At 39.5% G+C, this 72,089-nt stretch overlaps 1 protein-coding gene across 1 annotated transcript; it reads left to right on the top strand.

Moving 5' to 3' along the window:
• Positions 1-31,067: 31,067 nt before the first annotated feature.
• SLC26A3 (solute carrier family 26 member 3) lies at positions 31,068-64,426 on the top strand. The gene is made up of 20 exons (XM_037070642.1): positions 31,068-31,262; positions 31,767-31,906; positions 35,764-35,874; positions 36,068-36,240; positions 37,498-37,662; positions 39,055-39,207; positions 39,630-39,712; positions 44,334-44,481; positions 44,593-44,706; positions 44,812-44,889; positions 48,026-48,121; positions 49,133-49,239; positions 50,312-50,381; positions 50,473-50,565; positions 52,354-52,449; positions 52,779-53,012; positions 54,564-54,618; positions 62,306-62,448; positions 62,572-62,637; positions 64,304-64,426. The coding sequence occupies exons 1-20, from the start codon at positions 31,132-31,134 to the stop codon at positions 64,325-64,327; spliced, it is 2,280 nt and encodes a 759-aa protein (XP_036926537.1). The 5' UTR covers positions 31,068-31,131; the 3' UTR covers positions 64,328-64,426.
• The last annotated feature ends 7,663 nt before the right edge of the window (positions 64,427-72,089 follow it).

Here is a 72,089-nt window from a genome sequence, read left to right as displayed (position 1 = left end):
TTAAAGCCCTAGAGGAGAGCATTGGCAAGAAAATCTCAGATATTCCACGCAGCAATATTTTTACTGACACGTCCCCTAGAGCAAGGGATATAAAGGAAAGAATAAACAAATGGGATCTCATCAAAATTAAAAGCTTCTGCATGGCTAAGGAAAACAGTATCAAGATAAAAAGAGAAGCAACTGTTTGGGAAAACATATTTGCCAATGATACCTCAGACAAAGGTTTAATCTCCAAAATATACAAAGAACTCACTCGACTCCACTCAAAGAAGACAAGCAACCCGATTAAAAAATGGGCAGAGGACTTGAACAGACATTTCTCCAAGGAGGACATACAGAGGATCCAGAGACACATGAAAAGATGCTCGATATCGCTAGCTATCAGAGAGATGCAAATTAAAACCACAATGAGATACCACTTAACACCAGTCAGAATGGCTATCATAAACAAAGAAACAAACAACAAGTGCTGGAGAGGTTGTGGGGAAAAGGGGACCCTAGTTCACTGTTGGTGGGATTGCAGACTGGTACAACCACTATGGAAAACAGTATGGAATTTTCTAAGAAAACTAAAAATGGACGTGCCTTTTGACCCAGCAATTCCACTCTTAGGAGTATATCCTAAGAATCCTGAAACACCAATCCAAAAGAACCTATGCACCCCAATGTTCATAGCAGCACAATTCACGATAGCCAAGAGTTGGAAGCAACCTAGATGCCCATCGGTCAATGACTGGATCACAAAACTATGGTACATTTACACAATGGAATTCTATGCTGCAGAAAGGAAGAAGGAACTACTACCCTTTGCAACATCATGAATGGAACTGGAAAGCATTATGCTGAGCGAAATAAGCGAAGCGGTGAAAGACAAATATCATATATTCTCACTGTTAACAGGATTCTAAACAAACCAAACAAGCAAGCAAAATACGACCAATGACACTCAAATATGGAACAGGCTGACAGGGTCCAGAGGGGAGAGGGGAGAGAATCATAGGGGAAAAGGGAATGGACTCACATGAACAAGTATAAAGGACACATGGACAATAACTAAAGGTGGGGGGTGGAAAGGGGAGGGAGGCGGGGAGCATGGGGTGGGGGGCGGGCAGGGTTGGGAATATAAGACAGAAACCTGTACGTGAACAAGAATTAAATAAAAATTATATTTAAAAAAAAACAATACCTGATACCAAACTGTATTACAAGGCCACTGTAATCAAAACAGCCTGGTACTGGCATAAAAACAGGCACATAGACCAGTGGAACAGAACAGAGAGCCCAGAAATAGACCTAAGTCTCTACGGCTTATTAATATTCAACAAAGGAGGCAGCAACATAAAATGGACTAATAATAGCCTCTTCAACAAATGGTGTTGGGAGAACTGGACAGCTATGTGGGAAAAAATGAAACTCGAGCACCAACTTACACCATACACTAAAATAAATTTAAGGTGGATAAAAGACTTAAATATAAGCCATTAAAGTCCTAGAGGAGAACATTGGGAAGAAAATCTCAGATATTTCATGCAGCCACATTTTTTTCTAATATGTCCCCTAGAGCAAGGGACATGAAGGAAACAAATGAGATCTCATCAAAATTAAAAGCTTCTTCATGGCTAAAGAAACAGTATTAAAATAAAAAGACAACCAACTATATGAGAAGATGTATTTACCAATGATACCTCAGATAAAGGTTTAATCTCCAAAATATACAAAGAACTTACATGACTCCACTCTAAGAAGACAAGTAACCTGATTAAAAAGTGGACAAAGGACTTGAACAGACATTTCTCCAAGGAGGACATACAGAAGATCCAGAGACACATGAAAAGATGTTCAATATCACTAGCTATCAGAGAGATGCAAATTAAAACCACAATGAGATACCACTTTACACCGGTCAGAATGGCCATCATAAACAAAGCAACAAACAACAAGTGTTGGAAAGGTTGTGGAGAAAAGAGGACCTTAACCCATTGTTGGTGGGATTGCAGACTGGTACAAACACTATGGAAAACAGTATGGAATTTTCTAAGAAAGCTAAAAATGGACCTGCCTTTTCACGTAGCATTTCCACTGTTAGGAGTATATCCTAATAACCCTGAAACACCAATGAAAAAGAACCTCTGCACCCCAATATTCATAGCAGCACAATTTACAATAGCCAAGAGTTGGAAGCAATTTAGGTGCCTGTCAGTAAATGAATGGATCCCAAAACTATGGCACATTTATACAATGGAATTCTATACAGCAGAAAGAAAGAAGGAGCTCCTACCCTTTGCAACAGCATGGATGGAACTGGAAAGCATTATGCTGAGTGAAACAAGCCAGGTGTTGAAAGACAAATACCATATGATCTCAACCTTAACAGGAAGCTCAACAGCAAAACAAACAAGCAAGCAAAATATAACAAAAGACACTGAAATAGAAAACAGGGGAACAGTGACCAGAAGGGAGAGGGGAGGGAATTTTAGGGAGAAAAGGGGGAAGAATTTACATGAACAAGTATAAAGGACACATGGACAACAACTAAGGGGGCTGGAAATGGGAGGGAGGTGGGGAGCACGGGGGCGGGGGCTGGGATGGGAGTAAAAGACAGAAAACTGTACTTGAACAATTAATTTAAAAAGCTGTTAGTATTTTAAGAAATCAGCCAATATAATACAGCATACATTGAAAAGGAAAATACTCTCCCTCCTCTTTCCAGTTCTACTTTCCTAAGATAGTGACTATTAACTCTTTCTTGTGTATTCTTTCTTGAAAGTTTCTTTTTCACAGATATGATCATACTGTATCACTGCTATATATGTTGCCTTTAATAGTATACTTTTAAGTTAAAGCTTTCCAAATGCACCTTATTGTTTTTAAAAGGCTAAATATAATATAATCATTGTGTGGATATATTATATTTGACAAATCTGTTTCCGAGTGGTGGGATTAATAGGATTGAATAATGGAATTGCTTTTGGAGGATATTGTCACTGTTGTCATTTGCACTACAAAACATTGCTATGGGGGTCCAGTCAAGATGCTTGAGTAGGCCCTGGGTGGTGTAGCTCAGTGGATTGAGTGCAGGCCTGCGAACCACATGATGGAGGTTCGATTCCCAGTCAGGGCACATGCCTGGGTTGCAGGCCAGTTCCCAGCAGGGGACTCACGAGAGGCAACCATACATTGATATTTCTCTCCTTCTCTCCTTCCCTTCCCCTCTAAAGATAAATAATTTTTTTTAAAAAGATGCTTGAGTAGTTAAACGTGGTACTTGGAACCTCCCACAATCACATCAAAATTACAGAATGACTATCATTCAGAACCACCTAAAATCTAGCTAAACAAAAGTTCTATAACTAAGGATATAAATAAGAGGCCACACTGAGACTGGCGGGGTGGGCAGGGTTCAGAAACTTAGAACAAGCTGGTCCCACACTCATGTGTGGTGGTTGGAAATTGGGAGTGGTTTCTTGGCTGTGGAGGTCCCCCTGAGGAGTGAGGGGTTCTGGCCTCGCATCAGAAACCCCAGTGCAGTGTTCCAGTTCTAGGAAGAGAAGTGCCCCAAATTTCTGGCTGTAAAAACTAGTCGAGATGTGGCCAAGTGAGATGGAGGGCTTTTGGAGTCCCAGGTGTTCCACTTAAAGGGCCTGCACATGGACTTAACTAGACTCACTCTCTCTGAGCTCCAGCACTACAGCAGCACCTTGAGAGACACTGGGAACATACAGGGAGGAACTGAATTGTCTGGCATCAGGACAGGGCTAAAGGGTTGACTTTCTCCCACATAGAAGTGCTAACTGAGGCCATTGTTCTTTTGCTGAGCCCTTCCCACACAGAGCTGGCAAACTCACCATATCTGAGTCTCCATCAACCTGGCTCACACTGTTTAACTTGTCCTAGTGATTCCCAGAGACCCTGCCCTACCCAACTTCCAGACCCACCCAGGCTGTTTTCAGCGATTTTTCCTTACAAGTAGCCTCTCTTAAGTCAGTCTGAGGACTTCTGAAATCTCTCAAGCAGCATCTGGCCTCTGTGTACCCCATACTTCATGCTAAGTGGCCCTAGCCTGGCCCTAGCCTGACACTAGCAGCAGCCAGTCTCTCCCAGGTACCTCCAAGCCCAGCACAAGTAGCAGCCATCTGCAGATCACTCTGTAGCTCCTGTTGCATGGCCACAAGCAGGACACAGGTGATGGCTGACCTTGCACCTCCTAGGAGGCCCCAAAGCCAGTGTACTCGGTGGACAGCTTCAGTCCATTTTGGATTACAACCCTACCACCTCTATGAGCAACACACTCAAGGGGCAAACTTGGCAGGCACCAAAACCCCACTGAAGCAAGTCCTACCCTATGAAGATATCAAAAGTACAAATTGGTAGTTACAAAATAGTCACAAGGATGTGAAGTACAGCACAGGGAATATAGTCAGTAATATTGTAATAACTATGTATGCTGTCAGATGGGTACTAGATTTATTAGAGTATCACTTCATAAGCTATATAAATATCTAATCACAGGGTTGTACACCTGAAATTAATATAACATTGTATATCAACTGTAATTTAAAAAGAAAAACAATTTTAAAAAACACTACTGTGATGCAAATTCTTGTACACAATTTTTAAATATATTTGTGAACATGTATCTCTAAGATAAATTCTTAGAGAAGTAGAAAAGTTAAGCCAAATAATATGTCTTATTAAATTTTAATAAATTTTTTCTTTTTTCATTATTTTTATTATATTTTTGCCATGTCCATTTAGCCCCATTATTCCTTCTTCCACTGCCACCCACCCATCCCCCTGAAATCACCACCCTCTCATCAGTGTCCATGAGTCCTTTTTCTTTTTTGCTGGATTCCTCCACCTCCACAACCCCCCTAATAAATGTCTTGTAAATATTGGTAAATATTGCAAAATAAGTAGTGTATACTAGTAAACACCTGTACTCGCAGAACACAAAGGGCCCTGATTCTCCACACTCTCATTAGAATGAACATTTCTAAACTTTTTAATCTTGCAAGATTTAATCTTGCAATCTTGCAAGACTGACATGTGAATAATGTTTCTATATTATAGTTTTAAATAGCTACATGAAAGTTCAGACATTCTATTTGAGGACCTACAAGGTAGCCTAAAGGGAGCATTCATATGGGTGGTTAGAAGTACAAGATCTGCATTTGAATGAAGGGGAGCAATAGAGATGCTGATTTGGAATCAGGACTACAGAGAGAAAAAAGTTCTTTCGAAGAGTGAATTTAGAGTTAGAAAAGCAGAGAACAAAATTGACCCCTGGGGACAGAGGTAATGGCATAAAGAACTAACAATATGGAGACTGGATTTTTTAAAAAAAACAGAATCAAGAGTAGTTAAAATTATAAACAACAGAACTTCAGGAAGAAAGTGAAAAGTGTAATATGTTGTATCAAGAACTAGGCAAATGGCCAAAAGAGGCCCTTTGACTTGCCTGAAATATAAAAATGGATTAATTACATCTTATTGTTATCCAAATGTTAGAACTTTAGTGGACGACTTCTGTGTTAGAAACCTTCACTGTTTACTAGAAAATTCTACTAAGATGAGGCTGATGTGGAATGTAGTCAGCTCTTTAAACTCCCTGAAAGATGGAGTTGACTCAGTTTCAAAATGTTAAATAATCTTGGCAGTAAAGTGACAGGAAGTTTCAAAGGACCAGTCTGGCCTTGCCATCCCAATGTACTCTGCACACTCATGATTTTACTGGAAGCCCCACCTCTGAAATGAAGACTAGCAATTGGAGGGAGGCCAGGAATGATGAGGACCAAAGGTTGTGATATTATGTTAAAATATAAAATGTAATTCTTCACTCCAATATCGCTACAAGAAGTTTTGTCACATGACTGCATATAATAAACAAATATAAAAAACCATAAGCAGTAACGAAAATGTAATTTATGCTTGGAACAAGAGTCATGAGCCCCAGGTGACTTTTTTCAAGTTTGTACAAAGTGTACTGTCGGTAAATGTTTCAGCATCACCACCCACACCCTTCCTCAACTATGCCTCACCCCCAAATGCATCTGAGGGTGACTGTGGCTGCACTAGGTCACTCTGGTCTAAGAGTTTCTCTTGGATTATATTTTCCAGTATTGTTTCTTCTTTTCCTTTTGTACTCTTTTCTAAATTGTCTCAAGTTTGACCAAAATAAAAGACATCAGAAAGTTTAATATGCTTCTGAATGGTGATTACTGGTTAGTTTTACTCTTTTCTCTCCATTCTGAAATTTGAATTTCCATCTGGTGTCTGGTTTCATCTTGACACTAATAAGGACTAATAGAAACTCTCATTAAACTGTGAATTATTTTCTTTAGTAGATTGGAATTCTTTTGAGGTCAGTCTTTATGAAATACAAAATAATAACTGCCTCATTTCTTAACTCCTCAAGGAAACAGAAAAGAATATTCATTTTTTAAGTACATTTTATTGATTGTGCTATTACCGTTGCCCCAGTTTTTCTCTCCCCTTTATGCCCCTCCTCCCTGTACTGCACCCCTCCACCCTCCAGCATTCCCTGCCCCCAGAGTTCATGCTCAAGGGTGGTACTTTTAAGTTCTTTGGCTTCTCCATTTCCACTACTATTCTTAACCACCCCTTGATTATTTTGTGCCTACCTATTCTGTATGGACAGATTGAGCCTTTGAAAAGACAGCCTGGGTTCTATCAAAAAAATCAGTGTGATTTGAAGTCTAGATATAATAGTAAATTTAAAAGAGGCAAAGTTTTGTTTTTCTCTCCATGACAAGAGATTTGCCTCCTGCTATAAATTCTTCCCATTTTGTCAATGCTGTCTGGGGGTGCACCTGCATTGTGCCAGGAAATTTGCCTTGATCTTTTCAGCCAAACACTTGAAAGGTCAACTCAGAAGAAGAAAAATCAAGTTAATTATTTGAATGAGTCCACTAATTGTTATACAGAAATTGACATAACACACAAATCAATGTAGCCACAATATTTAAATATGATTATTCCATAATTTTTCATACTTCTTGGTTTTTTAAAATCTGATGAAAATGATGGGCCACCTTACCTGAAAATTTCACACTTGCACTCACACACACACATTTTTGCAGAGCTTTAACAGGGTCCCTAACTTCTAACCACAGACCTTGGTATCCAGATAGGCACTCTGTTACATTTAAATTGAATTTGACTCATGAAAATTTTAACCAGAGGCTCTTACTTCTAGTAGGATTTAGTACAGCCAGGAAGCCATGCCTATCAGAGCTGCAGAATTGAGTAATACTAGGCCAATAAGTACAAAGACACTCATCAATCTCAAAAGTGTTATGAGTCATGATATCATGACTGAAACAAGCTTGTAGATGTAAAATGTGGAATTTTAGGACATCAAATGAACATCAAAAATTCCTGATTTTCTTTTCCAAAAATGCTAATTACCTTCTTAAATTCAACAGATTTCTTTCATCATAAATGAGGAATAAAATAAAAATGAATGCCTTTAAATATATGTTTTATTGATTATGCTATTATGGTTGTCCCATTGTTCTCTCTTATTTATTCCCTTGCTACCCACAAGCAAATTGGGGCCTTTTGGTGGTGGTTCCCTGGTAGGTGTTTTTGTGTATGGTCTAGGACCCTGTGGGTCTCTCCAAGGAGCCCTCCCATGAGGCTGGGAGCTTCTCCAACTGCCTCAATCCCCACAGGTTTTTTCAGTCAGAGGTTTTGAGGCTTTGTTTCCCCACACTGGAACCCCAGGATGTGCAGCAAAAGAGATTTTATCTTAACACACACTTGTAACTGGGGTCAAATTAAGATTTCAGCACTAATTTGTAAACCATGGTTTTCTATCATAAGAGAGATAAATAATTCTAATATTTTATCTTTGTGCTTTAAATATATATGCTTATGTGTTTGTTTGTTCACTCAACCATCTTATTAAGCATTGGTTCTATTCCCAGCATTGTGCCAAACACTAGGAATAGAAAGATAAATAAAACACAGCCTATAGTGAGGAAGTGGGAGAATGTTGCAAAACCAAGAATATTTAATTTAAGGCATCATGTAAATTACAAGGTTAAAATTTGAAGAGAAAAAAAGATTTGTTTCACAGGATATATGTATATAAATCTATAAATGTGTCATATTAAGGTCCCAGTGCTACTAATTTTTACAAAATGCTCTTAAGTTATAATCATACAATAGTATTAAAAATGATTTGCTATTATACCACCATAGGTTAGTTTATAAATCTTTTGAGGAATATTATCATGTTGTTTGAGGGGAAAAATACTTTTTTAAAGAAATAAAACAAACATCTACCTGATGTCTAGAACTCAAAAATGTCAATAACACCAAATGTTGGAAAAGATGGGGAGTAACTGTAATTCCCAGACATTAATGTTGGGAATTTAAATTGGTAAAAATCACTTTTGAATAACAATTTAGCAGTTTCATATAAAGCTAGACATATTTCTACCCCTTGACCCAGAATTATTCTAGGTTTTCACCCAGTAGAAATTAAAACATGTGTCTAAAAAGGACCTGTACAAGAAAGTTTATAATTATCCCAGACTGGAAGCAACTCAACTATTCATCAACAAGATCCATACAAGCCAATTTTTGCATATTCATATAAATAGAATACTACTCAATGATAAAAATAGGCAACTGATTTGCATAATAATATAGATGAGCCTCAAAAATTGTATGCGGGTTCCACAGCAGTGTTCCACAAAAATTGCACACAGGTGAGACCGCAGGTATTCCATCACCATTGCTCTCATTTGCCCTGGACGGGAGCCATGGGGCATCATTTCTTGAGCAGCATGGAGATGAACTCAGTGGTCTTTGCTGATGTGGCTGTGAATTTCACTGGGGAAGAGCGTACTTTGTTGAATTATTCCCAGAGGAAGCGCTACAGAGATGTATGTGATGCTGGAGACTGGCAGGAACCTGTCCTCAGTGCGTTTTGTTCAGGAGCAGCCAGGCACCATTTAATCTCCCATTGCTAGTTTGGAACCAGGAGAAAGACTTCATCTAGGGCCTCTCTGTCTACCAGCATGAATACAGTAGAAACCATCACGAGGAACAGTTTCTAGATTGTTGCATTCAAGTTAAAACCAGTGACTTTTGTTCTCAGGGGAATTTTTTAAAAATGTTTTATTTATTTATCTTTAGAGGGGAAGGGAAGGAGAGAGGAAGAGAAACATCAATGTATGGTTGCTTCTCGTGCATCCCCTACTGGGAACTGGCCCCTGCCAGGAACTGGCCTGCAACCCAGGAATGTGCCCTGACTGGGAATCGAACCTCGATAGTCTGGTTCGCAGGCCCATGCTCAATCCACTGAGCTACACCAGCCAAGGCCTCAGGGGAATATTTTGAACAATAAAATACTCATTGAAGAGAAAACAGTAAGATTTACAATAAATAATTTTTGGTCTGTTTTTGGTGAAAACCAGTTGTATAATAATAATGGAGATGAGCACCTAACCTAGGAGATGCCTTGTAGAATCATGAAACTAATGAAGCTTATCCATGTGAACACACCCTGAGTCCAATTACAAATCTTTCTGTGCATGAGAGATATTTGAATGGAATTCAACCCAGTGAATGCTCTATGTGTGGAAAAGTCACTGGAACATTCTTTTCTTCAGCATCAAGAAAGATCTCAAACTGAATACATACTATACCCTTGTGAGGAATGTTGGCAAATGTGCAGTTGTGTCTTATGCCTAAGGACTCTTGAGAAAACAGACTTTGTGAAGAAACCTTATCAGTGTCAGGAGACTGAAGGTGCATCTAAGAGATGCATGAACAACTTGCATAGTAAAAAAAATTTTTAGTGTAAGAAAAGTTTTTAGTTGCTCTTCCTTTCTTCAAGAACACATAAGGATGCACAGTGGAGATAAATCCTATGAATGGAAGTTGTGTAACGTCTTCAGATTTTCTTCATATCTGGGAAAACATATGAGAATCCAAACTGAATTCCTCTCTTCAAAGACACATGGAATCACATGGTAGGAAAAAACCCTGTGAATGTAAGCAGTCTATGAACACCTTCAGCTTGTTGTGATCCCTACAGGAACATGTGAGAATCCACTGTGGAGAGAAATGCTATGTGTGTAAGGAATGTGGGAAAGTCTTCGGTTTTTCACCGCAACTTCCAAGTATGTGTTAGAATGGAGAGTAGGGAGAAACCCTATGCATATAAGTAGTGTGGGCAAATCTTCAGTCAACCAAGCTCTTTTAAATATTATGTGAGAATGCACAGTGAGGAGAAACACTACAAATGTAAAGAGTATGGGAAAGATTCAGGATTTCCACAACCTGCATTTGAGAACACACACTGAGCAGAAGCACTATGAATATAAGGAATGTGGGAAAACCTTTGGGCATCATGCTTCCCTTCAAGCACATGCAAGAATGCACACTGGGGAGAACACTAGAATGAGGAGTGTGGGAAGCCTTCAGTTTTCACTCTCACCTTTGAGAACATGTGGTAATGTACACTGGAGAGAAAGCCTGTGAATGGAAGGAAAGTGGGAAAGATATATTTTTCACTGCAATGACACATGAAATGGCACAGTGAAGGAAAATCCCATGAACGAGGAATGTAGGAAAGCCTTCTCTTGTCATGCCTCCCTTTGAGTGCATGCAAGAACACAAATGGGAGAAGCCTTAGAACACTAAGAGCACAGGAAGGGCTTCAGTTCTCACTCCCACCTTTGATAGCATGTAAGAAACATACTGGGGCAAACCTTATGAATGTAAAAACTGTGAAAGTCATTCATGCAGTCCACAGCCTGCAAGTACACATGAGGCACACATAGAAAAAACTGAACGTAAGGTCTGTAGGAGAGCATGTTTATCCTTAAGACCTTTTAAGTGCGAGCAAACACACTGGAGACAAACTTTATAAATGGAAACAATATGCCACAATCTTCAGAGTTTCTCTTATTTTCTACATGAAAACTCAGAGCAGGACAGTAATCTTATAATTATTATAAATATGGACTTGCTTTTGTAAGTGACTTATTGTTAATAAAAATCTCAGTCTACTTCTAGTTCACATTCCTGATAGAAATGAATATTTAATAAATATGCTCCTATGTCCCTTATCTCCTATGCTACATATATTCTGCTTAAATAATCATACAGTTATACATTAGTGTCATTTCTACTACAATACCTTTTTGACACATGGGTAATAATTTGGATATTTTTTCATGTGTAATGATATGATTTTTAAATAAAGAGTTGATTGATACTTTTTACTGTGTTTCTAGTTCGTGACGAGAGTCCTGTATTGCCGAAATTTTTTTCCAGGCCCATTGTTATAGATAAAAGAATTTATTTACTCAACATATATTATCCCCTCAGCCTTTGTTTTTGAAAGATGTATTTTTTAGGTATTTTTTAATTTTTTAAAATTTAATTATTGTTCAAGTACAGTTTTCTGTCTTTTATTCCCATCCCAGCCCATCCCCGCCCAGTGCTCCCCACCTCCCTCCCATTTCCAGCCCCCTTAGTTGTTGTCCATGTGTCCTTTATACTTGTTCCTGTAAATCCTTCCCCTTTCCCCCCTGAAATTCCCTCCCCTCTGGTCACTGTCCCCCTGTTTTCTATTTCAGTGTTTTTGTTTTTATTTTGCTTGCGTGTTTGTTTTGCTATTGAGCTTCCTGCTAAAGTTGAGATCATATGGTATTTGTCTTTCAACACCTGGCTTATTTCACTCAGCATAATGCTTTCCAGTTCCATCCATGCTGTTGCAAGGAGTAGGAGCTCCTTCTTTCTTTCTGCTGCATAGAATTCCATTGTGTAAATGTATCATAGTTTCTTGATTCATTCATTTAATGATGGGCACCTAGGTTGCTTCCAGCACTTGGCTATTGTGAATTGTGCTGCTATGAACATTGGGGTGCATAGGTTCTTTTGGATTGGTGTTTCAGGGTTCTTAGGATATAATCCTAGCAATGAAATTGCTGGGTCAAAAGAGAGATCCATTTTTAGTTTTCTGAGAAAATTTCATACTGTTTTCCAAAATATATAAAGAACTCACACAACTCCACTCTAAGAAGACAAGCAACCCAATTAAAAAATGGGCAAAGGACTTGAACAGATAGTTCTCCAAGGAGTACATACAGAGAAGATCCAGAGACACATGAAAAGATGCTCAGTATCACTAGCTATCAGAGAGATGCAAATTAAAACCACAATGAGATATCACTTCACACCAGTCAGAATGGCCATCATAAACAAAGCAACAAACAAGTGTTGGAGAGGGTGTGGAGAAAAGAGGACCCTTAGTGCACTGTTGATGGGATTGCAGACTGGTACAACCATTATTTGTTCTTATACATTTGCTACATATCCATGAATCATAAGCATTCTCTTTTTGTTTTGACTATGAGAATTCATTTATTAAAGCTGGGGACAGTGAAACAAGGAAGGGCTTAGCATAGAAGAAGCAAGAAGAGAGCCTAGGATGAACTGCCTCAGCTCACTGGGAAGTCAGAGAAAAGGGGACTTTGGGCATCAGTTCAGGGATTAGCCCAGGACAAACTAACAGCTGCCCATTGCCTTAATAACAAGGGTCCCCAACCCCCAGGCTATGGACCTGACCTGTACCTTGTACAGGTCAGTGGCCTGTTAGGAACTGGGCCACACAGCAGGAGACAGGGACCCTGAGCTCTACCTCCCATCTGTCTCTGCCCCTCAATCTCTTGTCCCCAACCCCATGCATGGAAAGATTGTCTTCCATGAAACCAGTTCCTGGTGCCAAAAATGTTGGGGACCACTGCCTTGGATTTTGTGAAACGCATTCCTGTGAAGAAAGAAGTAAGGGAAGAAGAGGGTAACGGTGCGGCCTACTGCCCGGAGGGAGAGCGAGATGGATACTCTGTCTTGAGGCTTTTATCTCTCTTGCAGGTGGGAATCTTAGGAGAGATCTCTGGGGAGAGTTTCTCCAGATGTGCTCTTTCAGGGTAGTGGTCTCCTCTGATTGGTCAGTGACAGGGCATCATTAGCATTTTGGCATGTTTTTGAACTTTATATAAATAAAATCCTATTGTATTTGTTCTTTCACAATTTTTTAATTCCATTTGTCCTTATCATGTTCAGATGAGTTCCTGTCAGATGAGTTCATGTTGCTATGTGCAGCTCTAATACATCAGTTTTCATCATTGTCTGAAATTCCATTTTTTGAACAAAGCATAGTTCCCTAATCCATTGTCTTGTAAATGGAATTTACGGTATTTCCTTTTTTACCCACTATTACAAATATTGGTGCTTCAGATGTTTTTGAACACGTCAACATTTCTTAAGGATATATACTTAAGAGTGGAACCACCAAGTCTTAGAAAATGTGTATCTTCAACTTGACAAGATAGTGCCAAAGGCTCTCTGAGGTAATTGCCCTAATTCACACAACAGTAAAGGACTCCTATTGCTCTGAGTCCTTCATGACCTTTGGCATTCTCAGGCATTTAATGAAGATGAGATTTACCATGAAACAAATGAAGCTTAAATTCAGGCCCCTTCATTGCTTGGGCCGGTTCAAAAGCCCTATAGCTAATTTTGTACTTGTAATTTTGTATTCTTTTTCTTAAAGTGAGCACCACAAATTGCATAAGCTTAGGACTGCACCAAATCTAGTTCCACCCTTCCTTATGACAGGTGTGAAATGCATCTCACTGTGGTTTTAATCTACTTTTCCCTCATTAGGAGTGAAATTGAGTATCTTTCCTATGTTAATTGGCACTTCAAGCTTTCTGTAAATTAACAAGTCATATTGACTTTTTTGCCTATTTTATTGATTTGCAGTTCTTTATATATGCTGGACATTAATCTTTTAAAGACTTAATTGGTCCCTTGTCAGTGTGGTTCAGTTGATTGGAGAGTCATCCTGTAAACCAAAAATTTGTGGGATTGATTCTTGAGCTTGATTCTTGGTTGGTGCACAGTCCTACCTTTCAGGTTCAGTCCCAGTTGGGTCGCATACTAGAGGCAACAAATCAATGTTTCTCATATTGACGTTTCTTTCCCTCACTTCTCCTCTCTCTAAAATCAAGATGTATGTTCTTGAGTGAGGATAAAAAAATAAACAGATAATAATTTTTTAAAAAAGATTTATCTGGGGCACATATCTTGCACAATGTGGACAAGATCATTTAAACTATAAACTATGAGATGTGCATTTTTGTTACTTATATAAGAAATACTGTTGTTCCAGTATCTTTTTTCTTCTAAAAGCTTTAAAATTTTGCTTTTTACATTTAGATCTCAAGGCAACTTGAAAAATTTTGTGTGTGTATGGTATGAAGTTGGGATCTAAATTTTATTTGTTCCTTGTGGATAGCCAGTAGTCTCAATACCATTTATTGAATAGTTAGTTTATTCTTTCTCTACTGTAATGTAACTTCAATCATATATCAAGTTTAAATATGTTTCTGCACCTTTCTTTTCTGCTCCATTGGCATATTTGTCTCCTGTAGCACACATAGAGCACCGTTGTAATTACTAAGCTTTGTAATGAGTCTTCATATCTGACAGAATAAGTCTCTCCACTTTTAGATTTTTATTGCAATAACATTTAATATATTAGAATAATTTGACACATATGTCTTTATAATGTTGAACCCCCACATCCATGAAGATGCATGGCTGTATGCTTTTCTTCTCATTCCTTATTGATGTTTTGCAATTTTCTCCATAAAGTTCTAGTATGTCTTTAAATAAGATTTATTCCTACTTAACATTGGAGCTTTTTTTTGCTATTGCCAGTGGCATCTTTCTTTCTGTTACATTTTCTATTTGGTTATTTTCATATGTAGGAATGTTTTTGATTTGTCTTTGTTCAGCTTGTATGCTATTAACCTTGCAAAACTCTCCTATTTGTTCTAAAATAAATCATTATTAATCTGATCAGCGTTTCTGAGGTTCTATCTCATATGCATTATTTTCTAGTTCTTTCAGCAACCAAACCTAAAAACACAATGTGATCAATGCACAGGACTTTTGAATATATATGCTGGACATTTGGTAAAACAATTAAAAGCAGTATCATATACTCTAAGTGATGCCACAGGTAATTCAGTTACACAGTTGGTATGTTTTAGCAAAATTTAATAATACAGGTTAGATTAATTTGGAACAAATCAGTGCCTTGTCCAAATTCTTTTGGAATTGTGTTACATCAAATGTCATTCATTCATTTAACTGTCATTTGAGCAGTTCTGTGATAGATTCATTCAAGGTACTGGGAATACAGTATTAAATAAGACAGTCAAGCTCCCTGCTTATATGGAGCTTCATTCTAATAAGGGAGCCAACTGTTAAATAAGTAGTTGCAAAAATAATAGTTTATTTTGAAATTATGATGCTATGTTAGAAAAGTAAAAGATGTTTTGAGGGGATACCACAAGAGGAGCTACTTTAGATTAGGGGATCAAAGGAGCTCACTCTGAGGAAATGGCATTGAAACTAAATAATAGCCAGACAGAGAGGGAAGGAGGTGAGCATTTCAGCAGAAAAACAGTTCTTGAAAGGAGCTGGCAAATGCAGAAGTCTCTAAAGAAGCACAGTGGCTAGAATGGAGAAAACAATGGTAAGAGAGGTGTCAGATGAGATTGGAGAGTTGGGCAGGGAGTTATCATGCAAGATTTTGGAGTCCTTGTATTCAATATCATGAGGATTAGCAGTGGGGACTTCTGGCCAAGATGGAGACATAGGAACATACACTTTACATCACTGCACAACTGAAAGAAGGACAACAAAAAATTTAAAAATAAAAAATTACCAGAACTGCCAGAAAATCGAACTGTGTGTAAGTCTTACAACCAAGGGGTTAAAGAAGAAACATTCATCCAGACTGGTAGGAGAGATGGACACAGGCAGCCAGGTGGAAAGGATTCTAGGCAAGGCAGTGGCTAGAGGACCGGACGAGGTAGCAGCTGATGGAGTGGGTGGTCCCACATTCACCTGTGGATAACCTGGGAGGAACAACTGGGGAGTGAGACAGACCCACAACCCAGGGTTCCAGGGCAGAGAAATAAAGCCTCAAAATCTCTCACTGAAAAACCTGTGGGGGTTGAGGCAGAAGGAGTAACTCCCAGCCTCACAGAAGAGTTTTTTGGGAGAGATCCACAGGGTCCTAGAGTGTACACAAAGCCACCCACCTGGGAATCAGCACCAGAAGGGCCAACTGATTGTGGGTAGCAGCAAAAGTGACTGAAGCCAGCCAAGAGCTGAGCAAGTGGTATTGTTCCCTCTCGGACCCCCTCCCCCACATACAGTGTTACAACACAGCAATGTGGGATGCTCCGCCCTGCTGAATACCTAAGGCTCCACCTCTTACTGTATAACAGGTGTGCTAAGACTAAAAAAAAGCCCAAATGAAAGAACATATCAAAACTCCAGAAAAAAAGACAACTAAGAGATGGCCAACCTATCATTTGCAAAGTTCAAAACACTGGTAATCAAGATACTCATTTTTCAATCACAGAAATGATTGAGTATGGTCACAAAATAGAAGAAAAAGTGAAGGCAGTGAAAAGTGAAATAAAGAAAAATATTCAGGGAACCAACAGTGAAGAGGAGGATACTGGGACTCAAATCAATGCTTTGGGAGAGAAGAAAGAAATAAACATTCAACCAGAACAGAATGAAGAAACAAGAATTCAGAAAAATGAGGAGAGGCTTGAGAACCTCTGGGACCTCTTTAAATGTTCCAACACCTGAATCATAGGGGTGCCAGAAGGAGAAAAAGAGGAGTAAGACATCAAAAACTTATTTGAAAAAACAATGAAGGAGAACTTCCCCAATCTGGCAAGCAAAATAGACTTCCACAAAGTCCAGGAAGCTCAGAGAGTTCCAAAGAAGTTGAACCTGAGGAAGTACACACCAAGGCACATCATAATTACATGACCAAAGATTAAAGGTAAGAAAAAAATCTTAAAAGCAGCAAGGGAAAAAGAAACAGTTACCTACAAAGGAGTTCCCATTAAGACTATCAGTTTATTTCTCAAAAGAAACCTTGCAGGCAAGAAGGAGTTGTAAAGAAGTATTCAAAATCATGAGAGGCAAGGACCTACATCCAAGATTATTACTCTACCCAGCAAAGCTGTCATTTAGAATGGAAGGGCAGATAAAGTGCTTCCCAGGTAGGTCAAATAAAAGGACTTCATCATTAAGCCCTTATTATATGAAATGATAAAGGGACTTATCTAATAAAGAGAAGAGACTATGAACTATGACTATGATAGACTAAGAGACTATCAAAACTATGAACAGTAAAATGACAACAAACTCACAACTATCAACTACCAAACCTAAAAACAACAAAAACGAAAATGAACTAAGCAAACAACTAGAACAGGAACAGAATCACAGAAACAGAGATTGCATGGAGGGTTATTAATGGGGAGGGGAAAGGGCGAGAATGTGGAGAAAGGTACAGGGAATAAAAAGCATAAATGGTAGGTATTAAATAGATATGGGGAGGTTAAGAATACTATGGGAAATAGAGAAACCAAAAAACTTATATGTATGACCCATGGACACGAACTAAGTGAGGGGAGGTACAGGTTGGGGAGGGTATAGGGCAGAGGGGAATAAATGGGAGAAAATAATGGGACAAGTATAATAGCATAATCAATAAAATATATTTAAAATGTAGAAAAAAATTAAAAAAGAATTAACATTGGCTCCATAAAGATCACTAGCATGCCAAGATCATTCCTATTATTAGGTGGTGAGGAGAATAGAAGGGTTAAAAAAGGAAGGAAGAAGTGTGGCAAGGTGGCTATTGTGAGAAATGGTGATGGCTTGGCCCAGGGAAGCAAGGGTAGAAATAAAACAATGGCTTTGTGTTATGTTTTGGAGTTGAAATCAACAGGACTTGGTGGTGATGATGGATTGGTGGTTGGGTGGGAAGAGCATTTGCAAGAGAAAGTGTCAAGGATGATTCTTGGGTTTCTGACATGAGTGGAAGCAAGAGATCTGTAGTGAAATGGTAAAAGTTAGAGCTGATACACTTTGGGGGGAAAAGACTAAGAGTTCGAATATGAATGCATTGAGATTGAGATGGCTATGGGGCATCCAGACAGTTCAATATGTGGATGTAGAGGGGTGGATTTAGAGACCTGAAAGTCACTAGAAACCATTGGACTCTTACTTAGGGCATGAGGGTAGAGAGAGAGAGAGAGAGAGGAGAAGAGAAGAGAGGAGAAGTGAAGAAAAGAGAGTCCAGGTTTGGACAGAGGAAAAGTTGGTAGACAAGTATGAGGTGAAAAATAAAGAGAAGTGTGGCAAAAAAATTCTTTTGACATTTTAGAAGAGATTTCCAAGAAGAATCTTCATTATGTTAAATGCTAATATATTGAGTGAGAGGAGGATGCAAATTATTCATTGGCTTTAGTGACAAAGGATTTACTGCTCTTAGCAGAGATAGTGGTGGGAGGTGCAGAGGGGCAGAAATTAGAGTCCATAGTCTTGTTGCCTGGAGTTGGGAGAGCTTCCTAACAAGGCCCTTTATCACATGAGGAGTTAACATGTACGGCATCGTTGTGCAGTTCATGAGGTTTTCACGGAGTCATCCAGCCAAGAAGCCACATCTCTGAACTCCCATCTAAACTGGTTGGTAAAATATCAGAGATAACCCTTGCTGAGATTTTCTTTTTACTTACACATGCACATCTGCTGTGCAGATCTCCACAAATCAATGATACACTTGCACACACAGAAGTGCAATGAGTGGTGTAATCTCATGAGGAACTTGAGGAAGCTGTTATCATCCTTTCTGCTGATCATAGTCTCAAAGGTCAAGACCACATGGAGTCTTTTTGTTGTTGTAAAAGTTAATGAAAGTTAATTATTAAAGCTGACAGAATGGTAATTTCTCAGCTGACTTACATATTCTATATATAGACATCCTTATACGTATGGATGCATTAAAAAACTATAGCTTAAGTGAATGGACACTAGCCCTTAGAACTGGGTTGCTTTATCTCAGAAATTAGCCACTGTTCCTGAAGTGCTTCACTGAATGTGTATCAGGTAGGAACCAAATTTATGATCATTTTACTCAAACTGGTTTAATATTTCTTTTTTTTAACTTGTAAATCTTTATATCTTTATTGTATTCTTTTTCATTACTATTTAGTTCCCTTTTTATACATTGACTTTTCATGATGAAAATAAGTTGGAAATAACAAAGCAGAATAACAAACAACTGGATACTACAAACAGAATTAGATAACATTCCTTTCAAGAATTGATATACGTGGTATACTTCTATCACATGTTCACCTCAGTATGAAATTGAAGCTATAATAAAAAATTTAGAAAGTGTTTGGTGTTATGCATCAAGCTTAATGTACAGCTAACATTCTCTTTATTATGCACAAAGATAACTACTAATTCCTCGTGGTAGCATTTGAACTCTTATTTTATTGTCATGATAACTGTGTCAGTGATTTCTTCTTAGGACCTTACAACCAATTCATTCAGGATTTAGGATTTTACTAGGAATATAGTTGTGTTCTGTAGACTTAAGGACAAAATATTTTATGTGATAACTAAAAGAAAAATTGAAAAATTAAAATGAGATAAAGCTCCAACATTGTCATGTCATATTTATCATGCATTTACACTTACACCACACTGAAATTAAACCTAGAGTTGTACAACTTAGATTTATCGTATTAATTATACACAAAGACAACGTCCAACATTATTTAATTTTAATTATCAATCATATTTTTCAATGAAGTAAAACTAAAATTAATTTTCAGACTCTATGATTATAAACTAAAAGGCCCACAGGGAAGCAGCAAGCAGCAAACACATGAACTAGAACGGGTGTAAGAAAAAAGGACACTGATCTCAATTTTTTTTAAGTGCTATTTATTATCTATTGTTTGTTTATTATTTATTTATCTGCCTTTTAATTATTTTCTTCCCCTCACATATTTTTTATTGCTATATCCCAGACTAGAAGGTGGAATGTAGTCAGTTCCCTGTTTCATTGGTGTAAGAATAGCCGCATAGGTTTAATATTTCTTAAAAATGGTATATTTTTCTGATCAAAACCTCTTTAGAACAAAAGCCTAAAAATGTATGTATAGAGCCCTGGCAATGTGAAGCAAATATTTGAGTAGAATTTTATTTGACCAAGTAAATGATTATATGCATTCTTAAAGCTTTAATGGCTTTTTACAAAGATAGCAGAGATTTTTGCCCTAATTGCCCACATAATTCTCTTAATTCTGCACCCAAATCTGACTTTATAGGTAAATTATTTGTTCTGAAGGTTGAGAAATAGAACAAGCTTTTAGGAAAGGTTTTTCCAGTAAATAGAATCATCTGTTAGAAGGTATTGCAAAAAGTCTTTTGGTCCAGAAGTGAGAGATTTATCCGCCAGACACCCCAAAAAGTCCAAGAAGGAAAAGGGTGGGAGGAGAAAAAGGAATAGAGGCAAGTACAATACACAGTGAAAAAGAAGAGAGATAGAGAAACTGACACTGGAAAGTAACAAAGTGCCATGAGTAATATTACAGTTGACCCTTGAAAAACACAGGTTTGAACTGTGTGGGTCCACTTAATATGTGGATTTTTTTCAATAACTATTGTAAATATATTTTCTCTCTTATAATTTTCTTAATGATATTTGCTTTTCTCTAGCTTACTTTATTATATGAATACAGTGCATCCTACATATACAAAATATATGTTAATCAATTTTATGTTATTGGCAAGGCTCCTGGTCAACAGCAGAGTATTGTAGTTAGGTTTTAGAGGATCAAAAGTTATATACAGATTTGGTGCCCTTAACTTTCACGTTGTTCAAGGGTCAATTGTATGCCATGTGGGGGTACTTATTCCACAGCTTACCAGTCCTAACAAGACAAAATTTATTTTATTCTTTAAAATGTCAGGAAAAGATCACACAACATTCTTTAAAAGCGCAAGTGAGAAAAAATGTTCAAGTGTTAAATCTTTGGACTAAATAATTTTTTTTTCAAAGTAAATTTGTCATTCAGAGAAACAGTGTAGTGAAAGTTGGCCATATAAAGATCATTCTTGCTGAGAAATTAGGAAGCAACTATTTGATTTCAGAAACAAGTAGTTTACAGTGGATTAATACATACCTTGCCTGCTCCGTCTGGATGCATGGATAAGGAAGTATGTAAATAAATGAACAAATGTCTCATATCTACTAAAACTCATATTCCAGTATGAAACAAAACAGTTCAAAAATGACAATGAATTTTTTTATTTGTTGATTGATTTCAGAGAGAGAGAGAAACACAGATTTTTTTAAATTTTATTTATTTAATTGTTGTTCAAGTCCAGTTTTCTGTCTTTTACTCCCATCCTAGCCCCCCCCCCAGTGCTCCACACCTCCCTCCCATTTCCACCCCCCTTAGTTGTTGTCCATGTGTCCTTTACACTAGTTCCTGTAAACCCTTCCCCTTTTCCCCTGAAATTCTCTCCCCTCTCCCCTCTGGTCACTGTCATCCTGTTCTCTATTTCAGTGTCTTTGATTATATTTTGCGTGCTTGTTTGTTCTGTTGTTTAGGTTCCTGTTAAAGGTGAGATCATATGGTGTTTGTCTTTCACCGCCTGGCTTATTTCATTCAGCATAATGCTCTCCAGAGAAACATAGATTTGTTGGTCCAGTCATTCACGCATTCAGTGGTTGATTCCTGCATGTGCCCTGACTGGAGATTGAATCCACAACCCTGGTGCATCAGGACAATACTCCAACCAACTGAGCCACCTGCCCAGGCAAGAATGGATATTCTTTAATTACTGCAATAACCAAGTAATAACTTAACCCAGCTTCTCTCCACAAAGGAAGTCTTTGGTTCTCCAAAGAAAAAAGAAGAGCCTCTTCTAATCTTCGTTTCACTTTGTTAGAGAACAAAGGAGAGAATAAGCCATTTCTCTACAATCACATTAAACTTCAGGCTACCAGGCTCACATTTTGTGCATGGAATGTTGAGAGTAGGAGCATGAAGGGAGGGCTTCTCACTCAAGGTCAAGGGCACTGAGACTCTCATCTGAAGTTTGGTTCTCTTGCCTTGTGTCTCTTGGGATCAGACTAATGTGCACACACACACACACACACACACACACACATCAACATGGCAGAGGGTAGTGCATATTGGAAACAATCGTTCAAAGAACCAGCTTATTGTCCCAGCTCTATCATTTACTAGCTCTAAGTCTTGGGAAAGTTATTTATCATCTCCGATTCCAATTTCTTCATCTGTAAGTTGGTGGTCATGTTTACCTTCTTTGTCTATGTCATAGTTTAATACTTAAAAGGAAAAGTCAAAGTGCTTAGGAAACCACAAAGCCTTACAGGAAGTCAAGTGGTCATCTGTATTGTCTTGTGAGCCGACACGGTCTGAAATTCCTTGCTATGGCACATCTTAACATTCCTCTGAAGTTGACCAACAATGTCTTTTGTTCCAGTTTTTGAATCATTATGCCTTAAACATGATTTTGCTCTTTTACAGCTATTTCCCATCACCTCTCCCAAACCTATCTGTTTTTAAGGTCTTACTTAAGCCCCGTTTCTTTATGAAATCTTCTTCAATTTCAGTCTACATTCATATCCCTTCCTCTCACACTTTATTATCTGTACCAGTTATTTTGGGCATCCTTCCTATGCACAGAAACTTTGGGGTTTAGGACTACATCATTTATCATTTATATATATTTTGCTTATAATTTGGTTTAGTTTTAGAAGCCTCCGTGAGCAATTACTATGCAAAAAAGAAAAAATGATTAAGATTCAGGCCCTGCAGTTAGGGAACCGAGTCTTATTGGGGAGAAAAACTTGTGAACAACAACAATACAGTATGATATGGGATACAAATATATGTGGTCAGGTTTCACTTAACGAGGGGGATACATTCTGAGAAATGCATCATAGGCAATTTCATCATTGTTTGAACACTTAGGGGCCGTGATGAACAAAACAACTCAATGTTAAATCAAGCATAAAAGAGAATGATGTGATCAAAGGACTCAGGAAACACAAGATTTAAGGGTCCTGTTGGGTAACATAGCATACTGTGTTACAGCAAACTTTTTGTAAGTAGAGAGAGTATACTCTAAAATAATGATAAAAAGTGTAGCATAGTGAATACATAACCCAGTAGCACAGTCTTTTATTATCATTATCAAGTATTACGTACCATAAATAATTGTATGTGCTATACTTTTGTATGACCAACAGTTAAGTAAGTTTGTTAACATGAGCATCACCACAAGCATGTGAGTAAGTGTAATGTGCTACAATGTTTAAGGCCATGACATCACCAGACGATAGAAATTTTTCATCTCCATTATAATCTTATGGGACCACCATCATATATACAGTCCATCACTGAGTGAAAAGTTGTCATGTGGTGCATGACAGTACAAGTATGTACAAGAAAGAAATGATGAACTCTTCTCGAGGGATCCCACAAAGATGTCACAGTATCTTTTGATCTTATACAATTATGTTAGGAAGTAGTTCCTGACAAACAATAGCTGTTGAAGGAATGAATCATCATCAGGGACAGCTGAGTATTTTTCAGGATGCGTTGGAATTTTCCAGGTTTTGAAGGAGAGGAGCACAGAAAAAGGAAAATGTGTGCAAAGACTTGGAGATGGTACATATCATGATGTGCTAGGAAACTGCTGTAATTGTGAAGGGGGAGGAGGAGCAAAGAAGTTTGTAAAATAGGTTGGAGCTAAAATATCAAAGACTTTGTATGCCATCAATAGGTAGATGCTTTCTAATTAAGTTTAATCAAATGGGTGAGAATGGAAAAATGTTAATTCTGGAAAAGCTCAGAGTAAACAGGAAGTCATAGAAAACATTGTAACACTGATATTGTCAGACAGGTTCCAATTGACTTTTGTCATATAGGTACAGTTGTAAATTAGGTTTATACTAAGTTAATATTAAACTCAGACCTGAGGCCTTTACCTATGAAATCAAAGCTAAAAAGTCTCTCCTTACATACCTTATTTTCAGTCTTAAAAAACAGCCCTAAAAGGAAGGAAATGGCATTTCCTCTTACCATTAGAAATACTAAGTAAAGGGGGTGGGGGACTTCCGCCAAGATGGAGGCATAGGTGGAAACACTGTGCCTTCTCCCACAACCAAGTTTGAACACAACAAAGGTTTGGAGAACTAGGACACACCCAAAGACCAGAAAACTGAATTATACGGAAGTCCGACAACTACGAACCATTCAACAGGGACGGTAAGAGAGGCGGAGCCAGCAGCGGAGCTGGGTCGGGCAGGACAGATCCCCCGACCTAGACGCGCAGGCAGCCGGGAACCAGTCGGAGTGTGGGGCAGACTGACTGCGGTCCTACAGCACATTTGCGCACAGTGAGACGGACCACACAGGCCCCAGGGGGCGAACCCAGTGGTGGAGGGCTGACAGCGGTGGCACACTCGCTTGCAGTGGAAGGAAATGCGTGGGCCTGGTGACGGTGGTGGCTGCGGCGCTGGGGCCGCAGAGGCAGGTGTCAGACAGGAAGCCATTGTCCCTCTTTGACCCCGCCCCCACATACAACGTCACAACCCAGCCACTTAGTTGTCCTGTTCTAGTGAACACTTTAGGGCTCTGATCCTGCTACGGAACAGGCACGAACAGCCCAAAAGATGGTGCAAGAAGAACTCAAAGTCCCAGAGCCAATAACTCTAAGTGACCGAGAAATTGCCAGCCTCTCAGAAGCACAATTCAAGACACTATTTATTAGGATGCTCACAGAAATGGTAGATTATAGTCACAAATTAGAGGAACATAGTCACAAATTAGAGGAACATATGAAGTCTAAACTAATTGAAATGAAGGGAGATGCACAGGAAAACAATAGTGATGGAAAGGAAACTGGGACTCAAATCAATGGAATGGACCAGAAGGAAGAACAAAACATCCACCAGAAAGGAATGAAGAAATGAGAATTCAAAACAATGAGGAGAGGCTTAGGAACCTCCAGGACATCTTTAAACGTTCCAACATCCGGATTAAGGGGTACCAGAAGGGGGAAAGAAACAGCCACGAGTGGAAAACTTATTTGAACAAATAATAAAGGAGAACTTCCCCAGTCTGGCAAAGGAAATAGACTTCCAGGAAATCCAGGAAGCTCAGAGAGTGCCAAAGAAGTTGGACCCAAGAAGGAACACACCAAGGCACATCATAATTACATTAGCCAAGACTAAAATGAAGGAGAGAATCCTAGAAGCAGCAAGGGATAAGGGGACAGTCACCTACAAAGGAGTACCCATCAGACTGTCAGCGGATTTCTCAAAAGAGACCTTACAGGCAAGAAGGGGCTGGAAAGAAGTATTCCAAGTCATGAAATCCAAAGACCTACAGCCAAGATTGCTTTATCCAGCAAAACTTTCATTTAGAATGGAAGGACAGATAAAGTGCTTCTCAGATAAGGTCAAGTTCAAGGAGTTCATCATCACCAAGCCCTTATTATATGAAATGCTAAAGGGACTTATATAAGAAAAAGAAGATGAAAAATATGAACAGTGAAAGGACAGCAAACACACAGTTATTAACAACCACACCTAAAACAAAAGCAAACCAAGAGGACAGCTAGATCGGGAGTGGAACCATGGAAATGAAGAACACATGGAGGGTTAGAAACAGGGGGGGTGGGAGGAGGAGAAGTGGGGAGAAGGCACAGAAAATAGCATAGATGGTAGGTAGAAAATAGATAGGGGGAGGGTGAGAATAGTGGGGGAAATATAGACTCTAAAGAACTTGAGACAGGTGGTTATAAACTAAGGGGGGGAGAAGGGTGGGGGAGGGAGTGCGGGGAGAGGGGAATGAAGGGGGGAATAGAACAACTGTAATGGTATAATCAATAAAATATATTAAAATAAATAAAGAAAGAAAAAGGGGGGTGAGGAGGTGACAGTGGGGCAACTGTAACTGAATAACAATAAATAAAAAAGAAAGAAATAACAATTTAAAAAAAGAAAGAAATACTAAAGTTTGAAGTGTTTGCCCGTAACAATACAGGCAATGGCAAAGCAAGCCCTGTCTATTTTCCTGCCATATTCAACCTCTCCTCAGCTGTACCTCCTAACTAAATCAGGTATGACTTAGTTTTTCAGCAGCATGGCCAATAATAATAATTGCCAATAGAGCCAATTATCAATAATAATAATAAGTTTAGTACCTGAACTAAGGTAAAGTTAAAACTAAGTTTCTAGATGTTATAAGACCACTACAAATTGACACATAAACAGACTTTATAAGTGAACAATACAAGATATTGAACTAGAGTTGTGTTAATTATCCCTATTATTTTAGTTAAAAAATATCCAAACTCTCTCCTAAGTCATCTTGCTCTGGGATTCTGTGGAGGAACTGCCTTCATACCTTCAGGATCCTCACCTCAGTCCCATCACCTTTAATCACCTCCTGTGTCGGCCTCTCCCCTCTCTCCGGAGAGGCTATGACTTCAGAAACAAGCTGGAAGGGTTTGTGAGATGACGGTAGTTTTCAAAGAATCATCACTAAATGATAGTGGAAAAAAGCCATGTGTTTTATGTTATAGCTGATAACTTTAGCTACTCAGTTTAGGTTTACATATATAATATAGTTTAATTCCTTACCCTGTTATGTTTCAAAAGTCACTAAGGCTCACAGGAATCATAGGATTTAACTAGAAACTGTGGCCTGCCCCAGCCCTGACCCCTTCTGACCTCTCTTTACCAACATCTGTACTGATATCCTTTTCACCCAATCCCAGCATACCCCACTACCAGCCCAGTTACTTCTAATCACCCTCTGGCCCTCTCAAGTTCTGATACCATCATCTACCTGCTTCCACCCAGCTGGACAGCATCCAGAATATGGGAGATATGCACCCTTGAGTTCTGGTTCCCCTTCGGTTGCTGATTGCGGCCCCTCTCAAGGTGCTTACTGGAGCAATTATTCTGCTTATTCTCCTACTTGTCCCCCAACTATAGCTATCAAGTTGGTCCATTGTCCAAGGACCAACTCATGAAATAAGGCTGGCTTACTTCTGCTTTTCTGTGGACTGGCACAGGAGTATTTTGAGACCTTACTGAGGCCTAGGGTAACCAAGAGCCCACCTTATGAGTGTGGTGGAAGTATCTACCGTGACTGGGGACAGGCTGGGAAATACTCTCCATGCCTGCTTGCCTCCTGGTTTCAAATTATTACTAATGAAAGAAAAACACTAGCATTGCTTCTGAGCATGTTTGCAAGGTCAGACGCCTGAAAGACTAGAACACTGAATAGATAAGTGTTGAGGAGTGGAAAGGTCAGGGCTGTAAGAAACTTCTCAGTGGAGTGGGGCTGTCAGAGCCAGGCAGTGTTGGCCTGCTGGATGGCCTATAGGCTAGAGGTGGGCAGAACCAGCAGGGAAGGAAGAGTATGCACATACCCATTTTTGATATTAGAAATATCAAATTATTGATAAACTAGAATAGTTAAATTGGAAAAGAACTGAAGTTCATAAATAATCCCAAAATTAAATTTCTTCTCAAGAAAAACTAAGAAAAAAAGCAGAGAAAGATAAATGTGTATGACTAAGCCCTAGGACCAAGGACAAATGAGAGAGAGAGAGATAATAAACCAAATAATTAAAAAGAACACATAATAGAAAAAGAAATAACAGTGGAAATATACACAAACAAAGCTCAGAATTCTGAAATTTTTAGGAGGAAAGGTCCCTGAGAATGAATTTCAGTCCTTCAAAAGCCACTGACACCCTAAGGAACCCAGAAAGAAATTCAAGGCACTAAGATAAAACAGGACAGGAAAAGGTATACATTAACATGGGTGCTAATATTTGAAACAAAATTATAATTCTAGGAACCAAGGAAAAGTTTTTCAAGAATTTCTGGGAGAAAAGTAACTCATTCGGGGCTTTTTTTTAAGTTAAGAAATTTGCTTTTTAATTTCTAAATAGTATAGCTCATTCTCAATAACCCCTGAAATGATAAAATGGAGAATGACATCAATTTATGACCACATGGAACATCTCTCAGTAGAGTAACCAAAAGGTGGTTGATCCAGTGGGTCAGGTTGTCAGTCACATGAGGATGGGAGACCATAGCTTTGGGGAGCAGAAGGGCAGCAAGGGAAAAACCACCAGATAGAATGTGTCCATTAGGTCTCTCTCTAAGCCCATTGGGAATCAATACATTGTGGCCAGGCCAGTGTATTCTGCAAATGCTTTGCGGGAAGAAGATAAGAAGAAACACAGATCTCTCTCTCTCTCTCTCTCTCTCTCTCTCTTTTTCTCTCTCTCACACACACACACACATTCTGAAAAGATTTTGTAAGCTGTCCTGGTTTCCGTGCTGAGCACTCACCTTTTTATTTAGCTCTTGGTGTGAGGAGGAGGAGGCATTTTCCAGTCTGTGGCATGATGGCCAGAGTTCAGTTCTTTCATGCAGCTGGAGGTATGATGGAGCCCACTTAACAGCCAGCCAAGGGCATCCTCAGGGAAGAAAGCTTAATATAACGAAGTTGGTTCTGCCATCTTGGTTACTGGCAAAAAAAAAAAAAAAAGAAAAANCACACACACATTCTGAAAAGATTTTGTAAGCTGTCCTGGTTTCCGTGCTGAGCGCTCACCTTTTTATTTAGCTCTTGGTGTGAGGAGGAGGAGGCATTTTCCAGTCTGTGGCATGATGGCCAGAGTTCAGTTCTTTCATGCAGCTGGAGGTATGATGGAGCCCACTTAACAGCCAGCCAAGGGCATCCTCAGGGAAGAAAGCTTAATATAAACGAAGTTGGTTCTGCCATCTTGGTTACTGGCAAAAAAAAAAAAAAAAAAAGATCTTGACTTAGCAGGGAGGAAATATAAAGAGCAAAAGGAAGAAAAGGAATATTTTCAGGATCTTTTTTTTTTCATTTAAAATTTTTATTTTTTAAATTAAATTTTTTTATTGTTGTTCAAGTACAGTTGTCTCCGTTTTCACCCCACTTTGCTCCCCACCCCACCCATCCCCACCCTTGAACCTACCTCCCTTGGCTTTGTCCATATGTCCTTTATACATGTTCCTCGATGGCCCTTCCCCTATTGGATCTTTTTTAAAAAAGAGAATTAATGAGTTTTCATGAAGAACTTGGTAAAAGTATGAGTAAAGCAACAAAATACTGGAATCTTTTTTTTTTCTGTTCATGATAGCATCTGACAGAAATAAATACACAGTACCTGAGTTTTCTTCATCTTATGGTTGGCTAGGTTGCATACCTCACAGGACTAAATTCATTCTTGAAGGACATTCCAGATAGTCTCTGCCAGAGCACTAAGGTGTCAAGAGTCATTAACACGGATTCGATCTTAAGTGTTAATGTTCCAACCACACTGTTAGTAATTGGCAAGTCAGGATGAACATCTGTGCTATGCACAACAATAAGTAAGTCAATTCTACCTCATGTACAAGTTTTTCTGAAAGTGGGAAGAACTATATAGCTAGTAAGCTATGACACTTGGAGTTGGGGGTGAAGGGATGGAAGGGGAGAGAGAGATGAGAAGCAGAAAGAACAAGCAGCTTGAGGTGTGAGGAGGATCAGAAAGAATAGATAAGGGAGTCTAAGCTACCAGTCATAACAAAGCTCAAAGGGACTTAAATTCTGGAGGTAAAGACAGAGGGTGGCAAGAAGCTTTATATCAAGGCAAGAGAAGGTCAGTTGAGAGAACTTTAGAAGAAGGCCAGGGAATGGGATTGGAAAGAGAAATGGATGGTCAAAGAAAGGTCAGGTGGGGACAGAAGTTGAGGCTAGCATCTGATTCCTGGTTATAACTTGAGCTTTGCAAACATGCTGAAAATTCCTAAGCTATGAGACAGCACCTTGTAACAAGGTACAATCTAGTTCAAGATAATTCCATTAATAATTGTGATTGCGGTCAGGGAAAATAAGAGAGAAAAACTCTAATAGTTATTCTTTAGAATGTTCTTTAATTATGTTCACATTGGACAATAGAGAAGCAATATGTTGAGGAAGAAATAGCCAAAAAGTATGAAAACAGAAGTCACATTTTGTCATTCTACTAGATGTATAACCTGAGAAAAAGTATTTAGATTTTTGTGAGGATTGTGCTATTATTTTCTTTTTTGTAAGAACAGAGCAATAATAATAATTGTAAGTGCCTCAATAATTGTAAAAATTTTGAGGGCTAAATAAGTAATGACCATTAAAAGGTTTTGCAAAATTAATCTTTTAAACATAATAGATTGAGATAAGAACAAAATTTTAAACAATCTCATGCAGAAATGCTAATAGAATAACTATCATTTGCATGTTGTGTGCTAGGCACAAGGTAGATACTTTGAAAACATTCTCATTTAATCTTCAGAATCACACTAAAACTTGAGTATTACTATCCTAATCACTGAACCTCCAAGAGGTTAAGTAAACTGCCCAAGATCTTTCCTTTAAAAGATCTCATCACTAGTGAACTAAGTAACCAAGTAATACTTTATGCCAGCTTCCTCAATTATAAATTGTTAAACTCTATTCAACTGCCAGAAACAATAGAAAAATAACTTAAATGAACAATATTCTTGAATTTCACACATTAAAAACATTTGCCAAGGTATTACAAAAATTCTAATGGGTAAAACAGAACAGTCTTGACTGGAGTTAGGGGGAATGGGTAGACTTTAAATCTAATCTGTCCCACCCCTCAAATGCCATAATTTTGGAACTGTTTCTAAGAAAAACAACTAAAATTCCTTTTCTTGAGGAGATCTTACTTTACAAGTAAAAATGCACTCACTGATTAGTAAATGAAGTCAATTTCTATTGGGTTTTTTTGGTAGTCTTTTAATAATAAATAAAAGCTTTTGTTCACTTACCCAAAGGAGCAGTGTCCAGCTCACTGGAATATCACCGTCTCAGAACACAACCAGGTCCCTTAATCCTGCCTCTTTTGATCTCAAAAGGTGGTAACATTCAGTCCAGAGCTCACTCATCTGTAAATTGCATCACATTATCTCCAAGTTATTTAAGAAGCAAGCTCCATTTGGTTTCTGGCATTTTTACCTGCTAAAGGCAAGAAGAGGGTTTGCCACATCGTTCCAAAGGTCTTCCACTTACCACAGCCTTCAGAAGAAGCAAAATGATCGAGCCCATTGGGAATCAGTACATTGTTGCCAGGCCAGTGTATTCTACAAATGCTTTTGGGGAAGAACATAAGAAGAAACACAGATATCATAAGACATTTCTGGATCATCTCAAAGAGTGTTGTAGGTAAGATCATTTTTTTAAGGTACTGGCATTAGAAATAAATGCAACATCTTCTCCTGAATTTTCAGACTTTCAAGCTCTCCTTTCTGGCTCTAGCTCACAGCTTTCAGAGTCTTCTTATCTTTGGTTTCCAAACTTTCCTGCCAGAGCTGGAAAGGTCGACTCTGAAATGAACACCATCTCAGCTCTCAACACAGTCTTTCCATATCACAGGACTAATAGATGAGGACAGAGGCACATTCTCAACTGAAATGTTGAACAATTCAAGTTGAGGATGACAAATAAGGTCTATTATGGCTGAAGAAAAGCAGCATTTTTCTTTTTAAAAATTGTTTGGTTGTGGCCAGGGCAATTGATATGGGTAAGGAAGTGACTGTTTGTGGGAAATTTAGTAAAAGTACTAGACTGTTCTTTAAAATATTATTATCTTTACCAATTTTCCACCCACAGCGAGACACTAAACTTAAAATTTGATATTAACTGACCTGTGGCTTTCAATGTTTTCAGCTGTTCTACAGAAAAGGCCAAGAAAATTGCCCTCTCTTTGCTCCCCATAGTATCTTGGTTACCAGCGTACCGGGGAAAGGAGTGGCTACTCAGTGACATTGTTTCTGGAGTCAGCACAGGGCTGGTGTGTGTTCTGCAAGGTAAAAACATCTTTGAGATATAAGTCATCTGTCATAAAATTCATCCTGTTAATGTGTACAATTCAGCGGGGTTTGTTTGTTTGTTTGTTTTGGTGTATTCACAAGGTTATGAAACCATCGCATTTAATTCCAGAATATTTTTACCACCACCACTACCCTCAAAATCTCTTGCCCATTAGCAGTCACTTCCTATTTCCCCCTCCATCTACACCCCTTGCAACAACTTTTTGTCTCTATGGACTTGCCCATTCTGAGCACTTCATATAAATAGATTCACAGAATATGTGGTCTTTTGTGTCTGGTTTCTTTCACTTAGAAGAATGTTTTTAAAGTTCATCCATGCTTCAGCTTGTATGGATGCTTCATTTCTTTTTATGGATAAGTAATATTCTATTGTATGGATAGACCACATTTTGTTTATGCATTCACGACTCGATGGACATTTGGGTTGCTTTGACTTCTACTTTGTGGCTATTATGAATGAACATCATGTACAAGTTTTGTGGGAACATATGTTTCAGTTCTCTTTAGAGTGTAATTCCTGTGTCATATGGTAACCCATTTGTGAAATATGAGGGTTCAAATTTCTGCACATTATGGTGAACACTGGTTACTGCCTGTCATTTTTATTTTAACTGTTGTAATGAGTAAAAAATGGTGTCACATTCTGGTTTTGATTAGCATTTACTGACTAATGATATTGAACACCTTTTCAGATGCTGATGAGAGATGTGTATATCTTTTGTGAGAGTTTATTTAAATCTTTTACACATTTTATTTTTTCATTTATATATTTTTTATTTTATTTTATTTATTATGCTATTACAGTTTCCCAATTTTTCCACCTTTGCCCAGCTCAACACAGCATACTCCACTCCCTCAGGCAATCCCCCCACCATGGTTCATGTACATGGGTCATGTGTGTAAGTGCTTTGGTTACACCATTTCCTATACTGTACTTACCTCCCCACGGCTACTCTGTAACTATGCATTTGTACTTCTTAATCCCCTCACCTCTTCAACCAATTCCCCCAAATCCCTCCCATCTGACAACTATCAAAAAGCATTCTGTATCCATGAATCTGTCTCTGTTCTTTTTTGCTAGGTTTGTTTTTTAGATTCAATTATGGATAGATATGTATTTATTGCCATTATATTGTCCAGTTTTGACCTTTTTCATTTTATTAAATAAGTCCCTATAATATTGCATATAATAATGGTTTGATGATAATGAACTACTTTAGTTTTTCCTTGCCTGGGAAGCTCTTTCTTGGCTTTTCAATTCTACATGATATTTTTGCTGCAGAAAGCCATTTTGGCTGTAGGTCCCTGCTTTCCATGACTTTGAATATTTCTTGCCCATCCCTTCTAGCCTGCAAAGTTTCCTTTGAGAAATCAACTAACAGTCTTATGAGAACTCCCCTGCGGTAACTAACTGATTTTTTTCTTGCTGCTTCTAAGATTCTCTCTTTCCTTTAACTTCTGGCATTTTACTTATGATGTGTCTTGGAGTGGGCCTCTTTGCATCCCTCTTGTTTGGGACTCTCTGTGCTTCCTAGGCTTGCATGTCTATTTCCTTCACCAAATTAGGGATGTTTTTTTTCATTATTTTTTCAAATAGATTTCCAATTTCTTGCTCTTTCTCTTCTCCTTCAGGCACCCCTATGATGGAATGTTGGACTGCTTGAAGTTGTCCCAGAGGCTTTTTATACTATCCTCATTGTTTTGGGTTCTTTTCCCTTCTTGTTGTTATAATTGGTTGGTTTTTTTTTCTTCCTTTTGTTCCAAATAATTGATTTGATTCTCAGCTTTCCTCTCTACTGTTGTTTCCCTATAAATTGTTCTTCATTTCAACTAATGCATCCTTCATTTCTGAATGGATCTCTTCAATGCTGTTTAGGTCCTCACTAAGTTCCTTGAGCATCCTTATAACCTGTGCTTTGAACTCTGCATCTGATAGATTGCTTATCTCCATTTCATTTAGTTCTTTTTCAGGAGTCATGATCTGTGTCTTTCACTTGGGCCATGTTTCTTTGTCTCCTTGTTCTGACAGCCTCCCTGTGTTTGTTTGTATGTATTAGGCAGAGCTGCTATGACTCCCTGTCTTAGTAGTGTGGCCTACTGATGTAGGTGTCGTATGGGGTCTAGAGGTACAGCCTCCCCTATCAACCAACCTGGGTACTTGATCAAGGTGCTCTCTTCCTGTAGGCTGAATACTCCCTCCTCTTGTTGAGCTTGATAGCTGTGGCAGGCCAATGGGAAGGATTTACCCAGGCTAGTCAGCAACAAAGACTGGCCATAACTATAGATCACCCACCTGTGCTCTCTCTGTGGAGGATAAGCTGTGCAGGGGCAGGCTGGTGGTGCTCCAGTGAGGTCTGAGCTATCCACTGGGAGTGCAGGCTCTGGGTTTTCCTGGGTGGTGCAGGCCAAGTTCAATCCCCACCTGTGTTCTGCCTGAGGGTACCCTGCATGAACTATAAATCAATCTGAGATGGCTGCTCCTTGTGCTGGGCTTGGAGATTCCCAAGTGAAGCCAGGCTATGAATCTAGGCTGGCTGCTGCTAGTGCCATGACTGGGGCTACTTAGCAAGAGGTATGGGGACTGGGGTCTCAGTCAAACTGGCTGTTTCTTGTTTGAGAGAATTAACAAGTTGTGAAGCATGAGCCAAGATCAGCTATTCATATGGAAAACTCACAGTTAACAGTTTGTGTGGGCCCATAGTTTGGGTGGGAGGGAATCTCAGGGGATCTCCAAGGCAGAGCAAACAGTGTTAGCCAGCTTGATGGAGTCTCAGATATGGTGCCTGCTTGCCAGCTTTGTGGCTCTGTGTGGAGAGGGTTCAGAAAAGGGGTAATGGCCTCTGCCCGCCTTTCTGTCTGGAAGAAAGCTGTCCCACAGCTTTTGCCTCAATACCAGACTCTTTAGTTCCTCCCTGTATGCTAACGGTGCCTTTCAAGTTGCTTCCCTGGTGCTAAAGCTCAGAGAGAGTGAGTCTTAGTAAGTCTGTGTGTGGGTTCTTTAAGAGGAACTGCTTAAACTCCAGAAGTTTCTTCCACCAACTCAATCCCTGTGGTTTTTTCAGCCAGAAGTTGTGAAGATGTATCTTCCTAGCACTAGAACCCTGGACTAGGGGGCTTGTTTTGGGGCTGGCCCCTCACTCATGAGATATCCTCCCAGAATTTTTGTCCACCACCTATGGTTGTGGGACTGACCCATTCCATACCACTGTCTCTCCTACCAGTCTGCATGGATGTGGTTTCTTTGATTCTGTAGTTGTCAGACTTCCACTCAACATGATTTTTGACAGTTCTGAGTGATGGTCATGCTGTAGTTTAGTTGTAATTTTGGTGTGGTTTTTGAAGGAGGCAAGCCATGCCTACCTATGTCGCCATCTTGACTGGAAGTCCTTCTGCATATTTAAAAATTAGATTATTTGTCTTTCTATTGTTGAGTTGCAAGTGTTATTTATATATTCTGGAAACTAGACCTTTATTCAAAATACAATTTGCAAATAATTTATACCATTATATGGGCTGTCATTTCACTTCTTTATGGTATCATTGAAACACACATTTAAAATTATTGATGAAGTCCATTTTACCTGTTTTTAATTTGATTGCTTACTTTAGTTATCATTTCTAAGAAACCATTGTATAATTACAGATCACAAAGACTCACAATTGTTTTCTTCTAAGAGTTTTATAGTTTTAGCTCTTATATTTACATCTTTGCTACTTTTGAGTTAACAAAGTAACATATTTGGGGTCCAACTATAAATATTTAAAGAATCTAATGAAAATTTCTATGATTCCCCTTGCACAAAATAAAGACCTTGATGTTTGTGTATTTACAGGTTTAGCATATGGTCTGCTGGTCAACATCCCTCCACATTATGGGTTATATGCAGCCTTTTTCCCACTCATAGTCTACTTTTTCTTGGGAACTTCTAGACACATATCTGCGGGTAAGTGACTTTCTGGACTAATTGATGCTCACGCTGCCTTTTCTTTGTGAATTTCATTAGTTACATATTGTACCAATTTCAAATTGTACACAATCCAGGAGATGAGTTATAGTTCCTTATAAGAATTAAAACTGAAAGACAGCTGTGCATTAGGAAGATGTTTATTGACAACAGTTCACCCTCTGTGAATTAGGTCCTTTTCCAGTTCTGAGTACCATGGTGGGAGCAACAGTTTCAAGATTAACCCCCATGGCCAGTTCACTTGCTACGGATTCCTTTAATAACTCGCTGAGTAATGATACACCACTAGATGACTATAAGGTGATGGTGGCTGCAACGGTCACAGTTTTTTCTGGAATCATTCAGGTGAGCACTTTCTCATATAATCTACCCTCCCCAATCTTCTTTTCCTGACTGGTGCATATTTCTCTGATTTTCTTCCTTCTTGCCACCCCTCCCCAATCTTTCATTTGATTTGTAGCCCTCCTTTCGTGGCCCATGGGAAATAATTTAAGGGTCACTCACCACAGCCAAAAATAAAGGAGCAGATCCACATTGCAAAGATGAGTGAGTGTGGGTCTAGAAAGTAGGAAAAGTAGGAACAGGAAGACACATAGTCAGGGATGAAATACTGAATTCAATAGTCACTAAATGTAACTATATGCCAGTAAGAGTAAAACTGGAAGCTTTGGAGCTTTTTCTTTCTAATTCCTGAAAGACTGTAATCTAGTTAGAAGGAAGTGGAGTTTCAGAGTTTCAACTGTCCATGTCAAAGATTTTGGGAAAGCTGAAGAGGTTTACAGAGGGACTTAGGGCCTCCTTCCCATGTCATACCACTGCTGATGGTGAAAATGTCATGGACTCCACAAGATGTTATCTAAGTTTATGAATAGTGATATTACTGTTTAAGACCTTTCCTTAAAGAAAGAGTCAGTTTGTACAAAAGTGTAAGTGGTGTGTTCTGTTGGCATTCAGTGTCATCAGTTCTTTCTAAGACATTTCTGAACCCAGTGCCTTTGTGTGTCCACAGCTCTGGCTGCATTCAGGGACATGAATGGAAAGGCAGGCCAAGTGTCCAGGGGAAGAAAAATCCATCCATTCACCTGATAGCAAAATACTGATGCTTTGGGGCAATTAACCATTTTTTCTCCCAGTTAAAACTGAGGACTTCAGATGTCCAATACACAGTTATTTATTCCTTACAAAAGTCAAGCAACTTGTTTGAGGGAATATGAATGGATACTGACCTATGCATGCTACAACAGCTAGAAAGTGTAACTTAAAATGACTCAGGGAAATTGTTGAGGAAAATTGATAAGATCCTGCTGTGTAAGCTTTACTTAAGTCTTCTACAGACACCTTTAAAAGAGGAAGGCAGATAAGCCTGTTACTCTGGGGGGTGGGTGCTAGACTTGCATGATATTTGAACAGCATGTAACATTCCACCTTGGGGGATGGAGAGGAATGGGAGAGGAGAGGTGTTTCAGGAGACAGGGACTGATGCTATTTTAAGACTTATATGTACTGGCTGAACCTTTACATTTTGATTACTTCATTTGCTGATCCTTCAGTTTGCTAAAGTGTACCCGTAATCTATACTAACAATTGCCTTTCTCTTTTCAGTTGATCATGGGGGTCCTGCAGATGGGATTCATGGTGGTATATCTATCTGAATCCCTAATCAGTGGCTTCACCACAGCTGCTGCTGTTCATGTTTTGGCTTCCCAACTTAAGTTTATTTTTCAGCTAAATGTCCCGTCATACACTGACCCACTTTCAATTTTTAAAGTAAGTATTGCTTTTGCTTAAAAAATATTTAAATACATGAAATTCACCTTCATGTTTCTGGGAGAACTTCCCTTTAATGCCTTTGCCATGGGGCTTACCTACAATTTTCAAGAAGCACATAGGTTGTGAAATTTATTCACATTAAGAGAAAGTTAGTGACAAAGAGAATACTGAAAATCAACCACATCTACTGTACATCTAATGTGAACAACAGAAATAAAGTACTACTTCTCTTATATTTGATACCTAAGTATTATTAAAAATAAAAATCTATATACATTATTAAAAAGCTTTAATATTTTGTTCCAAGTTTTTTTTAATTTTCTCAAAATATTATTTTGAAAAAATGTTCTAATTGAGTGATAATGCTTCCCTATTTCTAAAAAGCAGTTCTTATTCTTTTAGAATTGAAGTTCTTCTAACTCTTTTATACATCTTATTTATAAAGCAAAAGGAAATTGGCCAATATGTAAATAGAACAGTGGTTCTTCCCTCCTACGGAAGATGTACTGTAGAACAGTTTTCTTACCTCTTCTGATTTTATTTGAGTACCCTCTCTTTTTTTCTTTGTGAATTCAGCTAGCTAAGTATTTGTCTATTCTTTATCTTTTCAAAAGATACCTCTTAGTTTATTAAGTTTTCCTATTGTCCTTTTAGTTTGTACTTCTTTGATTTCTCTCTGATCTTTGTTATTTCCTTCCTCTTGCTAACTTTGGACATATTCGTGCTTCTATCAAGACAGACTTTGGGAGTCTGAGATAGTACTTGCTTCGAATTAGAACCAACACTCTCTCACCCCATCCAAAGCTATTCCAAAGGTGGATTGGTTTAGGAGCAATTTGAGGTCTAGTTTAGGTCTACTTGAGCCATCCAAATCCCATGGATATAGAATCCAACTGGCTTCAAGAATTAAGATTATGCACAGTGCAGTTATCCAGGAAACTCATTTCCAAAAGTGACACAGAGAGTAAACTAAAAAATGTGAAGGGGTTTAATAAAAAAAAAAAAAACATGAATTAAGGGGTAAATGTGAAGAAAATCTATCAGTGATCAGAAGTTATTCCTTGGACAGAGGAATAGTGATGATTATGAAATAAAAATTGATGGCCAAACAGATTTAAGAGTAGATGAGGCCAGCTCTAAAAATGAAAAATGTCCAAGAAAATCTGACACTAGCCAAAGAGATTCCCAGCAAAAATTTCAGAATCATTCCCAAGTCGGTGTGTTGCTGACACTATGCTACCCTTCCTAGCAGAGCAGAGAATAGCTATCAATCTATGTCATTTCTTTTGCTTGAATGCTTATTTTCATCTATTTAAAAATAATTGAGTGGTGTAATCAAATTATGCATTACTGTAATACCTGGATGTCTTTTTGCTGTCATAACTTTAGGTACTAAATTCCATATTCACACAAATAGAGAAGACTAATACTGCAGACCTTGTGACAGCCTTGATTATTCTCTTCATTTTATTTGTGGTCAAAGAAATAAACCAGTGCTACAAAGACAAGCTTCCAGCGCCCATCCCAATTGAATTCATCCTGGTAATTGATCATTTTAAAACTTCTTTTCATAATCCATTAGTCTCATATTTTTATGTTGAATGACCTTCACCACCTGCAAGGTTTTAGTGGGGCAGATGCCATCTCTGCAGGTTCTGGGTATAATATTTAGTACAGTTTTATCTTTATTCTGATTTTAAGAATTTCCTTTTATGAGATTTTGGGCTTATTCTGTCCATTTAAGACAAGACTGGTACAGAGGGCAAGATCTTGGAGAAGCTGATAGACCCATTTGAATTAAAGCCATGGTTCTTAACTCTGGTGGGGCATAAAAATGCCTCCGGGATTTTCAGAAAGTAGCAAAGCCCAGGCTTGAATTCTTAGGTCAAGATAATGGTATTTTTTGTAAAGCAAGACTTAGGTATATCTCACATTTCTAACTTTGGAAATTTACAACTTTGCAGACTGTGATCGCAACAGGTGTGTCCTATGCTTTTGACTTCAGAAACAGGTTTAATGTGACTGTGGTTGGGAAGATGGAAAGTGGGTAAGTATTTCCCTTGAGATGGCATCTCCAAGCATTAATTAGAGAGTACACAGTAGTTACTGAAGACAACCAGCTGAAACGCAATAATCCAGGTCAGATTCCTCCCTGCATCTGCATTTGTGAAGAAGGCTTGCTGCTGTCCTTTCAGGAATGAGCCACAAAGGACATAGGGTCTGCAGTTCTTAATATAAGAAAGTGTCTTCTTGTGGAAGAACTTTCAAACCAGATGAACAGGGACTCAAACACAAGTAAAGGTGAAGTAGTGAAAGTAGAAAAATAGGCAATTAAACCTGCTTTTCCTCATTAAAAAAAATGAAACCAGATTTCCTTGTCCGGAAATTACTATAAACAATCATAGTGCTTTGTTTGAGGTTACTGGAGCCAAGATCCAACAGTTCAAAAGAGACACTGGAAGGAATACCTGGCACACAGCTTGAGCAACCCGGTTAGGCACACTCTGTCCTTTCTCGTGATCAAATTCAAAACAAGGCCAGAGCAACTCTTACCACTGCAAAGGGATGGGGGGGGGGGTCTAATTCATACCAGGAATTTGAAAATGTATCCCATTGCATTTATTGGATTGAGAAGGGAGGTCCAGATTTGTGTTCTCTTTCCTCTCTCTGCCCTCTGACCGTAACATCAATCTCTCCCAACTCACTTACAAGGAAAGGTTGTGTTCACATAAAAAATAAAATAAAAAAATAATAAAAAAACTTACCTCCCTCCCCATGCTTAAGGTGTATTCGAGAATTCTGGGAGTCAGCATTTGTATGCATTGTTGACTTAAACATAGCCAACTTCTTTTTTCTTTAAAGTATTTTTATTGACTGTGCTATTATAGGTTTCCCAATCTCTCCCCCTTTATCTCCCCTCCACCCTGCCCACCCCCCCAACTCTCCAGCATTCTTCCACTTATTTCATGTCCATGGGTTGTACATAGAAGTTCTTTGAGTCCTCTGCTTCCTATGCCATTTTTCCTTCTCCATCTATTTTATGCCTCCTAATTATGCTTCTTCTTTCCTGTACCTTTCCCCTCTATTTCTCCCTTCCCCCTCTCCACTGAAATCCCTCTGCGTGATGTCCATTTCTCTGATTCTGTTCCTCTTCTGGTTGTTTGCTCGATTTTTGTTTTCATTGTTTTTCTTTTCTTTTAGGTTCATTGGTTGATAGTTGTGAGTTTGTTGTCATTTTATTGTTTAATTTTTTAACCTTCTTTTTCTTAGATAAGTGCCTTTAACATATCATATAATAAGGGCTTGGTGATGATGAACTCCTTGAATTTGACCTTATCTGAGAAGCACTTTATCTGCCCTTCTATTCTAAATGGAAGCCTGGCTGTTAGAGCAATCTTGGATGTAGGTCCTTGCCTTTTGTGATTTCAAATACTTCTTTCCAGCCCCTTCTTGCCTGTAAGGTCTCTTTTGAGAAATTAGCTGACAGCCTTATGGGAACTCCTTTGTAGGTAACTGTCTCCTTATCTCTTGCTGCTTTTAGAATTTTCTCTTTGTCTTTAATCTTGGTTAACTTGATGATATGCCTTGGTGAGTTCCTCTTTGGGTCCAACTTCTTTGGGATTCTCTGGGCTCCCTGGACTTCCTGGAAGTCCATTTCCTTCACCAGATCGGGGAAGTTCTCCTTTATTATTTGTTCAAATAACATTTCAATTTCTTGATGCTGTTCTCCTTCTGGTACCCCTAAAATTCGGATATTGGAACATTTCAGGTTGTCCCAGAGAATCTTCAGTCTCTCTTCATTTTGGGGGATTCTTGTTTCTTCGTTCTGATCCAGTTGGATGTTTATTTCTTCCTTATGTTCCAAATCATTGCTTTGAATCCTGGTTTCCTTCTTGTACCTGTTGGTTCCCTGAATATTTTTCTTTATTTCATTTTGGGTATCTTTCATTTTTCAACCATGCTTAATCAGTTCTGTGAGCATTTTTATTACCAGGGCTTTAAATTCTTCATCAGGTAGGTTGGCAAACTCCTCATCACTTAATTCTCTTTCTGAGGTTCTGCTGTGTTCTTTCATTTCGGCCATATTTCTGTCTCAGTGCTGCTGATAGGTTGTAAAAGGGCGGGGCCTTAGGTATTCACCCAAGCAGGGCAGCCCTCTTTGCTGCTCTTCATGGGGGGGCGGGGGGGGGGGCGGCAGAGAGGGAACAGTGCAGCTTGCCTGCTTGTCTCTAGCACTTTTCAACAGACTCTTGGATCAGACTGGAAGTATTTCCCACAGGGGCAACCCCAGCCTTAGCCCACAGTCAGCTCTGAATCTCAGTTTCCCCCTTAAGTCAGTCCCTCCCATGCAGCTCTGGCAAGCTCTGTAATCAGCCCTGCCCCCCAGGTACCTGATCTAGGTTTTTCTGAGTCAGCCCTCAAGGTCCGCCTTATCAGTCTGGTTGTTCTGGTTGACTTTTTCTTTAATTCCTTGGTTGTTGGAGTTCCATGCAGTTTGATTTTTCTGGAGATTTTGGTTGTTTATTGCTTTTAGATTGGTTGTTATTCTCCTTTTGGTTGTTTGAGGAAGTGAAGGGTTTCTACCTATGCCTCCATCTTGGCCAACTTCTTTTAAAAGCAAATATAGTTGTATGTATTTTTAAGCAAAACCATATTTTTATCACCACATATTCATGCATTACACTCAGTGAATCTCAAACCTCACTTTCAATTTTAAATATTTTTAAGTAAGAATTAGGCTGAAGCTGAAGGACAGTTTCTAGGGCTTCTCTCTGCACTGCAATTTTCAAATAATTATACTTTGTTAAATTAAAGGAGACCTTTTCAGGAGAATTTTGAAAATAAAAAACAAATACACCACTGAGTTACAATCTTAGAGACTTTACCTCTTTTCACAGTGTGGGGGGTGAGGAAGAGAGAATTCACATTCATTAACTGTTACATTCTACAGAGGGGCCATGTAGCCTATGAGACAAATGCACATGTTCTAGAGCAGGGGTGTGCACACTTTTGGCATCTGTGGGCCACACTGGAAGAAGAAAAGGTGTCTTGGGCCACACATTAAATACACAAACACTAACAAAAAAGCTGATGAGCAAAAAAAAAAAAAGGTTATAATTAAATTTACGATTTTGTGTTGGGCCACATTCATACCATCCTGGGCTGCATGAGTCCTGTGGGCCACTGTTGGATACCCCTGCGAGGCAGTGTGCCTAGGATTTACTTCTGACTCACTTGGTTACATTGGGCTAGGTGAATAACTGAGTCAAGCAATGAACCCAAGTTTTCAAACCACTCTGTCTATGGTGTTTAGAGGCTGGAACAAAAGGGTAAAAACTGACTTCTGGTTACTTTGATATAAAATACAAATTTTAATTGTATCACCAATTGTAGATTTATTTAATAAACAAAATATTCCAAGTTGACTTTCTGAATCATGGTAGCTACAGGTATAAGATAATAGTACTTTTCAAATTAGAGCTGAAAAATTTTTAAACATAGATATTCATAAAACATGAACAACAATTAAGAAAGAGTTGAACAGAGCCAATTAACTCACCTCTAATAAGTCTTAGATTTTTAGAAGAGCTGGGCATTGGAGTAAATTGCTGTTGAGTTTGAGACATTTGCACTGTTTATCATACAGTTAGTAAATATCACTTAACTGATCTAAGTTCATGAGGCATAAGCACAAAAGTATCTTCTGTAAGTTGTACATTTCTCTGACACACCAGGGCCACAGTTGTCTCTAGCCGTTCTGTGGAGCACAGGGCAGAGTCCAAGGCCCAGGTGTTTGCTAAGGGGTTTTCATGAAAGGTTATGTTAGCAACAGTCAAAACAGACTTACTTGCTTGTCTTGCCTCAGAATTGTGTTTCCCCAAAAAGCCTTCATCCATGGGTAACTAGCAGAAGCATTGTGGATGAGAGTTTGCCACCCCAACGTGATAGTGTAAGTGTGACCTAAGATATTCTGCACACTGCTCATGCAGATATAAGTATACATTGTAATTTGATTATACTAGCAAAATCATATCAGATACCACTGTCATTAGACTGTATTTACAATCTCATATCAAATTCAAGCAGCATTATTTCTTTTCAACAATAACAGATTCCAAAGTTTTCAGTGATGCTAAATTCTTGCTAGTCATACTCCAAAGTGAGGCACCATTCTTTCTAGGTTGCATTTATTCATTGATTTGTGAAACAATTATTGACCACTTGTTATATGCCATGAAGAGTGTTCAGTTCTGGTCACAGAGTAGTGAAGCAGTCTGTCTCTGCTCAGTGTCTGGGTGGAGAGTTGGCTGGGGGCAGGTATTAGGGTGCAGAGGTATCAAGAGTTAGGGAAACAGAGGAAGTCTTCCCTAACCCCTACCTTGGTGGTGAGGGAAGACTCTCTAGAAGGAAGGATGGAGACTGGGGGAGTGGTTCAGGCAGAGGGAGCAGCAAATTAAAAGTTTCCAAGGTAAGAGAAGGGGTGACGTTTTTGAGAAACAAACAAAAAGTTGGGTATGGCTGGAACGTAAATTCTGGGAAATGGTAGTGATTAAGCAGAAATGGGGGGAAGGTGTAGACCAGGGCCTCGTTAAGGAATTCAAACTTTTTCTGAGACAGATCAGTGCCATTGAAGGTTCATAAGCAGACTTGCTTTATTTCAATCTCAGATTTCAGCCACCTATCACACCTGACATGACAATTGCCCAAGAAACCATCGGAGATAGTTTCAGCATTGCAATCGTTGGCTTCGCAGTGGCTTTTTCGATCTCCACAGTCTATTCCCTCAAATATGATTATGCAATCGATGGCAATCAGGTAAATTTACAGCCTACACTAGGTCTAATTTGGCAACTTCACATCATATTTTGTGTACACAATATCAATGATGCCGCGTCTAATAAAGACTCCTTCTTGTTCTCTTGTCAGGAGTTAATAGCCTTGGGTGTGGGTAACATAGTCACTGGATCATTCAAAGGATTTGCCTCAAGTACCGCCCTCTCCAGGTCAGCAATTCAGGAGAGTACTGGAGGCAAAACACAGGTATTTTAGGATCTTTGCTGTGAGGACCATCCTAGCATTAGTCCCTGGGGAATGGGAGGCAGGGGAAAAGTTGATTTTCTCACGGGAATGTTTTCCTCTACAAAGGTTACTGGGATTCTCTCTGCTGTCATTGTGCTGATTGTCATTATGACCCTTGGATTTCTGCTGGAGCCTCTACAAAAGGTAACAATCCTCCCTCTTTGATTGCTTGCTATCTTTCTTCTTTGGGTGATGAATCAAAGACCCAGGTTTCTAAACTCTGGTAACAAACAGGAAAATGAGGTAACTGCACACTCTTAAGGACTCTTCTCAGACAATACTCTACGGGCCAACATATTTTTCCTCTGGTAGCATCTTATGAATGTTAGGAGTGCACATGCCCAAAAGACCTTATCTATGCTACTCTTCCCATGTTCATAGCCTTGAATATAATTAATATTTAGACAGAAAGACAACTTGGCACTGCAGCTTCAATATGAATTGACTGAAGCAAATATTTTCTTAAAGGTTGAGAGCCTCTCCTCTATCTCAGTTAGAGAATGGGGCTACCAGTCGCTCAACCTGTTCTTAGGAATCCACCCTGTATCTCCCAGAGTTTGGTTTGACTCCAAGACCAAAGCTGTCAGGTTGTAGGATGAGAGTGGACAGCCATACACAGACTTGCTGTGTCCTCCTGCTCCTCTGTTCAGCTCTCCTGAGCTATAATTTTTGAGGCCTTAGGTAAATGTTTTGTAAACTGCTGCAGCACTCAGATGCAAAATATAAACAGCAGACTCTGTTGGAAACTCACAGGATCTCTAGGAAACCAGACAATGGTATATACATGGTGCTTTGTGGTGTTAACATGACTGTAGGGTAGTGTATGACACACTGGTTCTGGAGCCCTACAGACCTGCTCCTAATCCTGGCCCTTATATCTGTGTGTTTTGTGGCAAACTACTTCTCTCAAACACAAATTCCCCATTTGTAAAATAGGGAGGGAAATTGTACCCACCTCACAGAGTGGCTGCAAAAAATTGAAATAAAATAAGTAGGTGAAGTAGTTAGCTCACTGTGTGGCCCATGATAAACACCAAATAATTTATTGCTAATACTGTTATTATTATTATCTTATGAACATTCTATTACACTTCTGACTACAGAAGATGTAGACATGTCACATATCACAAAGGATGGTTGACATCTAGGTCTTTTTCCTTGTTTGTTGGTAGCAGGAATGTGAACTTGGCCCTGAGTTTCTAGATTCCCAATGCAGTCACCCCAAAGAGCCTCACTGGGCCTATCTGTTTCGAGCAGTGCAAAGAACTCTTTGCCAAATATACGTGTTCTCCATACACTTACCTTCTGATTTCCAAAGGAATGGTATAAAAGGATTCAATAAGCCAACCCCAAAGAAATATAAGAATGTATATGTTCACACAAATAAATGTACACACAGCCTCCCTACATAGAGGATTCTTCCCTCTTGTGCTTCTCCCAGGTGTGCACTTGGGCTCTCCCTCACCCACGTCAACTTGGAGAATTAAGGAAACAATTGCCATATAAAATCCTATCCCTCCTGTGAATAAACAATGACCAAGGACATTGTCCAGAATGTTAATCAAAACTCCTTCTATAAAGGATCCACATGACAAGTTCTTTTCAGACTACTGTGTCTGTAATGTTCTTGTTTCACTTGAGTAACAGTTTTTGCTTCTTTTTATCATGGGAGGGAAAAATAACCCATAGTGATAGCTAATAACAAATGTTTCTTCGGTGCTTACTAACTAAGCATCAGCAGAGTCCTAAGCATTTTACATTTATGTAAACTTTTATGTCAATTACAGTGTAGATACCAGGGGAAATTCCTTTCTATTGCTTCTCAATGCTCTGCAATCTTTAATTTTTTAAGGGTTCTTTAAGTTGTTTCAAATTGTTTTTCTGTGGAATATTGACCAGGTGAGAAGTAATGCCTAATGGAAAGAAAACTATGTCTCTTGTGCAGGTAGCACTGGACATGCTTATACTAAAGTCCCCCAACCCAGCAGGCGTATCGTAGAGAGTCTTATGGAGCCCTCCCAGGCACCATGACACTGACATCTTATGCAGCTATAGCACAACATCAAAGTCGTTGAGATAGTGCTGTCAACTAAATGACAGACTTTTTCATTTTTCACCATTTTGAACTGGCATTTATTTGTGTGCAATTTCCTTTTTAAAGTTACTTAAAACCATATTTAGCCTTCTAAACAATGACCTGTGTTCTCACAGTGAATAAAATAACTGGTTAGATATCAAGTTGTAAACGTCACCTGTGAAAATCAAGTGTCCAGATCAATTCAGTGATCTTTGAGATATGAAAATAAAAACTTGTTTGGCTTTTTCTTGTACACTTGCTTATATGGTGTGAAAGTAATCCACATACAAATTTTATAGTCCATTCAGAATGTACTATAATTTTATAGTCCATTCAGAATGGAACAGCCTGAATTGAAGGTGAGGGCTAGGGGCATGTCTCCACTATTCTGTTAAAATCCAATAAGAAAGAGCTTATTTGGCTGGTCATCATTCTCCACCTTAACTGTCTTCATTCCAGTGAGACTCGTGACCGAGTTGGGTGTTGGAGGAACCAGAGCCTGGAGCGCTGCCACGCGGAGCAGGGCTCCCCACCCAGGCCTCCTAGTGAATCTGCTCTGCAGTGGAATCCACGTCAGGGCTTTTTAAAAGAGGCTGTGTTACTGGATAGTTAGCACTAGTTTGGAAAATAATAATTCACCCATTCATTGAAATAATTATTAAGCCCCTCCTGCATATATTTACCACTGTCAGTTCTGGGGATATAGCCGGGAACATGCCAGGTATGGTTCACACTGTCCCAGAAAGTCTGTCTCAAATCTTTGTTAACCTGTCTCTGATCTTCAGCTTCCTCTTTCAAAATGGCATGATTGCTGTGTATCATCAAAGTTTTGAATTCTTATTGCAGTACCCCAAGTTCCCCAAACTTTTTAAAACAAAGAACCCCCTCCCTCACTTCCAATAAAGACTATCTCTGATTCAGAAGAATTTATTTCTGTAATAGATCTTAAGATCTGTCTTTCACTGTCCCAAGGCACAGGCTACGACCACGTGCTGTCAGATCACCTCCTACCATCCACGGCATGTCACCATCACTGCGGCAGGGAAGGTCTGGTGTGTCTTGCATGGGATTGCACACAAGAGAAGGGTGTGCCCTTTGCTTTGAGGCCCTTTAAAGGATTCACTTATCCACAACTTTCACCTTTGCTTCCGTATGGCTTATTTGGTTATCTGAAAGTACATCTGCAATTTATGTTTTTCACAGTCTGTCCTGGCAGCTTTAGCTCTTGGAAACTTAAAGGGAATGCTGATGCAGTTCGTGGAAATACGAAGATTGTGGCAAAAGGATAAGTATGATTGTGTAAGCAGAGGCAACATTATTTGAGAAAGAAATCAGGATGGCATTTAATGCTGATGTAAAATGCATATTTATATTGTACACTAAGAGAAATTTTGTTTCTATATGGCTGTTAAGATGGCCTTTGTTTGTTTTACTATCTTTAAACTGCATACTCTCATGATCATTCTCTGAGATCTTAATTGAAAAGGGTGAGCTTCTGGCAAGCAGGAAATGCTCCAGGAAACAATAGGGGACAACTTCCTTAAATCTGTTTTAAAAATTCTCTCAGTCATCCCAAAGGCACAGAAACTCTAAAGTTCAGGGTATATATTGATTCTGTTCTTCATTACATTATATGTTAGTTACCAGAGAACCTGTGAAAAACTTAAATTCTGAAAATTCCTCTTGGAAATACTCTATAAAGGCTCCCCTTGCTCTCAGCATGCCTTACTGTGAGAAGCAGAGACCATAATTATATCAGGTCAAAGTCTGTGGCATAAAAGTGCTTAACGCATCCTGTGCTCCTTTACCAGCATGAAGTAATAAACTACACTTGGTTTACTTTTTGTTACTGCTAGATAATTGTTGGGAATCTTCACAGCCCTTTGGCATACCAAGATTTTATTACAGCAATCATAGCCATTAAGGAAATCAGCAGACCAAAAGTAAGAGATTAGTATATTATATACCAACTAATTTGCTAATTTTAAGGAACAACAGCTGGCTCTGGAATTTTAGCTGTGATAGATAGACTCAATCATTTACTTAACTCATTCAGGGATGGGATTAGCAATAGATACACTCTCTCTTTGGATTTTTTAAATATCTGCTTGTGTTTCTGTGGTTTAGAACCTGAGCCGGCAGAAATGACCCCTGGAGGCAGGTTGCTTCTTTTGTACACTTCCAACCTCTGCTGTTGTCCCTAGAAGTTTATGCACCAATGGACTGAAGACATTGTACTTGAATCAGAGTCAGTTGTACTGTTGACTACAATTGACTTCTTTTTGCCTACAATATGCCTTCTTTTTGCAGCTGATTTGGATCATGACCTTCATCTTTGTCATTGTCCTGGGACTTGCTTTAGGCCTGGCTGCTAGCGTGGGATTTCAGCTCCTGACCATCGTGTTCAGGACCCAATTGTGAGTGACTGTTGCACTCTGTATCCTTGTAGACTCGGACCTGCCAGTGCCAAGGAAAAAGAACTTGTCACTGGTCAAGGGGAAAGTAGCTTAGTTGATAGGCATGCAAATTGATCATGATTGGCCGGTCTGTTCTTCCCCAGGTTGCTCACCCCCGAAGGGCAACAGAACAGCATGAACTTATAGCATCAGCCCAGAGCCCTCCAGCTGTTGGTCTGCTCCCTGCTTGCTCTCCAATTCAAAGAAATCATACAAATCTCTTTGCCTTAGATTTTTTAAACATGGGGCGTGCTACTGAGAAGAGTGTAATATTCTCCATGTCTAGTGGAGGGTTGTTCTTCTTTATAGGTTGCTAGATTGTACTCCCACCTGAAAAACATGGAGCCGAATTAAGAGAATTTCTGAAAGGCCCCTCCCATCCTAGAATTCCACAAAAAACACTTAGAATGATTGCTTCTTAGCAGTCACCCAGTGCAAACATCTTTCTGATTCTTAAATCTATGTCCTACAATGTTACTACGAAGTGAGCACTCAGCCTAAGTAGGATTACATGTGTGACAGAGAAATGGGCTTTTTCAGAGGTAAGGAGTTTTAGAATAGTATTATCATAGTTAAAGTTAATCCTTGACTGACAGAATACATTTATACTGCAATGTTCCTGCATTCATTTACTTGTTTATATTTTCATTCATTTCTTGGAGACTCATCAAACATAGAGACAGACTGGGTTATCTTAGGCAAATGATCATACTTCTGCATGTCCACACCAATACAACTGGGTCATTATATCTGCCTTATGTCACCAGATAACTGTGATATTCAGAATATAAATGGCAAAGTCATATAGAACCTCTTTGTATACCACAATATGGTAGATAGGAGGCACTGTCTTAGGAGCTGTAGAAGAATAAATAAAACAAAGTGTTTGCCCTCCAGGGTCTCTGATGGCATGATGAATCTTTTAGATTTTGAAAATGAGCCTGCTTTGGTATGCTAGCAAAACATCAATGATAGCCTTATAGGCCTCCCAAATGTGTATGAAAGGTTCATGTGGTAATGATTTTCCCTACAGTCCAAAATGCAGCACATTGGCTAATGTTGGAAGGAGCAACATCTACAAGAATAAAAAAGATTACTCTGATGTAAGGAACATTTACTTTTTATTTTGATTTGCTAAATGATATTAATATGAGTCTATTGGGCACCATCTAATATTACTTTTCTGCCTTACAGATGTATGAAGTGGAAGGAGTGAAAATTTTCAGATGTCCATCTCCTATTTACTTTGCAAACATTAATTTCTTTAAGCAGAAAATTATTGATGCTGTAAGTTTAGGCATTATTAATTATTTTTTGTAATTCCACCAAATATCTAGAAATTAAATGTTTGTTTTATAACGAAAGAGGGTCATTGACTTCACATATGTTGAAGTTGTGTTAGAGTTCTTGTATCCCATGTCCCAGAGCAGGTGAAAACCTCTTACAGGTTTTCCACAAAAACCTACCCCCTAGTCCCCCGCTACCCTGCCAAGCTGTCAGCCTGCTCTCTACCTACGGGGCTACATGTTTTTAATAGATATTATCCTACAGAGTTTCTTGAGGAATCATTTTCAGAAAAGCAAGAGAGTAATGTTTAGTTTGATTGTACATTGAAGAGATTCAGAGTAGCAGACAAATATTTATAATACAAATGAAATTAATAAATATATCATAAGTGAATATTGAACACAAAATAACAACTGGGTGTCCCTGGTGACCTGGAGAGAATATGACAAAGAAGCAGTCTTCAAGATTCAAAAACAAAAACTCAGCACTTACTCCTGAACCTGCCTTTTGGTCTCCTCTCTACATAGAATGTCTGCCTCAGCCCTATTATTATTAGTTTGGTATGCATCAAATATTTTTCTACCCATTTTTTACAATAATTGACCATATTGTATATATGATTTCATGTACTGTTCTTGTCACTTAATTTAGTATCTTTCTGACTAACCACATTTTTTAGTAAGGGCTTTTTTTATTACATATTTTTTAAACATTTGTTTCTTTTTTTAAATATACTTTATTGATTATGCTATTACAGTTGTCTCAATTTTTTCTCTCCTTTACTCCCCTCTGCCCTGTTTCTCCCCTCCCATAAGCATTCCCCTCCCCTAGTTCATATCCACAGGTTGTACATGTAAGTTCTTTGGCTTCTCTGTGCCGTGTACTATTCTTAACCGCCCCCTGTCCATTTTTTACCTACCTATTATGCTTCTTACTCCCTGTAACTTTCTCCTTATTCCCCCGTCTCTCCCTCCCCACTGATAACCCTCCATGTGATCTCCACATCTGTGATTCTGTTCCTAGTTTTGTTTTGTTTTTTTAGGTTCTGTTGTTGCTCATTATAAGTTTGTTGTCATTTTATTGTTTTTTTAATGTTTATTGATTGAATGATTTTAAAGTGAGAGGACAGGAGAGAAGAAGAGAGAGAAAACCATATATGACCTAATTGTGCAGATCAAACCTTCGACTTTGGTGTGTCAGGACAATGCTCCAACCAGCTGAGCTACCAGACCAAGGCTTTTCATTACATAATTTGATTCTCCTTAGCTGTTACTCTGGAGCTACCTATTGCCACAATAAAAATGCATTCATTTTGAAAAAGGAGAGATGAAGTTTATTCTCAGATCTAACATCAAAATCATAAAATAAAATCACATAATAGATATTATAAAATATAATCAACTACATTTTAATAGAATAAATTATTTAGAAGCAGAATGCTAATCAGATGCCACCTATACTCAATAAATACAATAGAATCCCTTGAGAGTTGTGTAAGCCAAAAGCACAAACAGATTCAAATTAGAGTTTAGACCCATTTAAGGTAATTTATGGATAAATGCTGGACAGCACAGAGGTGTTTAAATGTTAATAACTTCAGGCAGGCTGAGAACACCATAGTTCTGACACAATGCTCTCACTGATGTTGTTTGAACCACTTATTTTTATGATAATTCCCTTTATTATGTGTCTCAGTCTCTCAACCCATCCCACTGAAGAGCATTAGAATTATTCTATATAAGTAGCAGAATATTCAGTACTCTTTTAACACAACAATGGGATTTTCAGGTTGGCTTTAGTCCACTTCGAATTCTACGCAAGCGCAACAAAGCGATGAAGAAAATCCAAAAACTGCAGAAGAAAGGCCTGCTACAAGTGACGCCAGTAAGTTTCTTGGCCACATTTCTGTGTATTATGCCAAAAGCTCAGCAAAATGAAGGTCAAGATGTTGGTTCTATTGTTTCAAATAAAGTGCCAGATAAGCAAGATATTTCATGTGTCAATTAATGTGGTATTTTTAAATGGCATCTTAGAGGTTCTCCTTAAATTGTATTCTCCTGGGAAAATTTTTATTCTCCAAAGAAAGGAGTTCACAGTCTCATTTGCTTGACCTAATTTTGAACCTGTGCTTCAGAAAGTCACTGGTTACCTTTGACACACAGAATGTACGTCTTGATTGGAATTATCATGCATATTACTGTCCTCTCTTGCAGAAAGGATTTATATGCACCAGTGATGGACTGAAAGATTCTGATGAAGAGCTGGACAACAACCAGATAGAAGAACTGAATCGGCCAATCAACACCACAGACCTGCCCTTCCAAATAGACTGGAATGCTAATCTTCCTCTCAACATTGTGGTCCCTAAAATTGAACTGCATAGCCTTATTCTTGATTTTTCAGCAGTGTCATTTCTTGATGTTTCTTCAATGAGGGGTCTCAAAACGGTAATTTCTTTTTTTCTTAATGGAAACAACCAATCAACGACTAAAAGTGAAAACTTGTATTGGTGGAAGGATGCTCTTTTAGACAATACACACTAAAGTAGACGCTGATAATAATCTTAGAATACTCCCTGGAGTGGGAGGACAGCTGAGGCATGTCCCATGAACCTTTTAAAAGTGCATTTCCCATGAGACTGGCATAAAATTTTTGTAGGCTACCAAACCCATCTTTTTAGTGTATGTTGAACCTGCTAGTAGACAATTCTGCTCACATGCCTTTCAAATTCCAATTCTGTGGCATTTTCATATCCTTAAGGACATTGTATCTAAATTGTCCTGAAACACAAACTTGAAAGTTCTCAGGGAAAAGTGAAATAAGGGTTCCTTTTATTCTTATCTCTGTTCATTATAAGCTGATCAAAATTCACTTGACTAAATAGCAATCAGGTTGTTTTTTTTTAAAGGAGATATGTGAAGGAATAATTGTCATGTGTCATTTAAAAGCAGGACTGAAACCATCAGGTTGCAGTCTGTTTTCTTTACATAGTTTTGTCAGTATTTCTAAAATAAAGAAGGTTCTAACAAAGATACAGAAATAGATATAAAGAAAATTTAAGAAATTCCACATTTTCCCTCTTTTGCTTGTTTTTTTCACAGAAAGCTATCTATATAAGAACTAAGCTGAGATAAGATCTATTAAGTATGAGTGAACTGGATTAAAACTAGATAATAGAATCAATATCTTTTTGTTCAAACTTCTCTAAAAAAATCTTAACATCACATAACTCTCAAGGCTGCTTGGCTTTTCTCTATTTATTTTTGTATTTTTTAAATTTGTTTGTGTCAGCTTAGGAGAAAAAAACAGGCACACACAATACTTATTTTTTATCCTAGCAGGATAGCACAAGGGACAGGGACTCTGCCAACATTTTTTAAAACCCTAGTTTTTAGCTCTGTGTCTTATAGATCAACAGTATAAGCTACTTTCCTCACCTTATATGACCTTAAAAATATCACTACTTGTATTTGTTCTTAGCCTAGAAACCAAGCAATTGGATAAAGATTTGTTGGTGCTCGACAGATCCAGACACTGTGGGCAGGAATAACAAACAACTTAAGGGTGCTAGGGTTTTCTTATGTTTATTATGTAGAAAGTTCTAGTCAAGATCAATTCACAGAAAAAAAAAAACTGTTTTAGGATAATGATGTCAGCAGCATGGTGTATTGAAAAGACTCCTTTGTTTCTCCCTAAATCTGAAATTAAATCAGAGTTTACCTTGTGAATTAAGGCAGAGCATTTTCCCATCATACTTTCAGAAGAATGATCACTTTTAACCTTGTCCTTATGAGGAGAGCTCTTCCTTTGGATTTATTTCTTTCTGTCACAGAGCCTTGTTTTTAACTTCCATGTCTCTTTATACTATTGTCTCTTTTCTGAGTGTAACAGGTTCTAAAAGCAATATGTCACCCATAAGGCATAATTACAACAGCTTTCTTCACATTTCAGACAAGTGAAACTGTTGCTCAAGGAAGATCTACTTTCTCTTTTAACAGATTTTGCAAGAATTTATCAGGATCCAGGTAGACGTATATATTGTTGGAACTGATGGTAAGTTGTTTTTATTTTTATATTCTGACAATCATTTCAGGTTCATTGCCAACTCTCAATCTAGACAGCTTAAGAACAGCTATATTTTTGTTATGATCACCAAGAAGGAAATCTAATCTGTACTGAGGCTACAAAAATCCTTCTGGAAATAGCATCTTTACATTTTAGTTGTGTCAATATGTAATTAAATTAACTTTACAATTTGAATCCTAGTTTAATAGGCAGCAGAAAAATGAATATGTAACTATTTTCACTCTAATCTTCCTGAAGAAGTAGGCTTGTTTTCTCTCTTCCTTGCCTCCCTTAGTACCTTCTGCTTCACCTTGCTGATGACATCATCAGTAACGTCTGGATTATCAAGATCAACTATCTCCATTCCAGCCTCATTCTCACTTTAGCATTTGGCCCTTTTTTTTGCTTTTGTCTTTGGACCTCTGCCTCTGTAACTTCTGCAAGACCATTCTTCTGATTCACCCCCATCACCCTCATAGCAACTCAGTGTCCAACATTGACTCCTCTTCTACTCTTTGACAACTATTCTTTTCCAGTCTTCACCTTTAGACCCTCTAGTTCTAATTCCATAAACTTAAAAGTTTTTAAATTAATTTATTGTTGATGCTATGACATGTGTCCCCACTCTCCCCACTCCCCTTTTCCTACCTCTGCCTTTTCTTCTGGCCATCTCCACACTATTCTGTGTCTATGAGCTATGCATGTATGTTCTTTGGCTAATCCCTTCACTTTCTTCCGTCCAGCCCCTCCTTCCTCATCCCCTCGGACAGCTGTCAGTCTATTCCATGTGCTCATGCCTCTGTTTCTATCTTGTTCATTAGTTTATTTTGTTCATTAGATTCCATATATAAGTGAGATCATACAGTAGTTGTCTTTTTCTGACTGGCTTATTTCACTCAGCATAATATTCTCTTGGTCCATCCATAATGTGACTGAGGGTAAGATTTTCTTCTTTTTTATAGCTGTGTAACATTCCATTGTGTTCATGTGACACAGCTTTTTTATCTACTCACCTACTGATGGGCACTTGGTCTGTTTCCAGATCTTGGCTATTGTAAATAATGCTGCAAGGAACATAGGGGTGCATATGTTTTTTTGAATTGGTGTTTCAGGATTCTTAGCATATAGTCCAAGCAGTGGGATCGTGGAGTCAAAAGGCAGGTCCATTTTTAATTTTCTGAGCAACCTTCATACGGTTTCCCAGGGGCAGTACCAGTCTACATTCCTGCCTACAGGGCATGAGGGTTCCTGTTTCTCCATATTATCTCGAGGAGTTGTTGTTTGTTGATTTATTTTTGGTAACCTTTCTGATAGGTGTAAGGCAATATCTTTTCTTTTACTTTTTAAATTATATTTTATTCATTATGCTGTTACAATTGTCCCAATTTTGGCCTCTTTGCTCCTCTCCACCCAGTACCCCCAACTCCCTTGGGCAATCTTCACACCATTGTTCATGTCCATGGGTCACGTGTACAAGTTCTTTGGCTATGCCATTTCCTATACTATGCTTTCCATCCCCATGTCTATTCTGTAACTACTTATTTGTACTTCTTTTTTTTAATATATTTTATTGATTATACCATTACAGTTGTTCTATTCCCCCCTTCATTCCCCTCCTCCCGCACACTCCCTCCCCCACCATTCTCCCCCCCTTAGTTTATAACCACCTGTCTCAAGTTCTTTAGACTCTATATTTCCCCCACTATTCTCACCCTCCCCCCTATCAATTTTCTACCTACCATCTATGCTATTTTCTGTGCCTTCTCCCCCCTTCTCCTCCTCCCACCCCCCTGTTGCTAACCCTCCATGTGTTCTTCATTTCTATGGTTCCACTCCTGATCTAGCTGTCCTCTTGGTTTGCTTTTGTTTTAGGTGTGGTTGTTAATAGCTGTGAGTTTGCTGTCCTTTCACTGTTCATATTTTTCATCTTCTTTTTCTTATATAAGTCCCTTTAGCATTTCATATAATAAGGGCTTGGTGATGATGAACTCCTTGAACTTGACCTTATCTGAGAAGCACTTTATCTGTCCTTCCATTCTAAATGAAAGTTTTGCTGGATAAAGCAATCTTGGCTGTAGGTCTTTGGATTTCATGACTTGGAATACTTCTTTCCAGCCCCTTCTTGCCTGTAAGGTCTCTTTTGAGAAATCCGCTGACAGTCTGATGGGTACTCCTTTGTAGGTGACTGTCCCCTTATCCCTTGCTGCTTCTAGGATTCTCTCCTTCATTTTGGTCTTGGCTAATGTAATTATGATGTGCCTTGGTGTGTTCCTTCTTGGGTCCAACTTCTTTGGGACTCTCTGAGCTTCCTGGATTTCCTGGAAGTCTATTTCCTTTGCCAGACTGGGGAAGTTCTCCTTTATTATTTGTTCAAATACGTTTTCCACTCGTGGCTGTTTCTTTCCCCCTTCTGGTACCCCTATAATTCGGATGTTGGAACGTTTAAAGATGTCCTGGAGGTTCCTAAGCCTCTCCTCATTTTTTTGAATTCTCATTTCTTCATTCCTTTCTGGTTGGATTTTTCGTTCTGCCTTCTGGTCCATTCCACTGATTTGAGTCCCAGTTTCCTTTCCATCGCTATTGGTTTCCTGTGCATCTCCCTTCATTTCAATTAGTTTAGCCTTCATATGTTCCTCTAATTTGTGACTATAATCAACCAGTTCTGTTAGCATCCTAATAAACAGTGTTTTGAGTTGTGCTTCTGAGAGGCTGGCAATTTCTCGGTCACTTAGAGTTATTGGCTTTGGGACTTTGAGTTCTTCTTGCGCCATCTTTCGGGCTGTTTGTGCCTGTTCCGTAGCAGGATCAGAGCCCTAAGGTGTTCACTAGAGCAGGGCAACTAAGTCGCTGGGTTGTGACGTTGTATGTGGGGGCGGGGTCAATGAGGAACAATGCCATCCCATCTGCTGCCTCCTGCTGTAGCCCCCACAGGTGCTGCAGCTGCCACTGTTACTGGGCCTGACCGTTTTGTCCCTCTGCACACGAGTGTGCCACCGCCATCAGCCCTTGCCCCCTGGGGCCTGTGTGGTCCGTCTCACTGTGCGCGAATGTGCAACCGCGGTCAGTCTGCCCCGCACCCCAACTGGTTCCGGGCTGCCTGCGCGTCTAGGTCGGGGGATCTGTCCTGCCCGACCCAGTTCTGCTGCTGGCTCCGCCCTCTTACTGTCCCCGTTGAGCTGTTAGTGGTTGTCGGACTTCCATATAACTCAGTTTTCTGTTTTTTGCTGTGTCTTTGGTCTCCAAACCGTTGTTGTATTCAAACTTGGTTGTGGGAGAAGGCACAGTGTTTCCACCTATGCCTCCATCTTGGCGGAAGTCTATTTGTACTTCTTAATCCCCTCACCTCTTCACCCATTCCTCCATGACTGCACCCATCTGACAACCACCAAAAAACTCTCCATATCCATGAGTCTGTCTCTGTTTTTCCTGTTTTCTAGGTTTGTTTTTTACATTCAATTTTTGATAGATATGAATTTATTGCCATTTTATTATTCATTTTTATCTTCTTTTTCTTAACTAAGGTCTTATAACATTGCATATAATAATGCTTTGATGATCATGAATTCCTTTAGTTTTTTTTCCTCTGGGAAGCTCTTTATTTGCCCTTTGTTTCTAAATGATGTCTTTGCTGAGTAGAGCAATCTTGGCTGTAGGTCCCTGCTTTTCATGACTTTGAATATTTCTTGCCCATCCCTTCTAGCCTGCAAAGTTTCTTTTGAGAAACCAGCTGATAGTCTTATGGGAGCTCCCTTGTAGGTAACTAACCGATTTTCTCTTGCTACTTTTAAGATTCTTTCTCTTTAACCTTTGGCATTTTAATTATGATGTGTCTTGGAGTGGGCCTTTTTGCAGTCATCTCATTGGGGACTCTTTGTACTTCCTGGACTTGCATGTCTATTTCCTTCACCAAATTAGGGATGTTTTCTTTCACTATTTTTTTTCAGATAGATTTCTAGTTTCTTGCTCTTTCTCTTCTCCTTCAGGCACCTCTATGATGGAATGTTGGACTATACTTGAAGTTGTCCCAGAGGCTTTTTATACTATCCTCATTGTTTTGGGTTCTTTTCCCTTCTTGTTGTTATAATTGGTTGGTTTTTTTCTTCCTTTTGTTCCAAATAATTGATTTGATTCTCAGCTTTCCTCTCTACTGTTGTTTCCCTATAAATTGTTCTTCATTTCAACTAATGTATCCTTCATTTCTGAATGGATCTCTTCAATGCTGTTTAGGTCCTCACTAAGTTCCTTGAGCATCCTTATAACCTGTGTTTTGAACTCTGCATCTGAGAGATTGCTTATCTCCATTTCATTTAGTTCTTTTTCAGGAGTCATGATCTGTGTCTTTCACTTGGGCCATGTTTCTTTGTCTCCTTGTTCTGACAGCCTCCCTGTGTTTGTTTGTATGTATTAGGCAGAGCTGCTATGACTCCCCATCTTAGTAGTGTGGCCTACTGATGTAGGTGTCGTATGGGGTCTAGAGGTACAGCCTCCCCTATCAAACAACCTGGGTACTTGATCAAGGTGCTCTCTTCCTGTAGGCTGAATACTCCCTCCTCTTGTTGAGCTTGATAGCTGTGGCAGGCCAATGGGAAGGATTTACCCAGGCTAGTTAGCAACAAAGACTGGCCATAACTACAGATCACCCACCTGTGCTCTCTCTGTGGAGCATAAGCTGTGCAGGGGCAGGCTGGTGGTGCTCCAGTGAGGTCTGAGCTATCCACTGGGAGTGCAGGCTCTGGGTTTTCCTGGGTGGTGCAGGCCAAGTTCCACCCCCACCTGTGTTCTGCCTGAGGGTACCCTGCATGAGCTATAAATCAATCTGAGATGGCTGCTCCTTGTGCTGGGCTTGGAGATTCCCAAGTGAAGCCAGGCTATGAATCTAGGCTGGCTGCTGCTAGTGCCATGACTGGGGCTACTTAGCAAGAGGTATGGGGACTGGGGTCTCAGTCAAACTGGCTGTTGCTTATTTGAGAGGATTTAAGAAGTTGTGAAGCATGAGCCAAGATCAGCTATTCATATGGAAAAGTCATGGTTAACAGTTTGGGTGGGCCCATAATTTGGGTGGGATGGAGTCTCAGGGGATCTCCAGGGGAGGGCAAATATTGTTAGCCAGGTTGATGGAGTCTAAGAAATGACATCCAGCTGCTGGCTCTGTGGCTCTGTGGCAGGAGGGCTCAAAAAAGGAACAAATGGCCTCTGCCCACCTTCCTTTCTGAGGGAAAGTTGTCCCCCAGCTCCCTTGATGCCAGACATATCAGTTCCTCCCAGTATGCCACTGGTGCCTTTTCAGCTGCTCCCCAGTGCGGGAGCTCAGAAGGAGTGAGTCCAAGTCCATATGTGAGTTCTTTAAGAGAAACTGCTTGGGACCCTGGAAGTTTCTTCTACCAACTCAATCCCTACTGGTTTTGGGGGCCAGAACTTATGGGGACTTATCTTCCTGACACTGGAACCCTGGGCTAGAGAGCCTCATGTGGGGCCAGGACTCCTCACTCCCGAGATATCCTTCTGAAGTTTTTATCTACCTCACATAGGTTTAGGACCAACCCATTTCATGTCTCCACCCCTTCTGCCAGTCTTTTGTTCATTTTTAGTTTATTCTTGAGTGTTGTAAGTTAATGGTCTAGCTTCATTTTTTTGCATATATGTGTCCAATATTCCTAATACCATGGACTCTTTCTAGTCAATCTTCTGCATGCTGTGGCTACAAGTATATCTTGTTAATGAATTCCCAAACTATACCTTCATCCCAGGCCTTTCTTCTGAGGTGCAGATCCATGTATTCAATTGTTTGGATGTATACTAGTCACCTCAGATATACATGTTCAAAACTAAATATATTATTCTCCCTCCAAAAACCACTCCTTCTCCTTTCCTGCCTCAGTCACTCCATCACCACTCACTCAGTTGCCTAGAGTAGAAACTCTAGGCTCATCTTTAATTTCTTCTTCTTCCCTTCTCTCTACATCCAGTGAGTCACCTGTGGATATCGCCTCTTGAATCAGTCCCTTCCTCTCCATTTCCACGCCTTAATCCAGATCTTTATCATTTTTCATCTAGGCCCTGGGGAACAAGTTTCTAACTAGTGTCCTTGTGTCTAAACACACTATTCCATTTTCTGACTAGAAAACTCCTTCTAGAATTCATCCTTTATTAACTGTGAGAACTTCCTAGCTTCCCCAGACAGAGCGCTGTGGTCTTCAGACTGCATCCCGGAAAACACATATCACAGTGTTCTGCTGCTCTGTGGTTGTGTTCCCACTAGGTGACACTCTTCTAGGGCAGGTTCTGGGTGCTAGGGATACAGCTGTGAATAAGACAAGCCCCTGCCCTTATAAATCTTACAATCTAGAGGGAAAGCCAGATAATAAGTAAATAAAAATATATTCAGGTAATAGATTCAGTGAAGAAAAAACTGGTTAAGAGATAGAGTAGCACAGATGATCCTATTTTAGACAGGCGATCAAATATGTCCAATAACATGGCATTTGACCAGAGACTGGAATGAGGTGAGGGAGTAACCTTGACAGTATCTTGGGGGAAATCACAGATCCTGAAGGAGGCATGAAACTGGCATCTTCAGTTTGGCCTCTCTACAGGATCCTATCCCTGAAATCTACAGATACAGCCTAGTTCTCTTGAGCTCAGTAACCCTTTAATCTATTACGTAATTTTATTCCTTCTCCATCATCTCAGATCTTTTTGAAAGTATCTGTTTCTTCTGCTTCTGCTGCCTGGCATCCCACTCAGTTTTTAACAAAAATATTCACTGTCCCTCCATCTTTCTCCAAATCCTAGTCATTCTTTTCATGGTATCTGCTTAGTCAAGTCTTCCCAGATACCCACCAAGGAAAAATATGTTTTTAATAGTTTTTTTTAATTATAAAGAGGGCAAGGGAGGGAGAAAGAAAGGGAGAAAAACACTGATGTGAGAAACATCGATCAGTTGCCTCTTGTATGTGCCCTGATGGGGGAGCAAACCTGCTACCCAAGCATGTCCCCTACCCGGGAATTGAACTAGCAGCCTTACTCTTTGCAGGATGATGCCCAACCAACTGATCCACACTGGTCAGGGCAAGAGGAAACAATCTTAACCCTACTTCCTCTGAGTTTCCATAGCACATAATCTGTACCCCTCTTATTCATTCAACAAAAATATGAGGACCTACTATGTGCTGGTAATTATTTTAAAAACTAAGAAAACAGTAAAGAAAAGGTCAGATTCTTTCTGCCTTTAATATTCTATAGTACTTTTCCTTTCATTACTATTGGTATACATAAATGTTCTTATATCATTGAGGGCAAGATTCATGTGTAATTTATCTTCTGATCCTTCATATTACCTATCCAGGACTTTGAGGTAATATTTGGGTGAGTGATCTTGCAAACAAGTGCTGGTTAATGCCTACAAGAATGAGATTCCTCAGAGGTGATTGGAGAGGTAATGTGGGGTGCCCAGAAAAGATGTTTTCTGATGAAACCCAGCAGCTTTGAGGAAATGGACTACAGTAAGTACCTGATAAATAACTGGTCTGGCAACCCAGAACTGCCACATAGCACTGGTCTATGAGCATATGTTCTGTATGTTTGCAAATGAAAATTAGAATCCCCAGCCTCAAAGAGAAACCTATAGCCAAATAGTTATTTCTTCCTAACAATTATTCTTTTTTTCTCTATTCAGATGATTTCATTGAGAAGCTTGCACGCTGTCAATTTTTTGATGATGAAGTCAAGGACTCAATATTTTTCTTAACAATCCACGATGCTGTTTTGCATATTTTGATGAAAAAGGATTACAGTACTTCAAAGTTTAATTCCAGTCAGGTACCAGCTCTTTGTTGACCTTCATATTTGCACAACTAATTATCTTTACTTCTTAAATTTCCTTTTGTTTTTCAATATTTAAAAATATTTTCCCTAACCTATAATTCTGTTTTCTTTTTTCAGGAAAATGATAGAAAATTTGATTTCACCATACATACAAATGGAGGATTACGTAATCGAGAATGTAGGGTAAGATTGATTCTTCAGCAGTTTTATATTTACTAGATGTAACAACAACATAACACAGAACTTGTTTGAGGATCTGTGCTTCGTCCCTACACAACTGAAGCAATGCCAGTCCCATATGAACTTGGAGTGAAACAACTCAGACCAGGAGAAACAGGATGGAAAATAGCGATACAAGATCTCTGTTAATGCAAGATTGAGTATAATATAGAGAAAACTTTTTATGTTTATAAAGTACTTACAACCAAAATCTTATTCTGGTCTCGTAATAATCCATGAGATAGGGAAAGTATTGCTCTTTCCATCTATAGATGAATAAGTAATGAAGCTGAGAAGCTAATACACACTTCCTGACTCCCAGGTGTGTGGTAAGTCCCTAGTACAGTGCCTAGCCCAGCAATGAAAGTTAAGTTCCTTCTCTTCCTTACCAGAAAGAGTTGTCAAGTCATCACTTAACTGGATAGTCCCATTTCATTCTAAAACATTCGTCTTTAGAGTATTATCTCCTTTAAGGAAATGTCTATAATTTGGAAAAGGCAGAAACACAAAATGCTGTAGGCCAGATACATGGTAGGTGCATTACATTCATTATCTCAATTCTTACAACAATATGTGAAGACGATATCTTCATTTCACAAATGAGGAAATTAGGGGGGCTCAGAGAACTTAACCAATTTGCTTAAGATCACACACCACAGTGACAGCAACAGGATTTGATGCCAGGACCTGTGCTTTATTCACTATTACTATACCAGCTCTATCCTTTGTTGAAAGACTAATGGAAGTGAGGGTCTTGAGAAAGAATCTAATGATTGTCTTCAAAGTATACCAGGAAGAAAGGTCTAATAAATATAGCAAGAAGAATTTAGATTAGGAATAAAGAAGTGTTAAGAGTTATATTAAGTAGAAAAAGGCTAGATGAAAAAAGCTATTCCAGAAAGTCATGTAGGCCTAAGGTAAGAGGAGAATCGAGAAGAGCACCATGACTGTCTCCCAAGGCAGATTCCAGAGAAACCCAAATCTAGCACCTTGCCTGAGCCCATCCCTTCCCCTCGCCCCGAGAGCCTCATCTGCAACCCTCTGTCCAGCAGCTAGATTCAGAGTTAACACCAAGTTTTAGAGGATAAAGTTTAGCAACAGAATTTCAACTCGATGGCTGATCAAATCTTAAGAACCAACCAACAGAATATAATCAGCAGCATTTTACATATGTTCCTCTGCATTTAAAAAGAGAAACATTTAACTCCAGCTCCTTGCACTGCATAGAGGACGATAAATCAGCAGTCACGGATAGGCCACCAGTGGTGATTTATGTAAGAGGTGAGAGTTCCTGGCCAACATAAATAGCCCCTTGGAGTTGAGTGCCCCGTGAAACACATGTGAAGAAATACATTGCTACAAAAAGTTGTATTGTTACTGTAAGTTAAATTGGACCTTCAAAAGATACTTATATTACAACCTGGTATTCATGGTTTTATGTTAACCAAGTTGAAATGAAAGGTATTTTATTATTAAAATTCAAGACAAAAAATTGTTGATGACTCAGGCAAATTCTAGCTCCTAATTTTAATCAGATTCATCACATTTTAAATGTAAGATATGATTATTGAAAGGGATAAAACTCAATGAGTTGTTTTTTTTTAAACAAGAACTCCCTGTCTTCTTCCAGGTATCAGTTGAGACAAAATTCTAATCAATATATAATTCAGAGGGATTCTCATCGGATTGCCACATAAAGAACAACTTCATACCCAGAAAGTTATCGATAAATTCATACATTGTATGAAGAATATTTTTATTTGACAGAATTATATTCTAAACTTTGGAACAAGATTATTCTAGCTTGGTATTTTTCACATATGTAGTATAAAATTATCTAAGCACTCTTAATTTTAGAGCTTGTAGATTTGTCAGAGGAAGAAGTTTTTTTTGTTTATATGTATTTTTGTAGCACTGACAGATTTCTATCCAAGTCACTATTTTCATGCATGTTTTACAATGTACTTATACCACTGATTTGAATCTTGCATTTTATACTGCTCATACAAATATAGCTCCACTTAAAAAAGCAGTTTATACAGATGTGTTATGTTAAATTTCTTGTCTGCTTTCTGCAACATCCTTACTGTGAGCCCCCTTTATAGTGGTCTGACTGGAAGCTTGCTACATGAGACTCTTTTAACCTCCCTATAATGAGACTTCTTTGTCCAGATTTTATGATTACCACTACAGCTTTTTAAAGCATCCAGACTCCTATCCAGATTTAGAGACAGTTTTTCCATAACTAGCTTTTGAAGCAAATTCTTATTTTTCTCAAGCTCTTAATATAAAAGTTATATAAGCTAATAAAAGATAAAAACTGAAAAGGCAAAAAAGTAAAAATTGAAGGGAAAATCTGGTGAGTAGCTGGTTCTTGCTGGTCTTCCTGGGAGGAAAGAAAAGATAGCAGAAGAAGGTTTGACTCTTTCTTCACTGCTGGTCATTATATAACTGGGCAGCCTGGGGTCCAGCTGCTTGCCACCATGTACAAGCGCAACACAGAAGTTTTGGGGGAAGAAAAGAGGTTCTTACTACCAGGGTTCCCAGTTTGAAGGGGCTGGAGCTTTCCACCTTTGAGCCAACCTCATCTGCAAAGCACAGAAAACCAATCACCCTCAGGACCAGAGCAGTGTCCAGACACTTAGCCCCATATTATTTGTCATTTTGGAGCTCATGGCAACTACACAAATGGGTCTCCAACCTCAGGCTCTCTCTCTCTCTGTTTCTCTCTGTCTGTCTCTCTCTCTCTCTGGTGTGCATATTGAGTTCTAGAGTCATCATCATCTCATGCAGCTTCCCCTTTCTCCTGGGGCCTGAGGTACGCTGCCAGGTCACTCTAGATTCCTGTGTAGGAGAAGCTCCATTAATAGGGCTCCCGTGCCCAAGGTTGCCTGCACTTTGGGGTTGAGGAGTATTCCCAGCTAATGTGCTGTTCTCAGCCTCCTTGCACTGAAGCAGTCCAGGCCCATATGCCTGTACAGGGCTATAGCATCCCAAGGGCTGGCACTCATCAAGGCATGTCTCAGCAAGAGACTCTACCTCTGCAAGCTGGCTCCCATCCATGTGAGGCCTAAGCCCTGAGTGGGCCTGGTGTCTGCTGGTCCCATGAGTGCTCCCCAACTTGAGGTGGGAGGCAAAAAAGAGAGAGGCTTCTGCACACATTCTGTTTTAAAGTCCATTCCCAAAATCCCATGTGCTGTGGGAATGTCCACCTTTTTAACCATGTGGGCCAAGGTGGGCTATGTTTGTCCCAGTTGTCTTAGCTCTTTCTCAAACCACCATTTTGCGTGTGACAAGCTTTCCAGTCCCATGTAAAGCACTAGGTATCAGCCCAATCACAGGGCACCCGGCCCCTACTGCAGCTTGCTAACCTCCACCATACATTTGTGCTTTGACTTTTTCAGCCCCATGGAACCTCAGTACAATCTCCCTCTTGCTGGGTCATGAGCTGTTCAGCTTATGGGGACACACACTGACTGTTTACTGTTGCCTCAGGAAGCAGCCTCCTGCTGTGGCCATTTCAATCTGCTGCCACAGCATTTCTCCCCAACTTTTTGTGGTGGCAGTGCTGGCTCTGGCAAGTCAGGGTTTCTTCCAGATTGGGATCTCACCAGTTCCCAGCTATCTGACCTGACCACCTGTTACACTTGCTTGTAACTTGCAGGACAGAATAGCAACTCTAAAACTCAATTTGGCTAGTGCATGAGATTTAGCCCACATACTTTTTTTCACTGGCTCTGTCCTTGGTGCAAATTATATTTCTATAGTAGTTAGAAATTAAACATCAGCACCAACAGAAAAATGATTTGGTGCCCTCCTTTCAACATCAATACACTTTATCAATTGTAAATGTGGGGTCCACGTCCAGTAAAGATGGCAGCATGAGTTAACATGGTTTGCCTCCTCACACAACTACATGAAGTTACAAGTAAACTATAGAACAACCACCATTCAGAACCACCAGAAACAGCTGAATGGAAGTCCTACAACAATGGAATTAAAGAAACTACATCATGCCTGGTAGTGAGGCATAGACACAGAATAGGCTGGTCCTTCACCCACTTGTGTCAGATAAAAATAGGAAGGGATATCTCAGGAGCCAAGGGTCCAAGCCACATACCAGGACCCCCAGCCAAGAGTTCTAGTTCCAGAAAGGGAAGTGTCCACACTCCTGATTCTAAAAATCAGTATGGATTTAGGCTGTGGAATAAAGAAACTACTAGACTCCTTGGAAGATCCTCTTAGAGGGTGCATGCACAAAGTTATCCACACTCATTCCCTCTGAACTAGAGCATGTAGGCAGCAGATTGAAAGGAATCAGAGACACAGAGGATAGAACTGAATTGTCTGGCACCAGGGTGAGAGCTGGGGTACAGCTTTCTCCTAGACAGAAGTGCTGGTAGAGGTCATTGTTCCTTTTCTGAGTCCTCCCTGCACAGAGCCACAGAGTGGGGAAGCAGTTGCCATATCTGAGATTTCATCAATCTTGCCACACAGTTTGTCCTACCTTGGTGATTCCCAGAGGCTCTACCCACCTAACTTGCTGGTCAACCCAAGCCATTTCCACTGGATTTTCCATATGAATGGCTTATCTTGGCTCATGCTTCAAATTGTCCTAAATTAGCTCAAAAGCAGCAACATGCTTCAGTGAGCCCTGTACCTTTTATACCTCTCGTTAAGATGCCCCAGGCCTGACACTAGCCATAATTAGCATTGTTTAACAGCTTAGCCTCACCTGCCCACCTTCAAGCCTAGCACAGGGAGTAGCCATCTGCAAGTCACTTTGTAGTTTATGCTGCATGAGCCTGGACAAAACACAAAGAGTTACTGATTGTGGATGTCCCAACAGCAATCAAAGCACAACTACAAGAGGTGGCACACAGCCCACACAGTAGGCACAGCTCAACTACTCAGAATGGGTAATAGGAGAGGATTTGCCACTGGACCCTACAGGACACCTCCTATATTAGACCACTTTACCAAGCCTGGGAGACATAGCAGCTCTACCTAATACATAGAGACCAGCACAGAGAGGCTGAAAAAATGAGCAGACAAAGCATGGCCCAAATGAAAGAATAGAACAAAACTTCAGAAAAAAAAACTAAACAAAATGGAGACTTCCGGCCAAGGTGGAGGTGTAGGTAGATATACTTTGCCTCCTCACACAATCAAAAGAAACCAACAGCAAATTTAAAAACAAAAAACAACCAGAACTTCCTGAAAATCAAAACTGTATGGAAGTCCAACAACCAAGGAGTTAAACAGAAAGCATTCATTCAGACTGGCAGGAGGGGCAGAGATGGGCAACTGGGGTGGAGAGGACTCACAGCACAGTGGCGGCTAGAGGACTAGGTGGTTCCCCATCCGCGTGCATATAAACCAGAAAAAACAACTGTGGAGCAAGACAGACTATGCAATCCAGGGTTTGAATGTGGGAAAAGAAAGACTAAAAAACTCTAGCTGTAAAAACCTGTGGTGGTTGTAGCAGTGGGAGAAACTCCCAGCCTCACAAGAGAGTTCACTGGAGAAACCCACAGGGTTCTAGAATTTACACAAACCATACACCCAAGAATCATGACCAGAGGCCCTAATTTGCTTGTGGGTGACAGAGGACATGACTGAAAGCCAGCCAAGAGCTGAACAAGTGGCAATGTTCCCCCTCTGACCCCTTCCCCACATATAGTGCCACAACCCAGAAAAGTGGGTTGGCCCACCCTAGCAAATACCTAAGGCTTCACCCCTTACCACATAACAGGCACACTGAGACAAAGATATTTGGCCCAAATAAAAGAACAGATCAAAATTCCAGAAAAAGAGCTAGACAATTAGGAAATAGACAACCTATCAGATGCAGAGTTCAAAACACTGGTAACCAGGATGCTCACAAAAATGGTTGAGTGTGGTCACAAAATAGAGGAAAAAGAGAAGGCTATGCAGTGTAAAATAAAGAAAATATATAGGGAACCAACAATGAAGGGAAGGAAACCAGGGCTTGATTTATCATTGATTTATGATTTGGACCAGAAAGAAGAAATAAACATTCAACCAAAAGAGAATGAAGAAACAAGAATTAAAAAAAATAAAAATGAGGGGCTTAGGAACCTCTGGGACAACTCTAAATGTTCCCACATCTGAATCATAAGGGTGCCAGAAGGAGAAAGGAAGAACAAGAAATTGAAAATATACTTGAAAAAATAATGAAGGAGAACTTCCCAAACCTGGCAAAAGAAATAGACCCCTTGAAGTACGGGAAGTTCAGAGAGTCCCAAAGAAGTCAGACCCAAGGAAACACACACCAAGGCCCATCATAATTACATTGCCCAAAATTAAAGAGAAGGAGAGAATCTTAAAAGCAGCAAGAGAAAAAGAGACATTTACCTACAAAGGAGTTCCCATAAGACTATCAGCTGATTTCTCAAAAGAAAGCTTGCAGACAAGGGGCTGGAAAGAAGTATTCAAAGTCACAAAAAGCAGGAACCTACATCTAAGATTACTCTATCAGCAAAGCTATTATTTAAAATGGAAGGGAATATAAAATGCTTCCCAGATAAGGTAAAGTTAAAGAAGTTCATCATCACCAAGCCTTTATTACATAAAAGGTTAAAGGGACTTATCTAAGAAAAAGAAGATGATCAAAAATATGAACATTAGGCTTTTCTGGCCAAGATGGAGGCGTAAATAGACATACTGTTCATTCTCACACAACCAAAATAAGGATGACAAAAATTTAGAAAAAAAAAAACAACAAAAACTGACAGAAAATTGAACTGTAGGGAAGTCAGACAACCAAGGAGCTGAAATAGACACATTCATCCAAACCAGTAGGCGGGGCAGAGTCGGGCAGACAAGCTGAGGGAGTTGAGGCACAAGAAGTGGTGACAGCAGGCATGCAAGGCACCCCGGGTGTGCAAGACGGCAGTGGACAGACCCTGGGCACCCAGACAGTGGTTGGAAGACCCCAGGCGCAGGGTAGCAACAGGCAGACCCAGCAAGGGGGCGAGTGTGAAGTGAGGCACTTCACACAAGGCGGCTGGCTGACCAGGCAGTCCCACAATTGCATGCATATAACTGGGGAGCGAGACAGACCATGCAACCCAGGGTCCCAGTGCCAGTAAATAAGGCCTAAAAGCACCGATTGAGAACACCTGCATTGGTTGACCCAAGGGGAGAGACTCCCAGCCTCACAGGAGAGTTCCTTGGAGAAATCCACAGGGTTCTAGGACATACACAAGCACACCCACCTGGGATCCAGCACCAGAAGGGCCCAATTTGCTTGTGGGAAGTGGCGGAAGGGACTGAGGTCTAACAGAAAGCAGAGTAAGCACCATTGTTCCCTCTCGGAGGCCACCCCCACATACAGCATCACAACCCAGCGATGTGGGTTGACTGTTCCTGGTGAACATCTAAGGCTCCGCCCTCCAGTACGTAACAGGCATGACAAGACAAAAAAAATATGGCTGAAACAGAAGAACAGATCCAAGCTCCAGAAATAATACAACTAACTGACCGAGAGACAGCCAACCTATCAGATGCATAGTTCAAAACACTGGTTATCAGGATGCTCACAGAATTGGTTGAATTTGGTCGCAAATTAGATGAAAAAAAATGAAAGCTACGCTAAGTGAAATGAAGCAAAATGCACAGGGAACCAATAGTGATGGGAAGGAAACTGGGATTCAGATCAAGGGAGTGGACCAGAAGGAAGAAAAAAACANACTGGGAAGCATTATGCTGAATGAAATAAGCCAGGTGTTGAAGGACAAATACCATATGATCTCACCTTTAACAGGAAGCTAAATAACAAAACAAACAAGCAAGCAAAATATAGGCAAAGACACTGAAATAGAGAACAGGCTGACAGTGACCAGAGGGGAGAGGGGAGGGAATTTCAGGGGAAATAGGGGAGGGATTTAGAGGAACATATATAAAGGACACATGGACTACAACCTCGAAGGGTGGAAATGGGAGAGGGGAGCATGGGAGTGGGATGGGATGGGAGTAATAGACAGAAAACTGTACTTGAAAAATAACTAAATAAAAAAAATTGAAGAAAAAATCAAAAAGAAATCCTGAACTGGACAGTGCAGGTCTGGTACAGTACCTCTATCATGTTATATTATCAGGGACTCAGTTTTCTTTGTCTTCTGACACATCATCCTTAGTGTTTGCCTTTCATCTTTATGGTCCAAGTCAGATGCTGGTGCTCCACCCACCACATCCATATTTCAGCGAGAAAAAAAAAGAGGGAAAGAAAAAAGTTAGGAAAATATTCCTCATGACAAAGTCAAACCCATCTGAGGAGATTTCCCAGGAAGTCTATCCAGTAATTTATACTTCCATCATATTGACTACCTCTAGCTGAAAGGGAGACCAAAAAATATAATCTCTTAGCTGTACACATTTCTCCCTGACAGCCAGGATTTTGATGTAAGGAAAAAGGAGTGAGTGGTTATTGAGAAGGCAATTAACAGTCTCTGTTATAATAAAGCTCTCTCTAAGATTACCAATATCTCCCATTCAATTTTCAAAACAGTGCCAGTACCTCCCACATTAGAGATCTCCAGCTTGTCTCCCCATTTCTTCCACTTTTCAAGGCAAATGCTCCCAGCTTCAAGTTCTACCTGCCAGCACTTGAATGTGGGCCAAGTCAAGCTATCTGTGTGATGTCCCTGATGGCAGAGTCAGCTCTCAGAAGTGAGCAGGAGCCAGCTCTGGCACACACACCCTACATTATCTCCTCCTCCCAGCTCCCCAGCACTGGCAACACCTGAGAGAAAGAGTCAGAGGCCCTGGAACTCCTGGTGCACTTATGCCTGGTGCTGGGATTGACCCTGCGATCTGGGTGTGGGACCTAGAGGTGTTCACAACTCTGCAACCAGTCAGATTGTGTTTCACCTGATGGTGTGAAGGGGTCAGTCACATCACTAAGCATGTAGTTCATCTAAATTCAATTATATTCTGTTAGATAGCAGAAAGAGGTGATTGAAATCATGTGAGTAGTTTTATCTGACATTTTTTCCCATGAAGGTATAACTCAGTGACCATGACAAGGCATCATGGACCTTTTGCTCCTCAGTCCCTGCTGCCATCACCATGTGACCATTTTGCTTCACTGATTGTGGTTCTATTGTTGATTATCATTTATTTTACATACTCCACAGACCCTAAGTGCAAGCCAGTTCCTTCCTCACATGCCCAATGGGGTAAATAAACAAATTCATAGCAATGGCAGACAAACAGTAGTGTTGAATCAAGAGGATTTCTCAAGGTGGTTTTGCCTTTGTCACGTGGCCTGTTGACTCTACTACCCAATCTTTGAGAGGTAAGTCCACTTTATTTGCCTCCATCACATGTCACCTGCATCCCTTGTGGACACACACACTCAGAATGCAACAGAAGTGACAACCACAAATGAA

This window comes from Sturnira hondurensis, unplaced genomic scaffold (assembly GCF_014824575.4).
Source record: "Sturnira hondurensis isolate 20B ecotype Veracruz unplaced genomic scaffold, ASM1482457v3 Scaffold0018877, whole genome shotgun sequence".
NCBI classification, from domain to species: domain Eukaryota; kingdom Metazoa; phylum Chordata; class Mammalia; order Chiroptera; family Phyllostomidae; genus Sturnira; species Sturnira hondurensis.
This window is presented reverse-complemented; position numbering and strand designations above follow the sequence as displayed.

Excerpts from the sequence above, each read along its gene's own strand:
- SLC26A3 (XM_037070642.1), top strand. The coding sequence starts at position 31,132 with ATGATCGAGCCCATTGGGAATCAGTACATTGTTGCCAGGCCAGTGTAT. Across the intron at positions 35,875-36,067 it reads TTCTAGACACATATCTGCGG|GTCCTTTTCCAGTTCTGAGT; the intron begins GTAAGTGACTTT and ends TCTGTGAATTAG. Across the intron at positions 37,663-39,054 it reads ACCCACTTTCAATTTTTAAA|GTACTAAATTCCATATTCAC; the intron begins GTAAGTATTGCT and ends TCATAACTTTAG.